The sequence below is a fragment of the Eucalyptus grandis genome, chromosome 6, assembly GCF_016545825.1.
Source record: "Eucalyptus grandis isolate ANBG69807.140 chromosome 6, ASM1654582v1, whole genome shotgun sequence".
In the NCBI taxonomy this organism is placed as follows: domain Eukaryota; kingdom Viridiplantae; phylum Streptophyta; class Magnoliopsida; order Myrtales; family Myrtaceae; genus Eucalyptus; species Eucalyptus grandis.
In genome coordinates, this window is record NC_052617.1 from 9,372,517 (window position 1) to 9,442,405 (window position 69,889).

General features: G+C 39.8%; 6 protein-coding genes and 2 long non-coding RNA genes across 19 annotated transcripts; 5 read left to right on the forward strand and 3 right to left on the reverse strand.

Moving 5' to 3' along the window:
- The first annotated feature begins 4,302 nt into the window (after positions 1-4,302).
- On the forward strand, positions 4,303-14,219 carry LOC104434004. 11 transcript variants are annotated; one of them, XR_005552102.1, is made up of 11 exons: positions 4,303-4,426; positions 4,523-4,591; positions 5,372-5,443; positions 6,586-6,658; positions 7,154-7,217; positions 9,022-9,102; positions 9,816-9,853; positions 10,278-10,325; positions 10,400-12,089; positions 13,188-13,260; positions 13,822-14,219. It is a non-coding gene; the product is annotated as an uncharacterized LOC104434004 (long non-coding RNA). The 11 variants fall into 11 exon arrangements; XR_005552104.1 differs by having other exon boundaries at positions 10,278-10,314; XR_005552096.1 differs by having other exon boundaries at positions 10,184-12,089.
- Positions 14,220-14,440: 221 nt separating this feature from the next.
- Positions 14,441-34,795, reverse strand: LOC104434005 (DNA polymerase epsilon catalytic subunit A). Its single transcript, XM_010046944.3, has 49 exons — positions 34,539-34,795; positions 34,269-34,334; positions 34,105-34,164; positions 33,519-33,614; positions 32,551-32,711; positions 32,306-32,394; positions 31,984-32,201; positions 31,757-31,843; positions 31,551-31,685; positions 31,275-31,397; positions 30,684-30,767; positions 30,390-30,554; positions 30,100-30,276; positions 28,611-28,724; positions 28,232-28,336; positions 27,700-27,818; positions 27,451-27,592; positions 27,278-27,372; positions 26,880-26,985; positions 26,702-26,781; positions 26,441-26,617; positions 25,843-25,930; positions 25,623-25,703; positions 25,410-25,553; positions 24,978-25,073; positions 24,644-24,844; positions 24,074-24,128; positions 23,852-23,994; positions 23,337-23,773; positions 22,623-22,770; positions 22,333-22,530; positions 22,137-22,211; positions 21,289-21,479; positions 20,585-20,768; positions 20,441-20,505; positions 19,905-20,037; positions 19,694-19,795; positions 19,537-19,620; positions 19,244-19,318; positions 19,001-19,060; positions 18,660-18,913; positions 18,517-18,565; positions 18,032-18,192; positions 17,886-17,952; positions 17,022-17,129; positions 16,738-16,908; positions 16,437-16,634; positions 15,949-16,055; positions 14,441-15,633 (listed from the first exon to the last, which is right to left on the reverse strand). The coding sequence occupies exons 1-49, from the start codon at positions 34,698-34,700 to the stop codon at positions 15,273-15,275; spliced, it is 6,597 nt and encodes a 2,198-aa protein (XP_010045246.2). The 5' UTR covers positions 34,701-34,795; the 3' UTR covers positions 14,441-15,272.
- Positions 34,796-36,258: 1,463 nt separating this feature from the next.
- On the forward strand, positions 36,259-37,091 carry LOC104434008. The gene is made up of 3 exons (XR_723595.3): positions 36,259-36,489; positions 36,600-36,762; positions 36,859-37,091. It is a non-coding gene; the product is annotated as an uncharacterized LOC104434008 (long non-coding RNA).
- A 391-nt stretch (positions 37,092-37,482) lies between these two features.
- LOC104434006 lies at positions 37,483-43,016 on the reverse strand. Of its 2 annotated transcripts, none has more exons than XM_039315333.1 (3): positions 40,182-43,016; positions 38,433-38,740; positions 37,483-38,057 (listed from the first exon to the last, which is right to left on the reverse strand). In XM_039315333.1, the coding sequence occupies exons 1-3, from the start codon at positions 42,605-42,607 to the stop codon at positions 37,672-37,674; spliced, it is 3,120 nt and encodes a 1,039-aa protein (XP_039171267.1). In that variant the 5' UTR covers positions 42,608-43,016; the 3' UTR covers positions 37,483-37,671. The 2 variants fall into 2 exon arrangements, with proteins under 2 accessions (XP_039171267.1, XP_010045249.2); XM_010046947.3 differs by having other exon boundaries at positions 37,483-38,033; positions 40,182-43,015.
- A 4,603-nt stretch (positions 43,017-47,619) lies between these two features.
- LOC104434009 lies at positions 47,620-49,430 on the forward strand. Its single transcript, XM_010046948.3, has 4 exons — positions 47,620-47,966; positions 48,262-48,372; positions 48,795-48,875; positions 49,036-49,430. The coding sequence occupies exons 1-4, from the start codon at positions 47,709-47,711 to the stop codon at positions 49,108-49,110; spliced, it is 525 nt and encodes a 174-aa protein (XP_010045250.1). The 5' UTR covers positions 47,620-47,708; the 3' UTR covers positions 49,111-49,430.
- Positions 49,431-49,882: 452 nt separating this feature from the next.
- Positions 49,883-51,242, reverse strand: LOC104435727 (beta-D-glucosyl crocetin beta-1,6-glucosyltransferase). Its single transcript, XM_010048426.1, has 3 exons — positions 50,823-51,242; positions 50,508-50,724; positions 49,883-50,415 (listed from the first exon to the last, which is right to left on the reverse strand). Exons 1-3 carry the CDS (start codon positions 51,240-51,242, stop codon positions 49,883-49,885), a joined length of 1,170 nt encoding a protein of 389 aa, XP_010046728.1.
- Positions 51,243-57,957: 6,715 nt separating this feature from the next.
- On the forward strand, positions 57,958-59,649 carry LOC104435728 (UPF0481 protein At3g47200). The gene has a single exon (XM_010048427.2). It carries the CDS (start codon positions 58,054-58,056, stop codon positions 59,416-59,418), a length of 1,365 nt encoding a protein of 454 aa, XP_010046729.1. The 5' UTR covers positions 57,958-58,053; the 3' UTR covers positions 59,419-59,649.
- Positions 59,650-60,489: 840 nt separating this feature from the next.
- LOC104435730 (UPF0481 protein At3g47200) lies at positions 60,490-62,422 on the forward strand. Its single transcript, XM_010048428.3, has one exon. The coding sequence runs from the start codon at positions 60,802-60,804 to the stop codon at positions 62,203-62,205; it is 1,404 nt and encodes a 467-aa protein (XP_010046730.1). The 5' UTR covers positions 60,490-60,801; the 3' UTR covers positions 62,206-62,422.
- The last annotated feature ends 7,467 nt before the right edge of the window (positions 62,423-69,889 follow it).

Below are 69,889 nucleotides of genomic sequence, written 5' to 3' on the forward strand. Positions count from 1 at the left end.
ATGGCCTTCCCATGCGGCTCTTTATGATGAAAACATGGTCCAAGCTAATACCTTGAATTTAGCTATTTCCAGTAGGAATTCTGCTCTCTTTTTTCTCTCTCATTTGCAATTATTTTATAAACTAAAACTTATTGTTTCAACCCCAAAAAAAAAAAAAAAAAAAAAAAAAAACTGAATTTACTGTGAATAATATATTTAAAATTTGGAAACTCACTAGTGCCCACACCTTGATTTTCAGCACAAATAAGCATTGCACCTTGATTTCCGAGCGGTAATGTGAAGAACTGTTCTTGAACTTGGAATAGCTCTGGAGTTTTTAGTCAAGGAAGATACTTATATAGCTCCTTAGCCTGAAAACTAAGAAGAGACGTTTGGACATCCCGTGTCCATGTTTATCAACATAAAACAATGAAGGCGCCACCGACTGCCGGACTGGATCCGGCAGTGGTCCTTCCGACGGCTGCACCACGACCAGCCGGCCGACTCTGACCACCACACTCGCATGGACGCAATCCCCACGCTTCCTTAGGTCGTCGATGTGGGTGGTTACTAGTGAGAGAGAAGTGCTCGGCGGTGGATGGCATCTGTGGGAGTCCTCGAGCTTCGGTGTTGCTGAAATGTTCTGGTGGCGGTGGGCAAGGTGGGCCGACGAGGAAAGTCGCCACAACCGAGGTATCCGCCATTGTTGGCAGCTATCGCCGGCATTCTTTGGGCTTGGTGTCTTCGCCGACGGCGGTGAATTCGATTTTGGGGCTTCGGGTTCTCCCAACCCGCCCTAAAAGTTTTCAAATGGGAAAGCATATGGAGGTCAAATTGAAAGGAGGGACGTTGGGCTCTCGATGGGTGATGGAGAGGACACTAGCCAGAAAATGACAATTGTCGTCCGTCAACACAATAAAAAATGGATATGGTTTGATTATTAAAAGTTCTAAAATTTGTTATGAAAATATAATCGAGCCCCAAAACTTTCAAAAATGTAATCAAGTATTAAAACTTGTCAAATTGATGAGAACAAATCCTCTCATTAACTCTATCCCATTTAGCTAATGGAAATACCGATGTTACTTTTTTTTATTACTTTTCCTCTCCTATGTGGTGTTATAGTGGCCAAAACAAGAAAGATAAGTTCAAAACGATGTTGTTTTGACTTAAATTTAATTTTTAATATAAATATTAATTAAATTAATATATATTTTAAGAAAAAACCAACAAATGCCGCCGTCGACTAACCATCGCTGGATGGTGGGCCAAGGGTTGGCCTACCAAGTTCCGACCAATGGCTAGCAAACGTGACCATAAATGAGCGCTTGAAAGCCCTCGCTTAGATCTAGGGCGAGGGTCAACCTTCCCCCAAATTAGGCGAGGGCTGTTGCTAGTCGGGGTGAGGTTGCCGCCCAACCGCACCACAGTCAACAGCCCTTGGTTTGATTTTGGTGAGGGTTAGCCCTCCTCGATACATGGCCGGCTGGAGTGGACACATTAATGAGATGGTTTTACACACATACTCCTTGGTATAGATTGGACATGTAACACATTCAAATCTCATTGCTCGTAAAATTATTCGAATTGGTAGGCTTCATTTATTTTCATAAAGATAAAAAAAATTGAAAAATATTTTTCTAAAAATCGACGGCCCTTGGTTCGATTCCAATGAGGGTCAACCCTCCCCGATACATGGTCGGCTGGAGTGGACACATTATTGAGATGGTTTACGCACATACTCCTTAGTATAGATTGGACATGAAACACATTCAAATCCTATTGCTCGTACAATTATTCGAATTGGTAGGCTTCATTTATTTTCATAAAGATAAAAAACTTGAAAAGTATTTTTCTAAAATTAAAAATCTGATATTATTTAAAATCATTAGTCTATGAAATATATTTTCATTACTAATACAACTTATGATTAAATGTTTTCTTAAACAATAAAAATACTCCCTCAATTTATTTTTGTAAGTAATATAAGTTATTATTTTGAGGAAAATATTTATTAAATCATTTATTTTTATGAAACAAAGATACCTGTAATTTCAACATAATTGGGTCCGTAATATATTTTATCGGCAATCATGGCATTGGCAAGTTACTAAGGAGCTACCGAAACCATATTCAGAAGCATTATTTTAGCGAATGCATCTTCTGGACATCTAGTACTCGAGCTTGGCTTGGGTGACAAGGGCTCGCCAATCTCGAATCGACACGAGTTGCAGTGATGCCAAGCAACTGCCTCGATGCCATCTTAAATTCAAATATCCTGTAAAGGAAATGGGATCCTCGAAGCAACAGTTAGAAGAGTGTCCACTCTAATAAATCGTAAATGTCTTTGTGATAATGCAAAAAAGGAATTTCAGAAACATTCTTTAGTTAAAGAAAATAACGGCTACCATGGATAATAACACATAATCATATTAGAAACGACAAGTTGTTCACAACGAACTAAACTACCTAAAAAGATCGGGAATCTAAAATTATAATTGTATCGCCTTTCAATTATCTTTAACGTAAATATAATTCAAATAAACATGCAACAAACAACTCATCGGGCTACTGCTTAGAGCAGTATGATATCTATGAAAAAGGTGCCACTAATTTGGAAGAAATCAATGAATAAAAACACGTGTGATTAGCATGTGCAAACGACGTCCAACGCAATTACCAATTATCCTAGGGTTTTGTTTGAAAATTGAGGGAAAATGGGAGTGACGAAAATTAGGATGAAAAAAATTCAAAAATGTTAAATATTTTCGTTTAGAAGGAGGAGGAATATTTGGTGCTTTTTATTATCTCTTTCCTCTCCTCCCTCTCTTAATCGAAGGATCCGAAAAGAATGGGTCTGGATCTCCTGCGGAAATGATTTGGAAGAACCTTTCGAATTGCTGCTGAATCCACATGGGCAGGCAAGAGACAACCTGACGAACGGAAACGTCTTAGTAGCAACAGAGCCTAAAAAAAAAAAAATCCGTTGAACGTATCCACACGACAAAAAACAAAACCCACGTCAGCACAGAGTGGCAATTCCGTAGTTTCAGCGAAACTCGAGGGCAGAGTTTTCTTCAATGGCGCCAAGCTTTTCCCTCGCCCGTTACTCTCCACTCTCTCACTTGGCTCTCGCCAGCTGACGAGGAGCATGCGCCAGAACTCCATATCGCTCACGCTATTTCAGCTTTCTCCCACGTCGCTCCTCGCCCCTTTCCACCATGCACTCTCTCGTCGCTCCCGCACTCCGCTCGCTCCTCTCCCCCTCGCCTCCGCCGCCGCCGCCGCCGCCGCAGAGATGGCGCTTCAACTGGCGATCCAGAAGACCAGGCTCCGCGACCTCCTGCAGACCATGTACGAAGAGGTGACGCTCCTTCTCCCTCCCTCTCTCTCTTTCGAAACCTGTTTGAGCGCGAGATATGCGGTGCGGAGGTAGCGGTCGCGTGTCTAGCGTTTCTGGACGTCGATCCTGTGCCGTCCTTCGCTGCGAGGAGCTTCGTGAGTCGTGATCGCGGCGGAGTCGGTGTGGTTTTTGGCTTTGCTTTGGAGTTCGAGGCCCGATCGGGCGGCATTGTCGTGCTAGTTGTTTGAAGTAGCGAGCAAACCCCAAGCATGCTGTGTGCTAGTGACTCGACCCTTGGCGTGCGCCGGATTGGTCATCCGCGAGGTCATTCGTGCCGTATGCTTTTCCTTTTCTGGTCAATGTTCTCGCTCTGAGATCAGATGGTTGATCCAGTCGGATAATTGATACGGCATCTGAAGACGTGTGAAGAGCAAGTGAAAGGTATACTGGAAAACGCGAAAGCAATGCGAACACATGTGCCTAATTCTGTACGGGCGTTAGAGACGTGTCCTGCACGAGAGGTTCCGGAATAGCTTTGTTGACGTTGATTCTATCGGCTCTTTTTGTTTACGTTTAAGCCTTGCTCCATTGGATAATTCTACATCCAGGAATTTGATTCTGCCGATGTATTTGATATGCTAATAGACGATTCAGTTGTACGATTGAGTAATGAGCGGACACCTTTTGTGTGGTAGTTGATTTACAAGATATTATCACTTAGTCAAACCAATGAATGGGTTGTTTATGTGATATTTCCAGTCCTACATCGGATGGGAGAGAGGTCTTGTTGAGTGATTTAGAATCAACACTCAACCCTAAATAGTCACAACTTTTTGTGGTTTCTTCGAGCACTCCTTCTGGGAGTTTGTTCCAAGTGGACTGCCGGGGGGGTCATTATAGATTGTGTGTGTCCTGTTGCTGTTGTTCCTGTCATTATCCTGGAAACTAGCAAACAAGCCTCCATCATTTGCAGGGTATCATTGACGACCGGTTCTGTCAATTGCAAGCTTTTAAGGAATCAATAGGACCAGATTTTGTTGTGCGTTCTGTCATCAGCTACTGTGTCTTTGTCCGGAACTTATTTATCAACTTGACCAATCACATGTAAATCTGCACTCTCTTTCAACCTTGTATTTCAGTTACTCTTAGTGCCATGGGTAACTTTATGGATCATAACGGGATTTGTGTCTGCACCTACAGTTCTCAAGTTAATGTCAACTTCTATGCAGTCAGTAGTGCTGCTCGTGATCTCTATGAGAGAACTGACAGGTACTCTTGCTGTTCATACATCATGCATTTCTGGTTTTCCTTACTGTCACATATTTAATGAAGTTAAATACCAATGAATTGTATGCAGTGAAATTTGCACATATAAGTAGATGTTAAGCTGCACACAAGTAATGTTTTGCTAATTGGAAAAAGTTTTTTCAAGAAAAAACCTTGGCTGGACTGCTCTATGTTTGATTTTATGGAGGTCATGAAACATGCATTGATAGATTATGTAAGATTGAGCTGGTTGAGATATTGCTGTTATATCATGCCCAAGAAATGACAGTTGATTTACTTAGATACGATGAGGTAGATGGGTAGTGGAAGAATGCATCATATTCAGTTTAAGTATGACGCAGTGTTGTCTTATCATTTGAATCTTTGAGAATCAGTATTAAAGTCTACAGTGACAGTAATAAATCAATTGGGCATCAAATGTGCTTAGAAAGTAATAAATCATAGTGATGTTAGCCCTTCTATCAATATATTTAGTAGTTTATATTCATAAATTTAGTCAAAGATTTTTCTTCCAGTTCTTAGAGCAGGATCTCTAAGAACTTCATTCAAATTTTAATCCTCTATCTCTCTTAGAAAGTACGTGGTGAAAGGAGTCTTGTAATATGAATTTTAACAATTACCTCCATCTTTGGGTTATTAAAGAGAAGTTTTGTCTATTAAAGCTTTCTATTCTGTTGCTAATTTGCCCCACTTTTCAAATCTAAGCGATGAAATAATGCCTTGACCTCATAATCAGATCAGCTCCCTTTAATGTTATTGCAGTATTGGTGCGGTACATCTCAAGCTTGCCTGTACGGAACTTCTTCATGCTTCTGAGGCGAATAGTCCTGAAGAGTAAGAAACCAGAACTTGATTCGTTTTTCACTTACCATCACTCATGTCCACATTCATATTTGAGCTTTAACTCCTTTTTCTCCTGACTGGATAGATTGCCACTCATCAAGGAATCAGTCTGCAAACTTGAATGTTTGCCCTATTGCGTGTGTTTGCATGCCTTCTCAAACTGGGTAGAAAAGATTAAGTCAAACCTTTCTGTGGGTATTTAATGGCGTCATCAGGTGCCAGAGTATTGCCGTTAATACAATTGACTGTTAAACTGGAATTGTCACAAATATTTTATAGAGTGGTCTTAGTCACTTATGAAGTTACACATAATTTTGGTGGGGAAGATGTAGATCTGCTAAAGGAGTCATAGAATTTCATTTGTCAGAAACTGCCTTGCGATATTTTGATTGCATGTGGCACCTTTGCATTTTTCATGGTTATGTGGTTAACTTTGACTGACTAATCGAGCAGAAGGGTGGTCAATTGCCCTTTTAAGGTGTGAAAGTAAGGAAACGTGATGAAATATGTCAAAGAAGGAAGATTAGGAGAAGTCATGTTGCGGCTTTTCACGAATATGTAGTAGCATTCCATTTGTGCAATTTGGTTAGGAGAACATGTGAAAAGCTTCCTAATTTGAGCGATACTAACTATATATAGAGTGACATGGAACAAATAGGCCATAAACCTGTGAAGGAAATCTAACTCATCCAAGCATTGAGAAAGGAATGGAGAAAGACTTGATGGTGAGCCAAGAGACCACGGTTTTATGGCCAGCCACATAAAGGAATTATCTTGCTCCTTAGGCATTGCTTCAGAAGCGAGTAAAGAAGACAGTAAAATGTCTTTAAAATCCTTCATTAAGATCGACTACTTGATTATTATTAGCATTCTAGATGGCTTAAGCCAACTCGATAAGACTGATATCAAGGACTGCAAACCCTAGGTTATGAGTGGATGAAAAGTACCACACTGCTAATTCTAGGGAGAAGAACGAGAGAATCAACTACAGCATCTAAGAAGAATAACTCGTCACTTCAATGTTTGCTATTTTCAGTGAAATAGGGCATTGAAATATGGCTGTCTAGTCTAATTTCTTTATATATTTGAAGTTTAGTGTAGCTGATGACATTTTGTTAAATATATCATCTCAGTTGCTCACAGGCTCTATATTGGACCAAAAGCGCATTCTCAAAGCTGCAAAGAAAATTGGAGACACTTGTGCAGGTGATGTATGGTTTTTGGTTGAATCTCTTTTACTCCACTTATTGGTCAGCTAAATGCTTGTAATAGTGGGAATAAATGCCTTTGGCACCTTTTTTCCTCCTCAAATGCAATGGGTCCCATGCATGAGAAGATGCGATGAACAAGACAATTAGGGCCTGAAGTTAATTGTATTCATCAAATCAGGTTTACAGTATTTCTGCGGTTACTATACAAATCATAATTAGAGTAGCACATCTTAGTGATGCTCACTGTTGAGCAGTTTTTTATTTTTATTTTTTTAATCTATTGTTTGTATATATGCTGTGGAGCAGATTTGCATTCGTGCTATTTTCTTATGACTTTCTTATTCCATGTTTTATAATACTCTATGTTTAACTTGTCCATCTGATTGCTCCGTATTTTCATGCCATAAAGTGGCATTAAATTTGGGCTGAAAGCTTATAAAAGTGATGTTCTTATTTTCATTTTCCCTTTTTTTGCGCCGTTGAAGTGCAGATTGAGCGGAAGATTATTGAGCTCGAAGGCAGATTTTGAGATGAAGTTCAATGCTTTTCTAAAGGTCCTGACATCCTTAGATGGCTCTTAACTGATTGAACATATCATAATTCTATATGATTTTTCTAGCTCATATTCTGTATCTCAGCTGGGAGTGAAAGAAGGCAACAGATGTTTCTGAACTTTTGTGTGGGAACCATGCATTACATTGTCAAAAATTTGGTCTGACTATTCTTGATTTGTCCAGCGATTGTCGACTTCTGAGTGGATTCATTCAAGATGTCATATTAGTATAGACATTTCCTGGCATGGAAAGTTTTGAACCCCATAACTTGTATAGTGTGGCCAAGGAAAATTTGTCATCAACATGCACCGGAAATTGTGTACATTCCTCTGTTTCTTAAAGTATCCAGTCTCTCCTGCTATTTATTGCGGTGCTTCACATCTGCCATGCGGTCTCATGCAGTTAATGCCGTGTCAACATTTGTTGAATTCTTGGTTCTCTACATCAATTGACGACCATCAGCTCGAGCATCTAATAATTCATCTATATTCCTGAAATGTAGATCTATTAGGAATTTGGAGCTTCGCAATTCACTCACCTTAGATCCCGTGTGTCTAGAAGACGTTAGATTTCGACAGAAAGCCCACTTGTTATCCTGTCATTAGTGGTAAAATGTCATCGAGAATAGGTTTTAAAGTATATTAGCAACTGTTTCTTTAATCTGAATTCGACACATTATTTTTATGAGAAACAGAACAACAGTGAACAGATGTGCGAGGGAGTATATTGTTCATATGATTATGAGGAACCATTTTGCATGGTTAAATTCGTCAGATATCTACATTAAGCTGTCATTTAGAAACAAAGAGCTCAACATCATATAATTGCATAATATACTCGTTCAGCACATTGAGGCATAGTGTGATATATTTCATGTTATGACTTAATGCTCTTTGTCGATGACTCTCAATGTAGATGCCAGAAATGATTCTTGCATTAACCTGAGGATATAAATTAGAGATGCCCTATGAAGTGCTGCACACCATAAGAGAATGCAAGCGTTATTCATCATCAATCAAAATTATGTAAAGGAAGAAAAATTAGCATGCATCCAACTGCTATAGGAAAATATAACTGTAAATACTTTACTAAATTACATCAATGCTGTGATGTCTAAATATGATGGATGTGGAGAATTTCTTCCATCTTTAATCCTTGGAAGTTAGCCTAAACGCTTTGGTGGCGTCTATTAATATTGTGCATGTGTTTTGACCTTACTTTTCTATCACATGATAAATTAAACAGAAAACTTCTAAATCTTAATATTGCTGAACTTTGAAAAGGAAGGTCCTTATTTTTCTGTGAGGAAAAGTTTATATCTCCTCAGGGGATCATTTTTGGCCCCATGGAGAAGCAGTCTTCTTTTGAATATGGAACTCCCTGAAATATTTGACTTCTATCTCAATTGCTGAATTTTAAAGAATGCTGAAAATTACATGAGTGAAATTCTATTCTATCGTTGAGAGTAGGCAAGAACCTCCTCTTCTTTGGTAGAGTGATTGTTTTGGTGTCAATGCATGATTTCAAAGCAGTGCCCTTCAATTATTTCCTTTAGCCCATTTCCACAAGTTTCGGTTACGATAGCAATGATGCTGAGATGAGTCTTTTGATGTTTGCATCCTTCCCTGTTGAACTCTTAGTTTGTCAAAGTGCAATATAGCTTAAGATTCTACAGAAAGATTAGCTTGCTTTGATACAAATCAGCTCTGAAATTTCTACCACTAAATGGTCTATCCTAGGGCTTACCGTTATATAGCTCCTATTTTACTTCCTTAATAAATGCTTTGGCAACTCTACTCGACAGTTACATTATCAATGGTGAAGACTAGGACCCACAAGAAGAGTTGTACAATTGCACACTCGCCACTTGGCATCCATGAAGGAGGTGGGCCCCCTTTGGAAGTAGTTCTTTCCAGTGCCAGACTTAATTAGAGAGTCCCCTTAATGATTATGAGTGACTGACAAAATTTCCTCATGACCAGAAGTGTCTCTTACTTAGTGGTGTAGTGCTTCATAGTCAATTACGTGGAAGTATCAACATAATTAACTTTCTACTGCTGAAACCAAGTGCAGCTGAAGTATGGTCCTTTTCTTGTAAATCCTCAAATTATTAGGCAACAAAGAGGTCCTGATATTTTTCCAATCAGTAGTGTTTCAAGCTGGTTCACTGTTTTAAAGGCGAACGGTTTTCCACTCATAGTTGAGGGCACGAAAATCACATTCTTGATGGAAAGAATTTAATGTTCTTCTTTTCCTTCCCTTTTTGCTATCTTTTCTTGGATAGACCTTTTGATAGGCCCAATAGTTAATTGTTTACCTGGAGTTGTAACGGTTAGCATCCTTCAGTGCTGTTTCAAGGTACTCTAAGACAGATATTTTATTTGGAGTGTAATGAATGTTAATCTACTGAATATTAGGAACAATATTGCTTGGCAGCATGCTGAAGACACGCCATTCTCATTCCATTGCATCCTAGTTCTCGTTTTGCTTGTAAAGCTTTTCTTAAAGACATTACATCAGAGATAGAGTTCCTGCATCTCACTTTGAACTTTCCTTCTGCTTATTTTCTCTTGACAATGGCTCTACCTATTCTTACAGGTCTTCTCCAAGAATATGTGCAATCATTGTTAGATGAGGTAAGGTATACTTTATTTGCGGATACACATTCTTGTTAAATGGTATTAGCTTCCCTACATTACTATCTCAGAGTTTTATCAGTTGTGTTCTTAAAGAATTCAGGGATCTATTGGCACAATCATCCTTGTAAATTATGCTGCTACCAATAGTTGGATTCTATTGCGTAATTCCTCCATCTCATTCTCTTTTAGATTTTTGTACTTAGTGTTTCTTAAGCCATGTCATCTGTATGTTAATTAGCATGAAATGTATCTTAATATTTCTTAATTGGCTGCCTTTGCTGGTAAAGACCCTTTTAGTTGATATATTGTTCATGTTGTTTCCTCCAGGGGATTGTAAATGACCAATTTGCTTCTGTTCAGACTTTGAAAAGTGCCGATGAACCTGGTGCCATCATAAGACTGATCACTTCATATTTTGCAGATGTGGAAGCAGTATTATCCGAGCTCACAAGATTTATGTACATTTGCAGTTTAGTAGAGTTTGTGTTCTCATTGGTTTCATCAAATGTTAAATTTTTCATCAGCATGTCTATATATCTGCAGTGATTCTCCTGAGGCTGATTTTGACCAGTTGGCTGCCCAAGCTAATACCATCAAGGAGAAAAGCTTGTGGTAACATAAAAAATACCGCTGGGATGAATACAACTTTAAGTTTTATTCTATAAGTGGGGAAAATGCATCAAAACTGTCTGGAGGCTCTTATTAACATTTTGTTCGGAATATAATGGGGCATATGTCGACAAAGTTCTCTTAAGGAAAGCCAGCCAAGATGTGTTTTTAATCTGTACTGGCACGAACTAGGCTTCTTAGTAAACAACTTGAGAGGGCAATTCACTTTCAGATGTAGCTCATAAAGCCCTTGTTCTGCTGAAAATTTTTATCTCTTGGATCAAAAGCTAAAGCGTTAGCTGGTGCATGCGTGAGGGGAAGACAGACAGAGTCTGTAATCTTGTATATGTGTACATTCACTTTCCCTAAAACGCATTATTGCTGGATAAAAAAATTGAAGTCTTGAGTTTTTGAAAACATCCTCTGTAATAGCTTATTGTTCTTTCCAAGTATGCTGTCTGCTTATCACTCATGCCATCATTTGTTAATACATTAATGTAGATGATGATGAACTCTGGTTGACTTAAATTTATTCTGGAGCACCTTACCTTGGTTATGTACTTTTTTGGATCATTTGTGATATGCTACGTCACATCAGACTTTGCATGTAATCTGGAAAAGGAATCCCTTTAATAATTAGTCATTATTGTTGTCTTGCATGTATTATCCAAGTAGTGTGGAGCCATCATTTCCAACTCATGGAGGATCTGTATTCCATAAACCTTTCTTAAAACACTTATTTCCTGCTTGGGCATGCAGATTATTTATAACCTGAGAGTATTCATTTGTTTACTTTTATCCTCTCAACTTGCAATTTACACACATAATGTTTTCAAAAGGATTATTTACCTTTGCAGTACAAGTATCTAAATGATGTGAATGATATTGTCATGAAATGAGAACCTTTTCCTATTCAAGCTCTCCAAGTGAACAGTCCCTTTTGAAGATTAACGTGCATGAAAAATGCCTTGGTTGCATTTAGGTACTAAGTTTTAATGCTCAATTTCGAAGTTTATCCTTAGGGTTTCCAAAGCGTTGTTATTTCCCAACGGTTTTAGTTTAGGCTTAGGCTTATAACTGCATTGCTTTATTGGCCAAACTTTTAAGGCGTGATTACTAGTGATGTCTTGAAAAGGAAGATAGATGGGTGATCAAGTATCCAAATTTCTTGATATGTACAGTAATTACACAAGTTTCCATATTTTATGCTCGACTGTTTCTACTTGGAGTCAGAATTACATTCTTTTGTCCTTAGATTAAGTTGCCATACAGGTTTTAATGCTTAGTTGGAATAATGATGCGGTTGATCCGTAAGTCTGGATAGTCGACACCTTTGCTACCTCATAATTACATGAGATTCCATATTTTATGCCTCATTATGAGTTTCTCTTTACCTAAAATGCAGCCTAGATAGCAGACATTTTGCAATATTAATTTGACATATATGACGATTTTGCCTTCTTGTGCTTTCTGCCAAGTACAATTTACCCTTTTCACAGATTTTGATGATACTCTTTGTAAGCCAAATCTGTTTTTGTCTTTGTTGTTGCAGCATAGGAGCTGCACATATGAAACTTGCATGTGATAACCTCATCCGTGCTTGTGAAGAACAACAGAGGCAAAAGTAAGGAAGTTTCTCTTTGTGCCTCTTTGGCCCAGGAGGCCTTTGTACTATTTTATAGTATTTAACGACTTGGCTCTTGATTTGCCAAAGGTCATTCTAAAGATGCATTTTACTCCTTTTAAGTTTGATTGAAGAAAAACAGTAACCTTATGCTTCCGGGTCTTGTTTGTGTTAAAACTTCCCACAGTTTATATTCCACTTGATGTTGCCTCTAATAATGCGTATGCATGTGACTTTTACATGTGATTTCAGTATTTTTTTTGGGTATGTTCTTGAGTAGTCACACATGTTCTCGTATGGGTGGGAGCTATAATTCTTTGGAACCTTCACCTTATGCCAGAGTCCATGCCTCAAACCCATCGTTGATTTCAGTTGCCATCTAATTATCACTCCTTACATCCATGATTTTAGAGTGATTCCTCCCTAGTGCCAGGTCCCTTGATGTCTTAGGATAGACTATTTCCTGCAGTACTGTTAATCTGGCTGAGCTTGGGATAGGTATCCATTGCCTTCGGCTGTATTCAGATGAGCTTTCTTTTCTAAGACATGACTACGGTAATTGTTAAATCCTTCAAGCAGCTAATATTATTATATCTTACCATTTCCTTGAAAATGCGGGATCTTTTTTTGTTCTCCCTTTGGGTTTTAACACTTTGAAAAATGAATGTCTAGTCTACTGTACTTCTTTTTCATCTACTGCACTTCATGCTGCGGTAATTACAGCCTGTCTTGCAATGGATCTAGTGTTACCTTGAAGCAAAATACATGTCACTTTCCTGATCCTTCTTTTGAAAAGAATGTTGTTTGTGGATGAAGCTTCAAAAAATTAAACCTTGAAATAATCTCCTTTAAGAAATAAACTCGGGTTTGCATGATGAAGGCAGTTTTAGGAAGCTATGCATTAGATGTCCAGAGTGGTCTCTGCTATTAATAGACAAATCTGTTAGAAACAGAGCATATTTGTCATTATAGACTTGTATTTCAATTTTCAATCATAGAAGATGCTATTTTACCAATAAATGTCGTTAACTCTATACTTTCACCTGATTACCCACTTTTTCACAGGAAAACTTATCATCAAATGAATCACTGTTTCAGGTTTTCTCAGGCACTTAATTGGATAAAAGCTGAATTTGCTCAAACCCAGGATAAGTTGGATGCAGTTGTTCAGGTACTACAGAACTTCCGGACCCAAACATTTGAATGAGATAATTTCCTTAAAGAGGCATTTAGCTGATTGTGCTCAAGGATGTATTATTTTTCTCTGTATCTTCTTTTATTTTTATCTTGCATGCATACAGAAGATGGTATTGGCTCTTGAAGAGCTGGAATGCTAACTGTGTAGGAGTTGCATGATGGAATCGGATACTCATGCATTCAACATGTGTTGGACGCATGGGTATCCAACTGCTCTGAGAACCGACTGCATATATATATTTCCATCCTTAGTCTTCATCGAAAATTCATCTCTCAAGGGAAACCGTTACACCTAGGCAAAGCGAAAAAGGCAGTTGTATGATGGCAACTATTAAAATAATAGCTACGTGGCCCAAAACTTGATCAGAATACAAGCGGCAGAGATCACGCTGCATACTAAAGAAAAAATCTACTTTTATGGCACTGCACTAGACACAGTCCTTTTTCTTCCTTATCATACGTGATAGTATTCACAGGGCGTGGTCTGTTTTCCCCAGCTCTTCCTGAATGAATCCTTTCTTCATTCTCTCTTCAGATATTGGATATGCTTGATCATGTTTTGCTGGGGCTCTATTAGTTTCAGTAGCATGCCCACTTAAAGGTAAAAATGCTGATGCCAGTTGGGTCAATTGGCAATGCAGATGGAAAAGAGGATTCTCAGACTTGAGAGCAAAAAGCACAAGTGAGCTTGTTCCTGGTATTTGCTCGTTCTATTCATTGACTTGGCATCTGCTGCTAATGTGGAATGATACTTATTATCGCGACCAGCAAAGTTGTAGCTCTTTGGTCTAGCTTTTTCTAAATTTGCGGTGAGCTACCTTTATACTGCTGTTATTACCGTCACTGTTATGACGACTCTTTATGAGAAAGGATGGAATTGTTGACAGTCATTAATCTTCAACGAGACAAAAGATGTTAATATAATCCTGGAAGCTTCTGGAAGTAGGTGAAACATGCATTTTCAGATGCAAGCCAAAGCACTAAGGTTCTTTTTTCTCCCTCGGTAGATTCATCAGGTTGCTACTTGATAGCTCACGCAGAAGACCTCACTTATTGATTATATAATATTAATCGTCATCACATGCTGACCAAAGTCTTCCAGCAAGGCGGTCTTGACTGTCGCTTCTTGCTGCATTCTGAAACCTCATAAAATGTCAGGCCAGCGCGTGATGTATACTAAATGCTCTCAAGAATTCAAGAACAAAATTTACAAGATTGGAACTAAATGCTCTTGAGAATTCAAGAACAAAATTTACAAGGCTGGATATATACGATCAGCTATCTTTCAGTAAAAAAGCTTGAATTTTTCTTGCATTCTCTTCACATAAATGACAGGAAGTGATTTCCTTCCTACATAAAAATTGATTCGGTGAACTCAATAAGTGAAACAAGAACCACCTAAAGTAAATGGACCTTAGAACAGAGTACGTCACATGTGCTGCTATGTACGTTTTGCTTCTTTGAACCATCTTATGTGGCATGAGCATATCAGTGCTTGGCTGATCAGTAAGCTATCCCTAGAAACCCAAGCTTAATAATTATCTGCTTAGATTACATCCTCCAGGAGACCCGTCATGAAAATCACCCGTGTAAGAATCATCAGGATCGGGATCAGGATCGATACTATTATGGTACCACAATGCCGCGTGCACTTCCATATGAAATCCTATTCGGGCCTTGCTGCAGAGCATATCTGGACTTCAAGCCTCGTAGTAAGCATATAAGTCACTAGCTCTCGTATGTGTCGCATTCAGCCTCACCCTTCAAGACCAAATTATGACATGAGTAACCCCCGAAATTAAGAACTTCAAAGAAAGCGCTATTTAACTCCCCTCCGTTGGCCTGTTGCAGTGCCTCAAAGTTAAAAATATCTTTAGCTGCTGCATGGGGCGTACTTCAATTCAATGAGGGGCATTGTCTGCGAAATACCCAACCCATGACTTGTTCGATTTCCTTTTCTTGAATGGAAGTCCCAGAGTGGAAAGTTTATTTCACTTCTAAGATCCACGAGGTGCATTCGTGGAGGAGCTGAAAATTCTGATGCACAGCTATTTTTAGAAATATCTGCATCTTGCCGCGGAACTCGGAAGCATCTTCTTTGCACCTAAATGAGCCAGCGCAAGTGCATTGCTCACTTAAATGCGAAGCCTTCACCTGGTTGCACCGGAGGCAAGTAAGGTCTTGTAGGTGATAAATGCGTTCTCTCTGCCTTACAATCTGGAGAAGCGCGTTCTCCATCACTTCACGATTGTAAGGCTGGCCACATTGTGGTACGGCGCAGCACCATTCTTGAGCTAACAGAGCCGAGTCGCGCGACAAGTCGAGGTCTCTGCAGTCATTGCAGTAGCTGCCCAAAACGAAAGAACTATTATGACAATAGGGCCAATGGGATGGTAGATGTCTATGCTAACAGTCGATAAGTCGCTTAGACAAAAATGTTGGAAACTATCGTTTCCTGACACCGCTTGGGGATAATATTGTCACGGGAGGCCGAGACCTCCAAATCCGATTCTATCTACTGGCAGGGAGAAATTTGCACATTACACCAGCCACTAAGGCAATAGCCAAAACTGGTGCACCATCTCATAAATTCCTAGCAGAGACACTCGTAGATCTCTGACAAGTATATAATGTCTAAAAACCATCAGAAGCTTGAATTTACCTGCATATCACGTTGGGTAAGACAAAGGATTGGCAAGGATCACGGAACTCAGCTTCTGGAGCAAATTCTTTTATGCGTACATACCTCAACAGATTCCTTCTCATCACCTGTAGGATAAGAGGGACGATTTTGTGAGTTATTGACACTTCAAACCTGACCATGATGACATATTTGCTCCTCAGGGTCAACTTCGTGGAGGAAAAAAATCAAAATTAAGAAGTTACATGCTCCTGTTTTATACATCAACTCCAAGATGTCTTTGCTATCATCCATGTCAGTTCTCAATACCAATTTTAGATTTTCTCAAACCCTTCTAAGCTTAGCAAACCTAGGACTTTAGCTGTCATACGAACAAGTCAATCAACATCCTCAGTCATGCTGACCATCAATCTAGCAAAGACTCAACATGTACAGAAATATATGGAGTAACAAAATAACCACAGTTGAAAGGAAGGGTCACAGAAATTCATGATCCGGTATAGAATTACCAGAATATCATGCTGAACATTTTGATCCAGAGCAAGAACTGCGCAAATGTGCTTAATGAACTCCAAAGCAGCATCTCCTCTGTGGTTTGCAGAAGCAGGTGATGAATGCTCATCACCCCGATGTCCATCCATTTCTCTCATGTGAAGGACACAATCACGAACAACCCCCAAGAGTTTATCAGAGAAGTAGGAGCCAATCTGTATACAATTTTTAAGTTTCAAATAATGGAAACAGAAGCATTCAACTATTCAAGACATCATTTAAAGTTGCGCAAACTTTCACAATGAGATGTTCTTGCACCTGCTCTGTGAGATATTCCATCATGTGTGATTCAAAATTATTAGCAGCAGCAACTGTGATTGATGGAGTACACAAGTCGCCAGCATCTGAAGATGCCCTATTTGCAGCTAATTTTTGTGCATGATCCCAAGGCATGTATAAGAACTGAGAGACAATGAAGATAAAGTGATCCTGCAAAAGGTTTGGAAGGTTATCCAAACACATTCCAATGCCAAACAACGGTGACCGAGGATTAGTTCACAATTCGGTGATAAAAGCTAACTTTTCACATAACAATGACTAACCTGAATTTTCTTGGGCAAGCATTCAGCAATATTCCAGCTTGACACAATATCGACTTGAGGTTCATCAACATTTACATCAACTCTGACAGGGATTCCACCATAGTTATACTATCAATGAGAAAGGGCACGTCAGTTGGAATATACAGACTGGATGATTAAGTTTATTGTTTAGGCAGATCCCACAATGTAAAGTTCACGCCTTTCCTTTTGCTTGCAATATAGCTATAACTAGTATTCAAAGATAACATTCACAGATACTCCTCCATTCCTCTTGAATCTGAATCACGTGCCTTGTATGACAAGGATGATATTAAGAAAATCATGCTGAGTCAGGTATTGTCCAATGCTAGGGATAAAGCTGTTCAAGTATGTCTGGTGGATATCTATCTGGAGCAACCTTCATATGTTCTCAATCAAATGACAAACAAAAACTTCCAACCTTCGCTGAAGTACAATTGACCATGCCCCGGAAAAAAAATGTTCAAAGAGCCCCTTAAATTTCATTGTCAGACACGATTCCATAGTTGCATTCGACATTTGCAATTGTTTGACTTTATCATCGCTACTTTACACTCAAGGACCTGAGGCATCTAGGAATATCTCCACCTAATAGAAACCACAGTTCCACATTCTTGAAAACAAAGAAAATGTGAAAGCGCTTTATAATGGGAAAGTAATTCATCTACAATCTATGACAAATTGAGAGCATAAGAATTCTCAGATGAGGGAAAGTTTTCTTCTGCTATATTATTGGGCACATGCAATCAAACTTCTTCATGGGAGACTTAAATTCTGCTAACAGAAAACCGCACATAGACAACCTGGTGATGCTAACTGTTTTAAAAAGAATGATTGACATCGTACCTGATCCATATAAAGCAATGAATGCCAGAATTGCACTGGTTCCATCTCAATCCACTCAAATAAGTCTCTATACATCAGTGAAGACAGTGTTATGAAGACAACACAATGCCAATAACCAAAGAGAGGTACTTCTGCCTGCAACTAACCTATTTTGGAGAGTTTTAAGCAAACTATCACAGTAAGCTTGGGCTGCTGATAACTCATATTTTCCAGTATCGATAATGAGCTTTGAGAAGTTCGCAAATATGATTGTGGCACCAAGTTTGCGAAACTCTGCCAACAACAAGGCAAATACCTTTTGCATGACCTGTATTGGTAAAAAACTGGCAAACTTTTAGACAACTAAAGAGATAAGCTGCATGATTACTTATGAATGCACAACTAAATCAAGAATCTTCAACAAAGTCAAAGACAATTTAGATGTCTCAAGCATTAGATCAAGTAAACCTATAATTACAAAGTACAGACACTGTCCATGTGCCTTATCAAATTTAGTGGGTCTTCATACAGAAGAAAAGAACAAGAATTTCAAGCAATGCAGTTAGAATATGAAACAACATAGCAACAAGATCGACCTTGGATCTCCATTCCTCTTATCCACTTCCATAAGAAAATTGCACAAAGTGCCTACCTTGTGAAGCATGCGATGAAGAGCTGGGTCATGAAGTTTTGATTGTGGGCTGTGATACAGGAAAGAAGCAATAAGTAACATCAGCTTCAGAAGAAAAGGTGCATCTAAGAAGTTTAGGCATGATAAACATCAGGCAAGTTTACCTGCAAAGCCATCGATAAGCGTGTTGCAAAATTGCATCAGCATAGACATTTCCATAGGTAACTGCATCTGTAAGGCACCTCTGAACTAACTGTTTCAGCACACGGAATGCAGCTGCGCATGAAGTTGTATCGTCAATGCTGTATTGTTGATCCGTCTCTGAATATAACTCCTGGTCAAAACCAAATAAAGCACCTCCTTCCATTTCATTCACCTGGTTGCTTTTCAGAAGAGCATTCACAGCTAGGTGGTGAATCTGGTAAGAGAAACATCATATGTGATTCAGCAGCAGATCTCAGAAAGAATAATTAGAAAAGATATCTGATATGTATGTTTTCTGGACCTTTAGCTCCACAGACACTTTCCTATATGCTCCAGGATAGGTAAGAACATTTTGATGGACCTATTGAAACAAACAATCAGCACCTTGGGGATACTCAAGATTAGTAAAAGACAAGAAAGTGGCTAAAGCTGGAAGAGAAGAATAACATAAATCTGGTAGCCAAAAAGAGAGATATATATCCTTAATAAGCATGAAGAACGCATCAAATAGAAGTAGAGTCATGGTATAGCCCTTGAAACTAACCTCGTCTGCAAAACAAGTATCTTCCTCATGAATTCCTCCAAGATCCGGAATACCATCATCAGATATCCAAAGCACCTACAAAGACAATATACATTTATGCATCTCTGGTTGAAGAAAGTTAGTTATTAAACAACCTCATGATTCAGGGGCAAAATCAGTCAAGGGTAAAAAAGAATCTATATAGTCCGTCATGATTTCACTGCAACAGCATGAGCACCAAGAAATGTAAATCTAAAGGACCAAATACTTTTAACATTCAAATTAAAGTTCTTAGAAATTCTTCACTTTCAAACCTGTTGCTGATCCCGCAATGCTCTCGAAAAGAAGATGTCTGCCGTACATAAAAGCCAGTCAACTTCAAAGTTCCCCAGGGGCACCTGTCAAATAAATTATAAGACTCATACCACAGACGCTATAAGAGGAACTCTGTTTGCAAAGTAGAAGTATTACATGAGCATATCTGGAGAGTGAGATTCTTTCTCTCAACCACTGGGTCGATGCAGCACAACGCTGCATTCCAACTTTGGCAGCTATTTGTTGCCATCCAAGAAACTGTACAGAGCCCCAAAATTAAGAGATCTGTAAATATATATAGGGACAAAAAAGTAACGCGAAAGTACCATATAATTGAGAAGCAGCTTTTATCATAGATTTACATCACCTGGTATTGACAATCACGAGCATTAGGAGGAATGCTCACACATGGGAATTCATCTAGTGCTCTTATACCAGCTTTGATTGACTGAATGTTGGGGCACTCGATGACAGCAATTGTAGGTCCGTGATGTTCATGTCTGTCATTTAGCATTCATGATGCTAATATCAGTATGTAAACAAACGGAACACAGTATATAAGGCCCATACTCTTGAAGATGGAACAGGGAAAAAAAAGGAATAGTGCTTAGCAGGGCTCATGAAAGCCATTTAGCTTGTGATAGACAGAAAAGCCAATTCAAACCTCTCAGAGGGAACAAATAGAAGATATTGTATAAACATAGTGAAAAAGCTCATTAAGAAAATGCTCATTCAGTTTGGGATCATCCATGCACATTTGGCCTAGACAAATCTTCAGTACATCTTCCCATTTACTCATCTTATAATATTTTAAGTGTTATAAAGTTAGTGTCCAAGCTATCCGTATAATTGAGAGAAACTTCCTCTAAACAGCTTATATAGAATTTAAATGACAAGTCAAACCTGTACTCATTAATAACCCGTTGCATAATCTTCTCAGCATCATTCACATATCCAACATAATCTACCTTCAATACAAGCAGAAAAATTACTACAGCAGAAGAAAATGTTAAGAAATTTCAGAAGAAGAAGAAACAGAAAATATACCTTGAAAGTGATACCATCCTGTAGAGTGGAGAGTTCAACAGCCAAGGTTTGGCAAGCTTCCCGGAATTGTCTTTCAAGAAAAGATGCTGATAGATCTCTATTCTGGTGAGGATTTACCACAACAACAGATATTGTTCTCAATGCAGGAAGATAGCTAGCAAATATAGCTCGCCCTTCAGAAATGCTGAAATGGAATGAACGGTAAGATAAAATCTGCTCAATAAATGATAAGCATACGACATGGACATTAATAAATCAGACACAGGAAGACTATGAACTTATTCCCAGCAACCTACAAGTGCCATATACATTTTTATAGACTTATTTGCTAAACCAGCATCGGTTCTTGTCCAGAACAAGAACTAATATTGATGCAACGGGAACAATTGATATTTTCAGAAGTGCAGAAAATTCTCCAGTTATGTTTATTTGACTGAATGACAACCTTTTGCATGATCAAGCACACTGCAACAAATCCAAGGGATCTGACTCTAGTACGGATTATATAGGGTGAGCTGCCGCATCCTACTTATTCAAAAAACTAGAGGAAGATAAAAGTTAGAAAATAGTTGTCCTCTTCCAACTTAAAAAGGCTTGAGATATAACCCAGTAGAGTTATCTGTACTAACATTATATTTTTCTATGGTCAAATAACTATCATGCGAATAGAGGTAATCCATATGTGAAAAGATAGATCAGATTACCTATGGTACAAGTAAAAGAATGAGATGGACTGCTCCAGATAAGAGCACTCTGCTGTAGTTTTCATATGTAATTCAGTTAGACACCAACTGTCTTGGGCATCTCGTTTTTTCGCCGTCTTATCTACTTTACAGACACATCCAATCTGCAGGATAGCGCCAAAATCTGAAGGCACTTTTGTCTCGTATACTCCCTGAGTTAAACATTAGCATCACAGTTTGGTAAAAGTAAAACTATCTAAAGATGTATTACCAGCAAGATCAATCGATAAAATGCACATCAGCTCAGTAAACATATCTCGTGATGGAAATATAACTACTTAAATTCACTACAAGACCCTACATGTCCTTGTAGAATTTAAACTGAAAGACAAGTTATGATTAGTAAAGAGCTCACTAAGACAAGCTTCTGATACTGAACATAAGATGCAAGAGAAACTAATGGGTCTAATCAACAGTGAAGATCTGAAATTCATTTCATGCAATAAGAGAACTCTCAGAATCCATTTAGATTGCATGTCTCAGCTAGCACAGTGCCAAAATTTGTCATTAGCACATATATTTCACAGCTTATTGTGGAATAGAAGGACAAGTTGGTCAGCCTAAACTGTTCCTAGAGAAAGAACGCACAGCCTTATTATGTTTAATTTTCTCTTATTATGTACTAAAAGTCTTGTTTACCAAACTCTGAAATATTTTCATGGCACTATTAGCATTGAGGAAAAACTGAGGGTCTGAGAAGTCCATAAGTGATGATAATTAAGTACTAAATCAAAAAATGTATTTTTAAGCAAGAGAATACAAGTGGAGAAAATGAATATTGTTGATATAACGTGCGATGGTATCCTGACCTCAATCTCTGGGTCTGCAAGTAGAGATGCAAGTTTTTTGCTTTCAATCCTGAATTGATCTTCATCTATAGTGACCTTCATGCAAACAAATGAAAAAAAAAAATCAAAGAAACAGGAAAACAAATTTAACAAGCTTTTCACAATAATATCTTCATTAAGGTAGAATACAACATAGTAAAAAATTGAGTATGTGTACCTCCACTAGGTTACAGCTACGCTTCCCATGGGGCAGAATTTTGTTAACACGCCTTCCAGGAAATTCTTCTGTTTTTGATGCTTTAGAGTTGAGGTAAAACACTCTAGGAACAACAATAGGAATTTTAAGCATAATTCCATCAACAAGCACCCAGGCAAAAAATTGTCCACTTGTTGAACTTGGAACCAGTTGTATAATCTGAAAGAAGCAGAAACAGTTCAGTTGACAGATTTCAGCAATCAAATGGTTCTCATTTCCATGAAATTTCTATAACTGGATCTTAATTTGACCTGCCAATGACATCTTGTCAGGGCTACTTCATGCCTTGTAAAGTATGAGCTAACCCCATGTCTCCCATTGGCTTCTTTATGATTTTTCGTACCAGCTGACTGTTTGGAAACACCATTATAAATATATGGAGTCTGCAAGTTGCCCAACCTGTAAAAGAGCAAAGAAATTGTTATTTGGCAACACAAGACCCTTTTACTGAGCTCATATATGCACAACAGAAATAAAACCCCTACATATTTCTGTTAAAAAGGAAAAAAAAAAAAATGCTCACCACAATCTTGCTAATGAGCGTGCAAAATGCAAGCACCCAGCCTACTTATGATTCGAGCAAGGATCATATGAGTAAGTAAGAAGCATAAATTGAAATAAGGAGCAGGATTATTTGAGGAGGCCTAAAACTGAAGTGTCCAGCGGAGGGGGACAATGTGTCATTGCTAGCCCATGGTTGACAAACTTTGTTTTAGTGGGATTTTGGTTTTTCAATACATAAACCTGATGTTCTGTGCTTCCAAGCCAACGTGCCTTCATCATACATTATAGGACACACCTCTGCTTGCCAGCCTCTCAATTGCAAAGATTATGGTATTGCAATTAGAATCTGGATGCTGCACCTTATGCAATGGGGGCAATGTAATAGAGAATGTGCATCCACACATGAGACTCAACCTTTTTATGCATTATATAAAGCAGAAATTTCGTATGGAAAAAAGTACCTCTGTCGTTTTCTCTTGTCCAAAGCATCTTTCCACTTTCTCTTTTTCAGTTCAAGCCATCCTTGATAGTCAATGTTTCTGTCAATATTTTCTGCAGAATTGGTATTTAGAACTCTAGCTTCTTCCTGATGGTCATCTGCTTGGCACATGGATTTGACTGGATGCCTCTCACTGTTACCTTCATAATGACGAACGAGTGGTCTTGGTCTAATTATAGAACTTCCCTTCTTGTTTCCAAAATCTTCTAAATCTTCCACGATCTTTTCATTTACGATATGGTTGGTGCTAATGTCACCACTACCTCCATTTGGTGCATCGTCCTTATTTTTCAAGGCAAAAATATCAACTAATTTACGTTGGCGGAACTTGTCATCCTTCTCACGAACCTTCTTGTGCAGCCAATCAGGATGAACAACCCTAGGAACAGGATTTGCAACCTAAAGAATTTTAAGCATTATAAATTTAGAGAAAAAGGAAAATAGACCATTTTAACAAAAAGGTAACATAGATGCCACCTTCTGCATTGCTGCAGGAATGGTTATAATTTTCTGAATTGCGGAACTGAGACGTTGCTTGTAATAGGACCAATCGATGATTGATCTGATGCCAACATCTGATGATATTTTGCACCATTTTCTTAGGTAAAACTTCATTATTTCTGCAACACAAGGCATTAATTAATTCAGTTGATGAGCAGCAAAAGGACATTATGGAGGTGATGATAGCACATAACTGACCAATATCAGTTTCGAATATTGCAACGGGAACAGCACGCTCACTGACAGGTGTCCCCTGTTCATAATGTGCAAAAGAAAACTCCATTAGATATTCTAAAAATAGAAAAGCAACCTAAACTAAGGTAGAAGATGCCATGGGACTGCTAAACTAGCAATTAGGCAGAAGACAGACCATTAGGATCTTTAGGGTCATGCAAACCTATAGACCTTCACCATGGAAAACTAATACAGAAATTACTAGACACGGCATGGCTAATAGGTTTTATCAGTTCTCTACAACATGTTCCATATATGCAGAAATTTTCGTGTGTTCTGCACAAACAATGTAAGGCATTTTATCTGTTTCCTACACCATGTTCATTTATGTCCAAATTGATGCCAACTTTTGCATAAAGAAGGAATGAAAAACTCTTCTTTGTAATTGTTTAATTTCCATCTTGCTGTAATTAAAATATTCAGTAGTCACATAATGTCAAAATATGAAAGTTAGCTACATGAACTCATAAGACTATCAATACAATAATATTCCTGGATGCATGGGTCTTCCAGGGCAAGGATAGATTAACTTACCCTTGGTTCACATGCAACTATATATTGGCAGCGCAAGCCTTTATCTTTTACCATAGTTTCACCAAGAAAATCAGCTAAACGCTTAGCAGTAGTCACTGCACAGGACTTCTGTTGCCCATAGTCAACCAAGGATTTGCTCATGGTGCTTGACTCTGATATGTAATCCAGCAATTCACTATCTGCAATATCCTTACCTTGATTCTGAAGATAAATGAAAATTTAAAGAAAAGGGGTTAAGAATGTCGAACACATGAACAGGAGTTGGTTGACAAAATTCAGTTTTTTTAATAATGCATTCTTACTAGTGAAGGAATTAAGCTTATCTGTTACGCACATCAAGAAGATCAAGCCAGCCGTTTGCAACAGAGGCGACTGATGAGTAGCACTCTTCTAAGGTTGAACCATGAAGAAACTTGTGAAAGAGTTCAGCCTGTGCAGAAGAAAATATTTTACATGAGGAAATTCTTCAATAGATGCTTCTGGATCATATATAAAAAAATTTGATTCAAATTTGGAGACAACCTGACTTATCCTAAGTAATAAAGTGGACAGGGAAAACAGATATTTGAAAATAAAGGAAGGAAAGAAATTTTGAAGCATTTTGCTCTTTCATCCCTACTTGGTCAGATAAGTGTCTCAAGGAGTTACAACTGAAAAAAGTAGTCTAAATTTGTCCTCAGTGAAGAAAAGAGGATCCCCATTTGACAGTAAAAAATTAGCGGAAGATCAAATAAGCTGGAGTAGAGGAAAGCACAAGCAAAGATACCTGAAACACTTTGATTAGCTTCAGTTCACCTCTACGCTTGATCTCAAAACCTTTCAGCTCAGCAAGGGTCCCATCATCATTAAAAACAGCATAACGCTTCTTTATTAAGATCCCTTCTTCCTTAGAAGCTGGGAGAATCATTGCCTTCATGGAGAGGAAAATGGTCACAAGCAACTCAATTACAAAATTTCAGACCACAAGGAAATCCATTACCTTGTATGGTCCATCCACTTCAAATTCAATGGAGCATTCGCTGTGAGTGGTATATGTCTTGTTGATAGGATCAGTAAGAGTCTGCTAAGAATTAGCAGTTAGGCCACTAGAGGAAAAATCCCTTTTACATAAAGTTCATGGGTAAAGTGAAATCCACCCTATCTAAGGATAATTAAAAGTAAACGACAAAAAAATCATGCAAAATAATTTCAATTATGACCTGGTACTGATCATTCGTATTGTTCTGTGCCACATCAACGTTGAGCATAACACAGGGGTAAGAGATGGTAAGCTTTCGTTTTGAATCCCTGAAAGTTATTTTGCAAACCATGCTCAGATCCCATACATAAACTTAAAAAAGGCCAAGCTATATTTAACAAAACTGAAGGGGAAACAAGATGAACATGCTGAAAAGATAATCACTTTGCAAATAACTAAAACATTGTAATAATTTCAAGATATTTGGTGATTTTAATCCAGTTAATAGTCAATTCAATGCAAAAACGATTATGCTAACCTGCTTTCTTGCTGTTATTTTTCACTTGAAATCGTAAAAGTCAACTGCTCACTTTCTCATATACCATTTTGATGCTTCATTGTACACTATATTGTTCTTCGATTATTTCACAAGAAAATTATTGAAAAAAGAAAAAGAAAAAGGAAAAGCATTTGTTCTGTGGTAGCAAAGACTTAGTAAGGCAAAGCCATTTTGTCCAAAAACCACAGGAAAACAAGAAGAATGTGCTAGAAAAATCACAGCTTATCATATGACTAACAGAAATTTAGCAACATGTAAAAATTAAGAAGCAAAAACATACTTTGTCTTGAAGCTGAAATTCTCAGGGAAAGATCCAGGCAGAGCACACCAGATACCGTCTGTGTCTAATTCAAGTGGTTTTCCAATTTTTTCTACCAGCAAGCGAGCATTCTGAATGATTTTTGCTCCAGTATAAGTAACTACTCCAGCCATTTCCATGGAGTACCATCTTGCTCCCCTGAGATAGCAACCATCAATAACAGTACCAAAAACATATAAAAAGGCTTTTTATTAAGATTTGACTAAAATATAATCAACTTACTTTCGCATGACATATCCATAGAAGGAATTAAGTATACACTTGTGAGCTAGCTGCAGAGAATCATAGAGCACTACCATGTCCTACAAATACAAAACAGAGAGTACCAATAATAAAACTGCCTGTAATGTAGAAGCAAGATGAAAATCAAGTTGTGAGTGGACATGAAGACGTTTCATACTTGTGCTTCCTGTATTTTTATAGAATTTCCACTAGCCTTAGCTTCTGACAGCTTCCCCTTCCAGACTTTATTAAGTCCTTTGTACTCATACCTTCTATCACGAAAGCTGAAACCAAAATCACAAGGTTAGCCAAAGTTAAACCAGCAGTTGGCCCTTCTCAAGGTTAGCCAAAGTTAAACCCTTGGAGACGGCAAGCAGCAATACAGACATACTGCAAGTAGCGACTAATTTGCAAGGAACAGCTTTTGAGGGACAAAAGTTAAGGAATAGATTTCACAGTGGTTCAGGCAAAAAATTTTAATGTTCTTGATTGGAAAAAGATATCAACATACTGTCTAACAAACAGGGCAATTTTTGGTGTCATTATATATAAGAAAATGCAGTCTATTTTGCTAACCTGCGGACAGTATCTACATAGAATGGATTCTCCCGCATGCATATCCCTGCTTCTCGAAGTTCAGCGACTGGCTTGTCGAGTACCCTTTTATATGCCTGTGCAACAATACATAGCTTAGTATTTTAAATCACGGCAATCAGAAAAGCTCTTATTGAAGATTATTACTGGCATACCTTCTGACAGTATTTCTTAAGACGATCTCTAAGCTTTAACTGTTGCTCTGCTTTAGGAAGGTCAAGAAATGATTTTGATAATTGTCCCTCTGACATATCAACAATCTCAGACTCTATCTGTTTCTTCAAATGGTAATAGTCGCTGAAGGTTGAAATAATAGCCACATTACATCTTTCATCAGATTTTGGTCGATATTCTGTGGAATTGAAATAATATGAAAAGCAGATTTGACTGACGAGATACAGAACCTTTTCTTTGCCATAAAAGTTTCCCCACGCCACACCCATTCAAGCTTTCGGAGACAAGTTTTGCCAGGACGATTGAAGTCACATGCTGTGCATACCTCATCAGTAACTATTGACGGTGGCTGGAGATCAACGAAAGGAAATTTTGGCTCATTAACCAAAAAGATAATTAAGCAAACTAAAGTATAAAGATTGAACAAATAACTGAATTTTATAAAGAGGCCAAAAGTTATTTTTACAACTGTCAAGTATGAGGGAGAAATTATAATCATAGCTGGAACTAAATTTATAGTAGATATGATCACTCATATAGCATTTGAGCATTTATAGCCCTCACTTGTTGCTCCACTTACTTTATCTCATGCAGCATACAAGAATACCCTCGTTTACTACCTGGATTGAACCTCATTCTTTCATACATTTCTCGCTGTACTCTGTTCTGTCAAATATCAACAAAGGCTAGACACATCTCTTTCCCAGCGCAGACAGAACAACCTCAAGCAAAGAGGTGAAAGAAATCTCTGCAACAGCATACCTGAAGTCTGTTTGTTAATATAATGTTTGGGTACATAGCAGCCACATCCAAATGGTAAATGAGGGGGGACTCTTCACGTATTGGTTCATCTCGCAATTTTTGAAGCTGGAGAATGCCATCTAATCATCATCAGTTTGAGGAAATAATAGAATGGGATAGAAAAAACCACTGCTAGTTTCAAGATATCGAAGAAATCCCATGAATAAGTCAAATGATAAAGAAAAAGTAATGAAGTTGTTGATGTCAGATAAAAGGCAAGCATTAAATCTGAAAAGAAAAACATTATAAGTTTTTTGAAATGAAGCATGAGCTGGGAGAGTTTCCAAGGCGCATGGCATTGTTCAGAAGAGATTTAAGCAGGAAGAGACAAGGTTAGCACCTTCTCCTTAATAGCATTCTTCACTTCGTCATAATTACAGACTGATTCCAAATCCATTTTACCCTCGACTCTGATTGCATACTGAAGGTCGCGGTCAAGGTTGTTAATGAGTTGCTGAAATAAAAGTACTCTAAGATCAGGGAATGCCAGAATTATGTAGTTGAGAAAACTTAGCTACAATACCCAAAAAATAATAAATAAAAGCAAGTTTATAGAAGATAACAACAAATTGTATATCATGAAACCTGAAGTAAAATTCATGAATCCAAATCTCATAAGATCCAAGTTTGACACATGATACACACGGTTAAGCACTCAAATGTTTGCATGAACAGCTAGGGCAATATATATTCAGCATACTTTTACCTCATGAGATCGAAGCTTGAGGAAAGGAAAAAACTGGACTTCATTTTGCAAAAAAATAAAAAATAAAAAAGTTTCAAGTGAGAAGAATGACAAATAAATTTAACAATGTTCGAAGCCTCAATAAACTCTTCTTCCGAAGAAAAATTGCTCTTGTAACCACAAGTCACCGACTCGCACACTTCATCCAGTAACAAATAATCTTGACCATGGATATGCTAAGACAAGCCAAACTTTCATCTCAGTGAAGTTTATAAACATGAACAAAAAGAAGTAAGTTGACATTTTTCATGCTGTAATTTTGCTGCCTGAATCTCTATAATCAAAGAAGGTTAGCACTCATAAGGTCATAACTAAGTTCATGATTATTTTTCATGCATGATGCAGACATGACTCAAGCGGACAAACTAGATCGCCAAAATGTTCGGGAATAAGTTCATTCAATCCTTTTTCTTGCAGCTGCGCATATCCTTGGCCAATGCAAATATCGGATTCAGCATTAATTAAATACTAAACGAATATCATGCATAAAAGTACAAATTGTATTCTTTGAAAGCTTCATGATTATATTTTACTGACATTCTACACATTAATTCAAGACTGGTGGTTTTTTCTCTAAATCTCTTTCATAAAGAACTATACAAGTCTACTTGAGCTCCCATAATTTATTTTATTTTTATTGCATGAACACAATTGGTACTGTCAATATCATACATATCACGGCACAACATGATGAAAAACACAAACTATGAAAGCAAATTGCAATATGACAAAGCACGAGATGCTTATCGCCTACATTGACGGGTATAAAAACATTTCCTGTCAACCAATTGGCTTGTTAAACGAATTCATCATGCTCTAAAGCCAGCATAATTGACATAAATTATAAACATAACTAGGACAGGCCAACATGAATGCAAGCTCTATGCATGTTCATATCAATTTAAAGGTGTGCAGAATGCTACTTAAACAGAGGAAACTGAGGTGTCGCTTCTAGCACTGGATACACAGACATGGAAAGACATTGGTGATTAGTCAGCTAGACCCATAAGGGAGATTTGCTTGCAAATCTATGACTTCAATTGCGTCACCAAAGCAAGAATCAGAAATCAATCAATTTTCTTACCTCATATGCAGATGGATCAAGCTTAAAATAAGTTGGAAGATCAGATCTAAAAACGCCACTCTCAAGACACTCCACATGGCCTCCGATGTATGTCTCACTCTCAAGAAGGCGATTGTTAAAAAACTTCTCTAGCTCAGCTTGGTGCTTGTTAGGGCATATAACATTGGCCTTGTATGCCTACAATCAATCCAATATTCAGTAGCAAAGAAAGAAGTCATTTATTGTACTCATCAAGATAGAAGAAATTTCTTCACCCAGGAAAGAATCTGCGTAAGCATCCAAGAACCTACCTGAACCATAAGAAGCATTTCGCAAAGGGTCCCACTACCTTTGCGGAGAACCTCATCAGGTGACATGGGGATTATAGTTGCAAGAGAGAAAATGAATGGGTGGACATAGGTCATGTAGAGGTAATATGTTGCGACGGCATCAGAAACAGAATATGAAGCCATCATCTGTCCAAACAATGTAAGAAACAAATCTTCATCATTTTATTATTCAAAGGAATACCTGACATTACATGCATTTCTAACATCCTACTTCAATACAATACACAATGGGGAATCACTGGAGATAATTCATACCTGAGGCTTATCTTTTGCAAACCGCACCATATCTTCTGGATTTACTTCAAGTGGATCATAACCCAACTTCGCCTTTGTCACAGCCTTGCATAAAACAGAGCAAGAACTATGTTACCTCCTAACACACAATGCAGACAAAGACATGCTTCCATATAATATCATATAGATGAGTTGAAACTAGTAAATAGTCACTTCTAGTCGTATCATTGAGTAGGACAGAGCCGTTTTGCTCCTTCCATCTTTTCATCTTTTCTCTATGGGCAACCCATATCGGATAATTATGAGCAGCAAAAAGATAACGAGCTTACCAGCTCACAACAGAAGAAAATATTCTTATAACAAGGTTGAATACAAAATGTTTGATGACAACATTAATTCATGGATTAGGAGGAATAGAGTCTACAATCATTCACTGCATGAACATGAAAATTTTAAAGCATGTTACAAGCTCATATGAGACATAGATCACAAAGTTGCAGTATTTATGCTCTGAATACTGCCAGATTAATTTCTCGACGAGTTTCTCAAAATATAAGACAACAAAAGAAAATCTCAACAAATAGAATATGACCTTGAAATTGATGAGCTTACCTTTAGACCCTGGCTACCCTGGGGAAGATAACTGTCACGTTTGACCCAGGCAAAACAATCCAGATGACAGGCAAATCTAGAGCGACATTCCCCTTGGATCTTATCGCATTGAAAGCCTACCTCCTGAAAGATAAAAAAGATAGATAGGAAGGCACGGGAAATGCTGATAAATTCCTGAACCATATGTTGGCATTCAATATCGCACTAAGGTGCAATCTAGAATTGAAAACAAAAACTCATACAATAATTCCCGGATGAATATTGATGAATACATACATTGCTCATTTTGAACCCATGATGGGCTGCTCTGCTCTCCAAGAATGGCCAGTCAAAAAAGTCACCATTATACGTCACATATACACCAGGCTTCAGCTCTTGCATGTGGGCAAACCAGCGACGAAGGAGTTCTACCTGAAAAAAGGTCGATCATGCCATCTGCAAATGCAAGCATAATAAAAGCACTTCACATTATTATCCCTTACCTCATTTTTCACATTCATCACTTCAAAAATTCCTTCATATTCTGGTTTTGGGGTGTACTCCAGATTTTCTATATCTTCCCCAACACACTAAAGACAAGTGCACCAGTATTAGATAACAGTAATAGACAATGTTAGATGTTAACAATCAGAAATTATGTCAATTGAATCAGCAACAGAGATCAGAGCATATTCAGTTAAAAAAAATAGATTAAGTCTTGATTACACACCTCTCGGTTAATAATTAGGTAACCTTTTCCATCCACCATGTATGAAATCATCATGATCATATCGTATTCAGCATCAGGAAATTTCAGGGGTAGTTTTGTTGTCTCAATATCAAATGCACAAACACGAACTTCAGCACGCTGAAGTAGGTCAGTTCTCCTCTCAAGCATGACACCGGTATTAGATACACTAACATCATACCATTGTCCACTTCGCACATCTGTCAGTAGAAAACTTACATGAGTAAAGAAGACATGCCTTCCACCTTAAAAAGCAAAATTAGCAAGAAATTCCTCGAGAGACAAAAATAGCACATCTACTCACCATTATCAATAGCAAAGCGGACATGATATGGCACATCATATTCTCGGAGGTCAATGATACAATCAAGAAAATCTTGAGGTTTTTGTTCTCTGCATATATGCACTAAGAAATTAGTGAAGTATATCAACACTTTCCTTCCAGAAAAAGAACAGAATATAAGACTCTGCTACATTTGATTGAACATTGAAAACCAACGAATGTACCCATTCATAAGAATAAAAACCTGAAAAGAATACAAAGCTTACCTCTTCACCATCAATATAGATTCATATGCCTCTGCAGCTTCCATCTTTGTCCGGTTTCTTTCAACAACGTGCAAAAGGTCGTTCTTCACATTCATTAATTGTTGAACAGTATCAAAGGATATTCTAAGATATGATCTCCGCAATCCAGAGAGATGGTTTTTCTGCCCATAACAGAGCATCTCTTTTAGGTAAAAAAAAGTAATTAACAATACATCACCTCAAGCTTGAAGAAACAAATTCCACTTTGTAAGGACTGCAATGTGGATATTCGGACCCCAGAGATGCCCAATTTGTGGAACAAAAGCACAAAGAATTCCAAAACGAATATAGTCTTTGGTTGAGAGTGAGAGATTCCGTTTCCACAGATAACACTATATAAGAGAATCAAACAGAAAATCCATGCCTCTAATTGTATATAGAGCATTTCAAAAGCACAAAGAATTCCAAATTCCATATATCATGATCCACAAGATTTTTTGTCCACGCACCCCTTTTGAACTTGAAGAAAACATCAATTCTGCTATTCAAGGTCGTCAATTTGTTACAATTTTTTAATCAACCCATCAAAAAACAAAAAGATGTATCTAGTTCTCCATGCAAATAGTTCTAGATCTTTTTTGTAAAATATCAGGAAAAGCTTCAGTAGGAAGCTGAACCCATCATGGTAAGTGCACCTGATTAATGGGCCAAGAGATGGAAGTGGAATTAACATAATCAGATTTTAAATAAACTCCAGCTCCATGATTTTTAAATAAGAAATGAATGTCCATTCGACCTTTTTCTAGTCTTTTGCGGCAGCTCACTTGACAATAGAATAGATCTAATTTCGTAGAATGGTGTTGCCAATAAAATGTGCTAGAAAAAACCTAGACACAGCATAAAGAAATGAACATGGAAAGAAAATCTAAACCATGCAAAGTGCAATAAACAGTGACTGCAGAAGCAAAAAAGAAACAAGAGCGGCTTACTAAATCAAGGTCCTCCTTCTCCACAATCTCAATATTAGCAATTTGGCTTTCATATCTTCGTCTTAAATAAGACTCAACGTCCATCTCCACTTTCTCCTGCACAAACAGCACAAGGAACACCACCTAAATTAGTGTTGCAGGAACACGAGAATTTAAATACGATGCGAAACAGCAACACCTCCCAAAATGTTTCCCAAACTTCATCACGGAAACTGAACCATCATCTCTATTCTCTAAGCACTTCACAAATTCAGCACAGCTAGTAATGTCCATCAATGGGGACCTCTACTACTCCAACTGACCCACTTTTCCAGATGTTTAATCTCCAGGAGCAATAATCATATGGCCACAACAGTGCTAACTACAATTTTTTGCACTTACAAAATTCATTGAGTTGACAAAAAGAAATTGAGTGAGCAGCTTGAGGAAAAATTTTCACCGTGTCACGGTACATTCTACGTTATGGTCTATTTGGCATCATCATGCATCGTCAACAATATTAATCTCAATCTTTTGCTTCCAGCTCATTTCTAGCCATGGCTAAACTATCAGAAACATGGATGCCAGAGAATCATTTCATCCCTACCTTTGTTGCAGCATAAAAATAAGGACGAAATTTGTACTTTGACTTGAAACTGCTACCATCCTGCAATCAAACTCCAAGGAATAAACGGTCGATACAATGACACACCGATGGACACAGACAACATTCGAAATATCCAATCTATGTATTTCAGCATCATCAGTCACCTGAGAAACAAAATAAAGATCGATGCAACTATAGACTTTGAACGTCTCGGGATCCTCCCACGACGACTGCAAAACAAACCAAAAGTCAAAAATCCAGAACATCCTCGAGCCAAGAAATCTCGGACAAGCGATCGATTCTTCCTCAACATATCCTCCAATTAACAAGCTGAGAAACAAATAACTTCCGGATGCCACCGGAATCGGGAAACGAGCTGAAGCAGGAGGTAAAATTCCGGCCGAATGGCGAAAGATGCGGCAAAGCGTACGTACGGGAGCGAAGGTGAGCAACCACCCGAGCTTCTTCTCGCCTTCGGAGAAGAGATCGAACCCTAGCTTCGACTCGAGCTCCTCCTCGGCAGATCGCTGCTGCTGCTTCCACCTCCTCGAGCTCCGGGAGTCCATGCGCTCCCGCTTCCGGCTCTCGCCATTCATCTCGTGGGCGATCGGAGTACGGTAGAGACGAAACCGCCGACGACTTCCGCAGAAAGCGAATCCCGCGGAGCGAGGGAGGGAGGGAGGGTTTTCGAGCCCGCGACGATCTCAGTTCGCAGTGCCGCGAGACGGAAGAAGGGCGGGGCGATAAAATGATTAATCTATTGATGCTGCTCTTTTCCCGCGCTTTTCATCTCGAGTTGGGCCTTATGGGCCGGTGGGACGTTGGGCCATTACGCCAATTTTCTTTCGCGGGTCTCGATCTAGTTTAACCTGAACGGTCGCTTTGCCGCGGGGCACGGGCTTCGGTCTCCTTGTTTAAGTCACCGGTGCCGTTGATATTATAGGCACGATACTGGGTCCCACGAAAATCTAACGTCTCATGCGAAACGAGCTCACATGAGCTGGGAGTCAACAATAATTTTCCTGCAACCATATGGTCTCTGTAGTCTGTATCGTAACTTACGGTATAGGGACAGGGTACAAAGCAGAACGATCACACGAGTTGATTTTATTACCACTAAAAATGAATAATTATAAATAAAGTAAAATAAATATATGCTCGAACCAAATTTTTTGGTAGGATTTATTTCCCTTTTACCTTAATTTGGCAAAATGAACTAATTTATAAGAAGGCATTAGTTCGATAAAGAAAATTCCATTTTACAAAGGTATAAGCATTATATGTGTATATGTCGATGGGGTTAAGCTGTCAATTAAAGATTGACTTGTGATGATTTTGGTGGACGCTCAAGAGCTCCCTTTTTGGCATATCACATCAATGTATTTAAAGAAGCAGTGATCACTGCTTATTAGCTTTTAATCTACGAATTTTGATTTGATATACTTAACAATTTGGTTTTCTATTCAAAAAGTAGAGACCGGATAGAATCACAAAAGCTAATTGTATTTTGTAGCGACTTTTTAGTTTTTTTCTTTTAATGAAATGCAATTGAAGTAACCTATCTTTACAATTTCAATCTTCGCGTTTTTGCAAGCATGTGATTTGGTCTCTTCTTAATATTTCGTGATAGGTGTTTGAAGGCTTCTTTTTTGGCATATCGCATTAGTGTATTTAAAGATGTTGTGCCATTGGTTACTAGCTTTTAATTTGCAGACTTCGATTTGATATGGTTTAAGAAAACTTTTCCTTTAGAGAGTTTACAAAATCAAACCAAACTGATTCTTAATGGTTTGGTTTTCTATCCAAAATTAGAGACCAAATAGAATTACAAAACCTAATTGTATTTCCTAGCAACTTTTTAGGTTTTCTTTTTTTTTAATCAAACGCATTCGAAGCAGCCTACCTTTTCAGCTCGAAATGACTTGAATTTCCACATTTCTACGAGCACATGGTTTGGTCTCTTCTTAAGTTAGCACTATTTGTTTTTTACCAGACTAGCTTAAGTGAATTTGGACCAAAATTAGACAAGAGAAGGAGAAGAGAAATAAAAAGGGCGAGTAGGGTTTGGCATCACGAGGATGTGGCCCATTTGAAAGTCGCGTAAACACAACATTTTCAGCCTCAGGCTTTCGTCTTCCTGACCTCTCGGGAACCCCGGAGAAGGCGAGAAGCATCCAGGAGATGCTCGAGCTCACCACGCTCTCTCCCACTTTACACGCATGCTCTCTGGCATATATTATGCTTGTATCCTCTTCTCGTTGCCTCTAGAACTCTGCTTCGTTTAACTTTCACTCGCTTCGTCAACTTTTACTCGCTGCTCAGAGCATCAATCCAAAGTGTCAGGCTGCTTCTTCTTCTTTCTTCGTTTCCCTGCTGAACCAATCTGTATGAACTCTAGCCCGACTTGCTTTTGGGAGTCGTTCCTCCTGCCGACTTGCGTTGGTAATTTTTTCACATGATGCCTCGCGGCATGTTTTTTTGCGCGTGGATTGCAGGATGTCGGAGCCGGAGCCACCGTTTAGGCCGAGGGAGAAGCTCATAGAGAAGCAGAAGTATTTCCAAACCATCAACAAGCCCACGTACCTGAAGGGACCGTACGACAAGATCACCTCCGTTGCCATCCCTCTTGCTCTGGCCGCCACCGCCATGTACATGACCGTTAAGTCTCTCTCCTCTCTCGCTCGTCGTCGGTCGTTAAATTCAATTACCGCCCTTTGGATTAAGTTTTTGACGTACTTTTGGGTGGAGTTGCAGGGACGGGGCATCTATAACATGGCCCACGGGATCGGGAAGAAGGACATGCTATAGCTCTATTTCCGAATGCTGTAAGAGGAGTTTTTGTAATGTCTGTATGATCAATCCAGTTGTTGAAAGAAAGCCGAGCTGGGCACCGCAAGGCCTGACAAAGATGTTCTGCACTGGAAGATGCAGAAAGCAAACTATTCCGCCATCAAATAATTGAAATTCCACTTTATGAGTTTCCCTAATTTCCACATGAATATCCGATGTGTATAATGTAGGAAATTGGTGACAATCATGCTGGTAAGACTTAACGCATGCCATATCAGAGAAAATGAAGTTCAAATTTAACAACCAAATATATTCACCAGCCACCGGACCTTGGAAACAATGTCCCAATGCCAGTGCTCCCCAAAATGGCATTAGAATTCCTTTGAGATCGTAGATCGGCTTGAAGCAGTTTATTCCTAGAGCTATAATTCATATTCAGTCTCTAATGCCACTTCTTTTATGTGCGATAAATTACAGGCTAATCCTAACGAAAACGTTTTGTGGCTCAATTCAAGTGCGGATGGCTATTGCTGTATCATTAGCACAAAATCTAGTTTAAGGCAGTTAAAGATATAAGCAAGCAGCGCATTTCTTTTTAAAAAAAAAGGGACGCTCTTCTTTCCATTCAAAGGAGTTGGGTCTGCGATGATCCTATAGCCGGACTAGAGAAGCCAGAAGACAGATGTTATCTACTCGCCGACATGTATAAATACAATCAGATGCACGTGACCAGGTCAACCAAAAGGACAAGAAAATTTACAGAGCCACATGATGCGATCATCGATTTTCGAGTGCAGCATCAACGAAGTGCTGCATCTCCCTCTTGCTCCGGACAACGCTCCTCTTCTTGGTCTCAAACTCCAGCTTATCAAGGTCCTCTGCAATTCCAAAGTAGCCGTATAGAATGCTGGCCACTTTATTTGCTACACTCGATCCTGTTCTTTGGCTGCTTCCCCTGCTGCTAGGACAGCTCCTTTGCTCCAACTCAGCTCTGCCATGCTTGATCTCAGCAAAATACTGGTGAAGCCTTTCAGCTTCCAGCAGACCTGACAAGGTGGGTTGGTAACATACCACCATGATACTCTGATTTGCAGGCTTTCCCCGAGAGACCTTCTTTATTGCAACAGCAAATCCCATCTCTTGATCACAAATTAAAAAGTTAACTACAAAGGGATAAGAATTTGCATGTATCGAATGGATCGGGGAAGGTAGGGGTTCTCTAGAAATCAGAACTAAACTGAAATTACGATAAAGAGGAGAATAAAATGGATAACAAGTATGATCATATTAGCAATGAAATAAAACAAACGTAATATCAAACAAGGAAACCACCACACGGGCAACAACTTCATCATAGATTGCTAAATCTAATGCATCACTGCTGGAGAACCTTCCCAACACATTTACAAAGCCAAACAAGCCAACAAAAAATTCAAAAGGGAGATGGAACCCAGAGGAAAAAGCATTTCCACTGGAAAGGGCACAGTCTCCACTAACCAAGCTCACTCAATAATAGAAACACAGTCAAAAAATTTTACCTGGCAGAACAGTCTGCAGATCTTCGATGCTGATGATCACCCTATCTCCTGAAGAAGCATTTGCTATGGAACTGTTGTGAATGACAACTACTGGCGGCCATATGATGAGGTCCTCTCGCAAGGAAGAGGCTTGAGAAGGAGGAAGCATTTTCCAGGCCCAGGGACCATTAGTTGCTGGTGCACTATCCCATCCCAGCAGCACACACAGTGCTTTGTGAAATCCCAGGTGCTCCACGCGACAGCCAACATTTTTGGACATGACTGCATGCATGACCAAAGCTACTGTGTTGCCAAACTCCTTTGAGTTGCTGACAAAAACATGCAGCCAAGGGGGAATGAATAAGAAACCCAGCATAAACAATTTTACATAAGTAAACCACTATAAAGTAAAAAATTTCAATTGAGGAAATTATTCTCTTCCAAAAACAAACAAATTGAACACCAAAAAGAGCAGCACCCTGGCTAAATAGGCTTCTGAGATGCAAAGAAAGAAGAAAAAGAAGCAAAGCTGTGATCACACATGCACCTACAAGAACTGTAAAATTTGTGCATATACGAAAAATCTTGTGATTCATTTTTTCCTCCTTTCAAATCACACACACACTAGTGACAACAAAATCAGGCTGGGCACACAGTTCTAAATAACCAAGTCAGCGCACAGACATTTATTTATTTTTTGGGCGGGGGGGGTAACAATTCCAGGACTCTCATATTCAATAAAATATTGACAAGACGTTCCAAACTTATCTCCACAAGGAGATTGACATAAGCGGCAATTAAACCAAAACTAGACAAAATATGACAAATACAGTGAGACGCAACAGAGGTACTTTGCAATCAACCAGCATTATAGAAAGAAAATCGCTCTTGCATGAACATATCCATTATTCTGAGCACCTCTTGATAACATGATACGGACATGGTAAGATAGAGCTACCTAGAAAATACAAAGATCACTTTACTTAGTTTTTGGTCTATATTAGTGAAACTAGAAATGGGGAATGATAAATCATCAAAATCACCGCCTGCTATCATCTAGCACCCACTTAAAGCCAAAAGATTATGAGTGGTGCATCTATTATCATAACCTTAACATGGTCAAGAGACATTTTCTCTTCTTCCCTAAGAAGTCACAAACTACCAGTACTAAACCCCACCATTGACAGCCCAACTAAATATCCAATATATCCCTTATCTCCAAATGGCTGCCTTCATTTAAAATCTAACCACCAGCCCTAGTCATTTTTCAACCAACATCAGAACTCTCTTCCTCCAAGAGTCCATCATAAATCCGGAAACCAGATTATAACAACAATGGAGGAAATTAGAAGGTCATAAGAAAAAGTCCTTCTCCATTCTCTGCCCAACAACATATTGCATATACTATAGGATTGGTGCCAGTGCAGAAAAGACTGACCATGTTTATTTCAAATCTGAACTCCATCGGCACCAACTTATGTAGATCCAATTATATCCAATAAGAACAATCAGAATGACATAACCCTAAGTTATTTGTTCATCAGATTTGCTAATCCGAACCGACAGCAATGGTAGCATAGACCACTCAACACTTCAAAAAAAGTAACCATAAAGCAGAGGGCAGGACCAGTAGAACTGTTTGCAACTAAATTCATTTCATATGTAGCTTTATAAAAATTTACTGTGGAAAATAAATCAACTTGCATGGGACAGTGAGAAAAGAAACTGCTCCACTTGTAAACAGATCATGATTCAAATTTTATGACAGACCTGCCACAAACACCACATTTTAACGGGCCAGATCCTCTCTGATCAGTGTACTTTCTACGTTGGGTTGAAGTTTCATTAAGAAACTTGAAATACTTCAGAAAGGCATCGTTCACGAGCTGCTTAAACTCTTTAGAGTCCTCAGGTGGCTCTGCCTTGGCATATGCCGCCTCATCCTCTGATAAAGCAACTCGTGTTTCCATACAATTGCCACCTTCAACAATGTGACTTTCATGATCATTAGGATTTCTCCTGTGGAAATGTCTTTTCGTCCAAGGAATAGATGACCAAGTTTTTTGAGGTGGCCCCAACCTCTTATGTATGTCTCTAGATTTTAACTTTATGGGCTTGCTCAGTCTTCCTTGCAGACGTACTGGGAGGTGCTCACAAGACAAGTAGTCATCACAAACACCACTCTCATAAGTATCTGCCTTAAATGTCCTTTTGGTTGTCTGCGGTTGGAAGTTATCGTACAAGTGACTATCTTCATCACTCCAGTCTTCATTGCCATAATGAGGTTCCCAGATCTTCTGGCTGGCATTCTGATTTCGGTAAAAATCACCTTCGAGGTAATGACTCCTCGTTCCAAAATCCATACTATCCTCCCTTTTAAGAGATCTTTCAGACTGGCCTATAGCACCCGTCTCTTCAACTAAAAACCTATGTTGTGGGCTCCAGTCTCTCTTGTGCAACCCATCATTAAGTTCTGGTAACTGCATGTTCTTCAAACCATCTCTATACACCCAAAGATCGTCACTGTTTCCAAAAGCATCGTCTCCTCCCAATTGCAGGCTTTTGCTATCTAAATATGTCTCTTTTCTATATTGTCTATGACTACTTGCAGGACCAAAGCATTCCTCACGCCCTCTCATATATAAAGCTTCAGTAGGATAATCAGGATGGTCCAACTTCCAGCTTTCTGTTAAACAATCCTCCTGAGGTATTTCATAGCCGCCTTGTTTATCCTCAACAAGATACATAAGACTGGCTTTGGATGAATCATCCAGCCCATATGTTTCTCTAATATTATCCATCTCTTCATAAAACGATTTATCAGGTAAATTGTCTACATCACTCCTCTCCTTCCTTTGCCCTTCAAAGTGCTTGTTAACTCTAACAGGATCCTGCCCTGGAACATATAGAGTCCGGTTATAGCATAACAAGTCCTTCAAAGGATATTCAGACCCTGTAGATGACCGGAGAGGAGGCATTTCAGCAAATGAGTCATGGTTACCAGTCCCATGACTCCAGCTAAATCCTTCTGGAGGCAATGGATGGCCACTTTTATGAGAAGAAGGTAGAGTGTTATCGTGTTCCAGACGTACAGGCAAAGGAGAATATGTTTTTGTCAAACTCTTATAAGGAGAAGGTAGAGTGTTGTCATCTGGAACTTGTACGGGCAAAGTTGAATATGTTCTTGTCCAAGTAGTCGACATTGCATTAGCTGAATCACCGTTCAAGCTGGACTTGCCTATCTCACCTACACTAGATGACTCTATTCCTGGAAGCTTAGCATTGGATATTGGGTCATCCAAACCCGATTTAGCCAATGGCTCTGCATGGTTACCATCAGTGTACCGGTATCTATCACTCGGTCTCACACTTAAACCAAGATGTCCTGGAAAAGTCCTAGCCTTTACATTATCATCAAGGAAAGCAGGTTTGTGAACCATCCTCTTATCCAAAACCTCCTTGCCCTGGTAAAATATTTGACTATCAGTTCTATAAGCATTGGTAAGGTAATCAGCACCCCTGCTCCTAATGTGTGGAACAACCGTGTCCCTACTGATACCGAAGCTTTCTTGCTCCTCTTCCAATAAATGATTCCACTGAAACTTTGTCAGAGTGGAATTTCCATATGACGAACCCTCATCCAACCGCATAGTTGTTTTGAGGTGCTCACCCCTATCTCCACTTCCTAATGCATTAGCCTCGTCTAATCCTCCTTCACGCAAACTTGCACGTCTTTCTTCAGGAAAGACTACACCTGTCCTCCTCAGATCTTCACGAGCACGACAGAAATCTGAGCCTGACGCAAACTGAGAATGTGTCTGTGACTGCAAGTGCTGCGAGACATCCTGGCGCCGAGGCGGTGAATAATCCTGGCGGCCACGAAAAGGCAGGGATGACTCACCGGCTCTGTTCAACCGCTCCTCCGACCTGTCTCTCTGAGCATGCGCTGAAGCGAAATCCCCATAACTTGCGCCATATGTCAAATGCGATTTCCTTTCTTCTTCATAATCACCGCGACGACGCCGATGAGATAGAGAATACTCCCCATGGCGCGGTGCCGGAGAACGCACGCGCGAACGCCTGCGGAGGCTTGGCGGCGAGATTCGCCGTCGGTGCCTAGGAGGCGAGAATCCGCGGCCACCACTCCTCCGGCGAGGAGGAGTCCGGGACCTGACGCGACCGCCGCCTTCACGCATTGCTTTCAAGTTGACAAAACTCGAAGTACGGAAGGCAAATTCCTCGCGTTTCGCCTCCGATCAGACGAAACTAACACCGATCAAACCTCCGGAACCATTCGAAACCCTAATCGCAGCAACAACCGAATCCCTAATCCTAGAATGCAAGCGAAAACGCGAGCCCCCGGTTTCGCACCGACGGCGCGCCTCCCGAGCGGGGAAACCAGAACCTCCTCTCGATCAAGGTGACGAACTGAAAATTTCGGACAGCGGATGCAAGCGATCGACAGATTTTTCAAGCTTTAAGGAAGGCAAAGAAAGCATCATCCAACCTTCGACGGCAGAGAATGTCGAGCCATTTTTGCTCTCGAGAGCCTGCTTTTTTCACTGCAAACCGCTGCGCGCAAGGAAAGAGCGGTTATTGCCGCTTCGTCGCCAGAGCCCTCTATTATATGGTTCTATCCTATTGCTGTAGGGCTCGAGTCGTGATTTAGTGGAAATTTCACTTTGTCCCATGATTTTCTCGTCGTCTTCCACGTTAAGCCCCCGACTTTAGAATTTTTTTAGTTTGCCCCCTCAAATCTCACTGTCTTTTACCGTTATACGTGAAATTATTGATTTTAAATCCTTTGATATTACCCTCCGAACTCTCACTCTCTTACACGTCAAACCCTAAATTCAAAATTTATGTACTTCAACTCCCCTTTCATCATCGTGGAACACCATGGATTTTTTTCGTCGGAGCGTGTATTGCACGCAATTCTCAGGCATGATATGTCAACCGCCATATAATAAATCCTTTTTATAGAAGGAAATATCATTTACTATTTGAAAATTTCTCTCCATCGCATTTCAACTAGTGAATCACTTATATTGCTCTGACCAAAAAAAAAAAAAAAAATCACTTATATTGCATGTCTTGAAGAGAAAGCCTGACGATGCTAATAAATGAAATGATCTGTAAATCGGGAAGGTAAAGAAGTGTAAGAACTTATATTTATTGTTTAATGGGAAAAATTATGAGAATTTAAGATGGTAAACTAAATCATGATTTACCATGAAAGCTAGCGAGGATCCGGGGAGTAAAGTGAAAATTACCCAATAAATAAACGGGGTTTGTGAAATAATAAGTAATCTCCATCCGTGATCAACTGCAATTTGTTAAATAAGATCCGGAAATTAGTATTTATTGGCTATCTTATATATTGGGACGATCGAATTGGAAAAAATAAAATATATCATGTCATATCCAAATACAATGTTATCATATGTGCTGAATATCGATCTTGAGGGAATAAAAAAGATGAATTCTAAAATCCCAATCAAACAATCTCTAAGATTTACCAAACTAGTGGATTGTAATTTTAAAGTTCTAGAGCTAGATTTTGTTTCGGCAAAAGTAATTATAATGAGAAAGGTAAGGAGAAAATAGAAGTTCATAGCTACTATGGTTCTCGTGGGAATCAAGGTGCTTCAAACCTTCGTTCATCTAACAATTTGGATTTTTCGGACAATTAATGGTGATATTACAATTATGAAATCGTGAAATGTTTCAAGACTCTTTATATTTTTGTCCAAATAAATCTTTATTCATTACCAAAGTAAGACATAAAATGATTTATGGGAATCTAAAAAATCAGCACAATAAGGTAAGCCCGTAAAAGACAAAATGAAAACTATGGTTAATAGAGATATTCATACACTCATTCTTCACAAACAGATTTATAACCGCATGCAAGCGAAATGATCGGTGGCTAATCACTAAATCACACCAGATCTCCAACTCAAGTTACCATTTTACCTTTCATTTTAGATCCCTCATTCGCTTTCCTATATTTTTTATGCTTTAATCTTTAGGCTAAAGTCCAGTCCATGCACAAGGGGAATGTTAAACTATCTGTATATTGAACCGTCACTTAATCCAACAACTTAAACAGTTAAAAAGAGATCTCAGAAAATTTTACAGAAATGGCATCGTTTTACCATTCCGCTCTCATCCGAATCACGAGCAATTTGACTCGGCAAGTTGATTCGGACTTTGGCTTCACCAGATCATTTGCACATCCAATTCCAATTCCTATGTGCAACTTGGCTCTGCAGATCCCCCTCAAGTCGCGACTGGTTCAGTAGACCACAAATCACGGCAGCAATTTCGTCTGGCCGAGACATTTATGACGAGAGATGGTCATCGGGCGAGCTCAGATCTTGGCCGGAAACTGAAGGCCGGGTCCAATATGTTGCCTCCATCTACATCGAAATGGTTGGCCAGCTTCGGCCCTAGTAAAGTCGAGCGGCCTTTCCACGTGATGTCAGTGCCCGAACCGGCCTACTCTTTCTTCCGGCTTTTCGGGGCGGCCCGTACCCGTCGTCAAAAGTCAAGGATTTCGCCAATGAGATCAGAGTACATCCCACGTCCGTAGACTTCCGCCACCTTTCGGTCTAGGATATCGAATCACCCAACATCCACCCATTCCTCGGCCCTATTTAGGATCATCGGTACTATCCAAATCTGGAAACCGAGTACCGCCCACCCTCCTACCCCATCAAATGACTCTACAAGGTCAAACGTCGTCAACCGCTCGCTCTCAGCGGTAGAATCAATTTAATTTCATAGCTGTCGAACCAGCCAAGAGGGTCCACCTTATCAGGCCTTGCTTGCGAGGGACTTGACCTATTTTTGACTTCTCACGCAAGCGAAGAGCATACAGAAAACCGATTTTTATACTTGATGCCGAAGCATGGGCACAAGCATCAAGTATCGGCATAGGAGCTGATTCTGTTATTAAGGACGCGTTTGATAATAATTCTATTTTTGGAACAATTTTTAATCGAAAATGATTTTTTTCTAATTCTATTCCCGATGATAATTTTTTAACAAAAGAATGTACTTAATAATTGTCCAAAATTTGTATTCTTATGATAGAAATGCGTTTGGTAAAATACTTAATTTTTTAATACTTTTATTACATTTTTCTTATTTTTCTTTTTCTCTTATTCTTCCTCCTTCTCTATAGCCGGTCGCAGGCCATTGGCGAAGCTCGACCTCACTCAAGCGGCACGAGGTCGGCCTTGCCCAGCCACAGCAAGGCTCAGCTCAATGAGCCTCACCAAGGAAAGAGAATAGAAAAGAAAAAAAAATTGGAATTGATTCTAGGAATTATTCACGGTAATAAGAAATAACTTTTTTTTTTACTTCTTAATTCAGTTCCAAATATATTTTCGGGAAAAAAAAATTGATTTTTGCTCTCAGGAACAAAAAATTTACCAAACGGATTTATGTTTTTTTTCCTCTCAGGAGTAAGAGTACATAATCAATTGTTTTCGGGAGTGTTATCAAATAAATCATAAGAAGTAGAGCACATGGGATAGAACACAAGCACCGTTCTTTTAGGGTTATAGTTGATGGTTCTTTCTCAATTCCATCTCTACTACAGAACCGGACATGAGAGTTTCTTCTCATTCGGCTCATCGCGAATGAAACGATTCAAATTTGAGAATTTTATGAAAATATACTGAATCATGGATTCTTTGCATGAGATCGATTACCTTCATCATGAAATATAACTCGTGGTTTATTGAAGTAAATAGCTTTTTGTAAAGAAACGAAATCGCATTGATTCATTGATTCCCATTGATCCCCTTATAATTCTGTAGATTACAATGTAGCCAATCTAAGCATAACTCAATAAAAAATAATGTGCACATTTACGATCTCGCCGCAAGACTATCAAGACTATAGTGCGTGAAATAATTGAAACTTGAAGTGTATCCAACGTTTGATGCCATTATACAATGCAAGAAATATTTTTTAAGGGATCGCAATTCTTTCTTTCATCCTCGGAACATCTACAAGTTAGTTATTTCATGAGTCTTCTTCATATCAATGGGCAAATGTGTGAATTGATAATTGCATCATATTCTTTGGCGTATTTCTATATTAAAACTTGAATATTTTCCATCTCATAACCAAAGTTATCCCAAAAAAAATAGAAAATAATCAAATCTTGAAATGTTCTTTCTTTGCATAGATATGCTTACAATTTCTTCCTATTGTGTCGATAGTTAATTCCGTCAAATAATCTTCCGTACATTTTATAATTAGGCAATTTCACATGATCTTAAAAATGCCAATTTTTTTCATACGCGCAACGTTCCATGTGAGAGAAATTATTTGTCTCTAACATGTTTATACTCACCATTCCATTTATTGCATTAATCGTGGATATTTACTGGTCTAATGGAGAACTTGTTAATGATAGGTCAAATATGTTACTTTTCATTACGGAAATTGCCATATTGGCCTTATACGAAACTTGAAAGATAAGTCTTTTCAGTCCTACTTTAATGAAAATTGGCCTATGTGCACAATCATACTAGAAATTACATGATGCCGAGACACAAAAGATTAAGAGCAAAGATTACCAACATAAAACCGAATTAGTTATCATGGGATGAAGGCAAATCTCTCCTAATCTGCCTTCTCCTCCACGCCTGCCGCTCGTGCTAAGTGCAGGTGAGCGCTTGCTGTCCAATCGAGTGCCGTGCCTTCAACCTCAAGCATTCATCGTCAAACTGTAAACAGCTCAACCCTGTTTCTTGCGAGGGCTTTAAACCTGCGAAATCTCATACAAAAAGGAAATAGAAATTGACCTTTTCAATGGTGGGTGACTCTAATAGCAACCTGATCAGAAAAAGGCTGTAGCTGTTAGTTGAAATTGCCAAGACACCAACTCAAGATAATGCCCGTTTAACCAAAGAAAGGCCCATCTTGACGTTGTTATTCTCATAACAACAATAATCTAATATAGACAGCTGTGCAAGAAAGTTCTAGCTGCAAACAAGAAAGGTGTCGCAAAAAAAAGTTGTAATGTTTACAGTAGACATCGTTGGAACTACACGAGTAATTTGTAATGATTTTCATTTATTAGTTCCATACTTGCATTTTCAGGAAGGTTTGGAATGTTGGTCACTGCACATCATTGTCATGTTCTGTTGCAGAGACTGTTTTTTTTTCCCCTCTTATATATCCAAAGCTGGCGGGAGTTGTTACCACCTTTATAGAAGGAACGAAAGGAAAAAGAAGGTCATAATATTCAAAAAGAGAGAATTCAAGAGAGGAAGGATGACGCCACAGAGACAAATACTCGAGCAGCAGCAGCAGCAGCAATTACAGATGCAAAGAGTGAGGAACTCAGGATTTCTCAGCTTCAGTGAGAGCCCCATCAAAGACGAGAATGACGAGGTGTCAAGATCGGCTCTTGCTGCATTCAGGTCAAAGGAAGAGGAGATTGAGAGGAGGAAGACAGAGGTCAAGGAAAAAGTGCAAAATCAGTTGGGCCGTGTTGAGGAAGCCAGCAAGCGGTTGGCCGAGATTCTAGATGTAAGTTAACTTAAAGCAGTAGTAAAAAGAGGAGATTTTAGTTGTAGTTAAACTTTTCATCATGGGAATGACAGTAAGAGTTAAGTCTTGTGGTCTAATGCTGCATTAATCTGGAAAAATAAGCTGCCGATTGGATTGGCAGCCAGCGGTCTAACAGTCATGAAATGAAAATGCTTTCAAAGTTTCAGTGTATAATGGCTTGATAGCATTGATTGAGATGAATCTGGTCAACTGGGATTCGATAACTAAGTGCAAGGACATTAAGTGATCCTTTGAATATGCAATGATGTATCAGGAGCTAGAAGCTCTTACAGATCCAATGAGAAAGGAGGTCGGCATTGTGCGCAAGAAGATAGACATTGTTAACCGAGAATTAAAGCCACTGGGACTGGGCTGCCAGAAGAAGGTTGAGCGTATTTTCTCTTGTATTTCCCTTTTCTTGTTCTCTTGGATGTCCTCACTCTAGTGTTAAAGAATATAGACCTCTAATGTGAATTAAATTGATCCACTGGCCTGGTCCATATCCTTTCTGTAGCATTCAATTTCAGCTCATGCTAAAAAAAAGACCATTGAGCTCTTGCTGATTATCTCATCTCAGAAAATGCTTTCTGGCAATGGTCCATGTGTTGTTCTTTCGACGACACTGTCATGAATGCCAAGGAAGATTGTTTATGAGACCTTATTATGCTTGAAATTATTTTGGAACACGATGTTGTTTCAGTACAAACTTGTTGCCACTTGAGGAGATATAAATTCGCAGCTTGCCCTCGAATTATTTCGGTGTGGTGATATTATTTATTGGATTCCTGAAGCTTTTACATGTCACAGGAGAGAGAATACAGAGAAGTGTTAGAGGCATTCAATGAGAAGAGTAAAGAAAAGGCTCAGCTGGTTGCCAAACTGACGGAGGTAAAATCTCTGTCCATTATAGCATCTGATCTTTCTTTTAGATTCTTGTTGATCTTTTGAGGGAAAATTTCCCATGTTGACTGTCTCTAATGCTTGCTCCCTGCTTATGGTTTCCTTGTCTTGCTCCAAATTTTCGTTCGCTGTGTCACCTGCTGATCAGCTGGTAAGCGAGAGCGAGAGGTCGAGAATGAAGAAGCTGGAGGAGCTGAGCAAAAATGTAGAAACCCTACGCTAGGGGCTCAAGAGAGGAAATATTTCAACGTGTTCCTAATCTCAGCTCTCAAGATCTCCCTTCCAGATCTCGGTATCTGTACACTGTTTAATTTGTTATTCGTAAAGAATACTATGCTTCACCTTAGGAAGAGAATAACATGGCGGGCTAATAAGGCGCCCTTTCTGAGGGGAACTGTTTGTGTGTATGGAATGTATTCTACTCTTTTTTAGCGCATGCCAGACCAGAATGTCGTTCATTTTCATTGTGGATGAAAAGAAATCCTGGTATATGGACCTTCAACAGTTGAATTTCCTTCTGATTATAAGGGAAAATCGATAAAATGAACTGTGTCAATGATGGGAAACAAGAAAAGGTGCTTGTGGTGTACCTAGTAAAGTAGAATCCTGGGTTTTGGCTATGTTGTTCTCCGGTGAAAAATTATTGCCTGCTTTGGGATGCATTGAACCAACCAACAACTGGTTTACCTATCCGATTCTCATTCCAAGTTTGATTCGATTAACTTCAACATCAGCCTGTGACTTTCGCAAATACTGACAATCTCCATTTCTCCCATAAAAGAAACAAGAAAGGAAAAAAAGAACTGCAGTGCAAAACGAAAGAGAGGAACCCAATCAACGTTGTTATTTTCAGTGTGATTTCAGTAAATGAACAAACTCCTTGGTGCTTATCAGAATGCCACTCATTTGTAATATTCAAACTGCAACATCAATTTATATGATTTTTTTTTTCTTTCATACCCTCTACTTTTTCAAACACATTCTCTCTTTTTTACTCAACCAACAGAGAAATTATGCTCAATAAGCTGCTTCAACTTCTCAACCACGTCATCCATCTCTTCTTTTTGCTTCTCTCTCATCCTCATACCCAATTCTTGAGCATTTCTTTTGGCCTCCTTCCCTTTTTCCTCCACCATCACTTGTTGTATAACTCTTGCCAATTTCTCCCTCCTGAACCCCCCACTTCCCCTGTCCACCTCCATGCCCACACCAATCTCCACCACAAGTTTTGCATTCAGAGGCTGATCAAGGTGCATTGGCATGGCTAAGATTGGAACTCCAAAAAGAATTGCCTCCAATGTTGAGCTCCAACCACAGTGGCTCACAAACCCACCTATGCTTGGATGTCCCAAAATCTCAGCCTGTGGGGCCCATCCTTCCACAACCAGTCCTCTGTCCCCAATCCTCTGTAGAAATCCTTGTGGTAGAGCCTCATGTATTGTAACATCCTCTCCACCATGAAATCTGAGAACCCAGATGAAGCCCACATTGCTGAGCTCCAATCCATAAGCAATCTTCTCCCTCTCTTCTTCAGAAAGGAAGTACTCACTCCCAAAGAAACTAGCACAACTGAAGAAAGTTGTTTCTTATTGAGCCACTCCATGACCTTCTCTCCATCACCGTCCTTGTTGGCAGGTTCTTGAAGAAGAGGCCCAACAGTCACCACCTTCCTTTTCACTAATTCAGAGAGATAGTCAACATACTTGCCTTCTGTGACTCTGGATGTTTTTATCAAGACTATGTTGGATGACCTCTCCATGCACTCCCAGAACCTCTCCTTGTTCTTGTATCCATTGGCACTGGCATTCATCAACTTGGCGATTCTATAGTTCTCAGACTTGGGCAAAGTCAAAGCCGAAAAGGGGTATTTATTGAAGGGGCAATGAGTGGAGTGAGTGAAGAAAGAAAGAAGGCAGCCCCCATAGTAAGGAAAACCACAGCATTTATGTTCAGCTCACTAGCTGCAACTGAGGCCCATGGTTGAAGATAATCAAAGATGACTAAGTCTGGCTTGAGGGATCCGAGGATGTCAAAGAAGGAAGACTTTGCAGAATTGAAGGCGGATTTGAGGGTGGACATGAGATGAGGAGGGAGATCCTTGGTGGTGTGATAGTGAGGAGGAAGTTGTGGGAACTCATCAGATGGAAGGTGAAGATCAACGAGTTGTATTGAAGGAACACAGTCTTGAGCAAGAATGGTGTCTCTGAGAGGCTTTAGATTGATGGGTGTGGAGCAGAAGTATATGTGGAAGTCCCTGTGTGAGAGCTTCTTGCCTAGCTCCAGGAAAGGAGAGATGTGACCATGAGCTAACCATGGCAACATCAGAATACTAGGTTTCTGTGTTGTGGTGCTCATTTTCCTCTCTACTTGCTTAAGCACTAATCTGTGTTTACTGATTAATCAGGAGAAAGATTGGAAGATGAACATATCCGAAGGTAATCAACACCACGGCACATGTTTCTTTGGGGGACTATGTCAAAAGAAGCCTTCTTTTTTTGTCAGTTTTTGGTTAACTTATTCTCGTTGCAAAGAATCCGAATTACAATTGCCTTCTATCGCTAATAAAGTAATAACACGATGTGGTAAACCCATTATGAATGGTCTAGATCAAATCATTAATTATATTTATCAAATGACTTAGTGATATCAGGGAATGATTCCACCAAACACCAAAAACAAATCCAACCTTTGATTCTATCTGCAGCAAATCGAGCTAATTTCAAGTTTCCCCATCAATTTTTACTGTCTTGCAGATGTTCTGTGATTTCTATTCAATTGGTGCTCGAGATACTAACATCCTAATAAATATTGTAGGTTTCATATCTCAGAAAGGATCTTAGACTTGCTTTTCAATTGTCATGTCCGAAGATATATTAAGAATAACTGAAAGAAAGGAAATTAATTAGTTATTCATGAAAGTTTCATTTATTAAATGACTTAGACAAAAATGGTTTGGTACATACTCCATTCTCGACCAGTGTCTATACAATTGCAATCAGATGAAATGAGTGCATTAAAGCCAATAAAGTAATAGCATCATGCTGATGTGCTATCTGGTCTTGGATTTATCAAACACTGCGGACTAGTCTAAAGCAGACAGAAACTTCATTGAAATATTTAGACAAAAATGGTTTGGTAGATACACTATTCTCGACCAGTGATACAGCTGCAATCGGTTGAAATGAGTGCATTAAGCAATAAAATGATAGCATTATGCTGATGTGACATCTGGTCTCGGATTTATAAACCACAGTGGACTAATCTAAAGCAGACAGAAACTTCGTTGAAATGTATAGGAAGAATGACCGAGAGGGTTAGGCATCTGCGTTTCTTTTTCTTTTGGTCCCATCACAAGATGGACGGAAAAGATTAAATGAAGTTGACTAGGCATCAGTCTTCGCCGCCCTGATTCAACAGAGTGAAGTTCACTGCTCAGTTCCAGGACAATGGTCCCGAGTGGCCCTTGCAATTCTAAAGAAATTGCCAGGAACCCGAAAGACCAATAATTTTGTGGGGTTCACATATTCTCTAATTCTTCTATATAATTAGAAGCAAAGTGAGGTCTAAAGCCTCATCAAGAGCCTGCACATTAGAGCCTACCAAAACATCAAATTCTCAAACCCTCGATGTCGAGAGAATCAAATCACCGCATTAACCAGAGTGCCCGGAGAGGCTTTAGATTGATGGGTGTGGAGCAGAAGTATACGTGGAAGTCCTGTGTGAGAGCTTCTTGGCTAGCTCCAGGAAAGGGAGATGTGTCCACGAGGCATGAGCTAACCATGGCAACATCAGAATACTAGGCTTCTGTGTTGTGGTGCTCATTTTCTCTCCATTTGGTTAAGCACTAATCTGTGTTTACTGATTAATCAGGAGAAAGATGGGAAGATGGACTTATCCAAAGATTATCAATATTTAATAGCACACCTGACCACGGCACATGTTTCTTGGGGGGACAATGTCAAAAAGCCTTCTGTTTTGTCAGCTTTTGGTTAACTTATTCTCGTTGCAAGAGTCCGAATCACAATTGCCTTCTGTCACCAATAAAATAATAACACAAGATGTGGTAAAGCCATTATGAATGGTCTAGGTTTAGTCATTAATTATATTCATCAAATACGTTAGTGATTATACGGAATGGTTCCACCAAACACCAAAGGACAAATACAACCTTTGATTCTATTTGCATGTTAATTTCAAGTTTCCCCCTTCAATTTTTACTGTAAGATGTTCTGTGATTTTCATTCGACTGGTGATCGAGCTATTAACGTCCTAATAAAAATTGTAGGTTTCATATCTCAGAAAGGATCTTAGACTTGCTCTTCATTTGTCATGTCTAAAGAGATAATTAGACAAAAGATTCTATACATAGGCCCTATTTGGCTCAACATTTGGAAGCAGCTTTTGGCTCTAAGAGGTTTGGCTAAATGCAAACGTATTTAGTTCAATTTTTGGAAAACTTTGGCAAGATGTAATTACATTTTCAAATGGCTCTTAGGGCCTTTAGCCTAAATACATGCCAAATCTCGCGCAAACCGTTTAGAAACGCAACAAATACAGACAGAGCAACAAGGATTCAGCAAACACAGGAGCAAAAAAGGTGGGTCCGGCGTTGGGCTACTCCTCGGTTTTCTCTGAGGAATTTTATCGAACACGTGGTATGCACTACCAAACTCGAAGGATTCCAGCTCTACCGAACGCCGATCATGCTTCGGGGTCTTGAAATATGACATAAGAGGACACGGGAGCAAAGTGCAAAGGCGACGTGGACCGGAGCTCACGAGAACCGGTCGACCGTGAGCTCCGGCCCAGCGTTTTCCGGAAACGAGATCGCAGGGTTCGGGAGACCTACCTCGTCCGGTGATGGGCCACGGCGGACAACGGCCGGCGAACAAACTTCCGGCGACGACGGGCTGCTGCCTCGAGCTTCCTGCCTCCGGTTCAGCCTCCTCACTCCTCGGTATTTCTCTCTCGCTTCCTCTCAGTCTCCTGTTCTGTTTCTTCTCTGTGCTGCTGGGCTCCGAGGATACAGTGTCGGTCGGCGGCTCACCGGCGGTGGCTGGACGGCAGCGATCGACGACGATGGTGGCCTTTGCTCGCCTCTTCCTCTCTGTATTTTTCTCTTGGTCTTTTTTTTTTTCGTTTTTTCTGCTTTCCTCTATTTGCTGCCCTCATTCCATCTTATACTCCTATCTTTTCTTTTACTCTAGGTATTCCGAGCGAAGACCTCCCTACCGCGCCAGCTGGTCGATCGATCTGCTTCCCCGACCCGCGGATCGTGCCGAAAGCCCTGCCATGCCGATCTTCTGCCTTGCCTCCTCTTTTCTTCCCGTTTCTTTCCTTTTTTGCTCCTCTTTTCTCTGCAGGAACTTGCGCGAAGACTACGGCCGAGCCCATTGCGGGTCGGCTGCTCCCGACCCGCGGATCATGCCGCGCCCCTGCTACACCGATCCTCTGCTGCTGTTCTCGTTGCTGTGCTGCTGCTTTTTTTTCTTTCCGTCTCCAGCTCTCTGCTTTTTGCCGGTTGTGCAGGTCGTGCGAAGACTGAAGGAGGGAGAAGACCAGATGCGGGCCGGGCCGAAAAAGAAAAGAGGTTGGGCCGGCCTAGCACGCGGGAGGAAAAGAAAAGGAGAGATGGGTCGGGCCATAGCCGGATCAGCCCGACCCGACCATATTCTTTTCGTTCGTTTTTTTATTTATTAAAAGAATATTAATTAATTTTTGTGATTAATTCTAATCTCTAATGCTACTTTAAATTAATTAACTTATGTGAAATTTAGGTGTTAACACACCAAAAACAAATCCAACCTTTGATTCTATCTGCAGCAAATCGAGCTAATTTCAAGTTTCCCCCATCAATTTTTACTGTCTTGCAGATGTTCTGTGATTTCTATTCAATTGGTGCTCGAGATACTAACATCCTAATAAATATTGTAGGTTTCATATCTCAGAAAGGATCTTAGACTTGCTTTTCAATTGTCATGTCCGAAGATATATTAAGAATAACTGAAAGAAAGGAAATTAATTAGTTATTCATGAAAGTTTCATTTATTAAATGACTTAGACAAAAATGGTTTGGTACATACTCCATTCTCGACCAGTGTCTATACAATTGCAATCAGATGAAATGAGTGCATTAAGTAATAAAGTAATAGCATCATGCTGATGTGCTATCTGGTCTTGGATTTATCAAACACTGCGGACTAGTCTAAAGCAGACAGAAACTTCATTGAAATATTTAGACAAAAATGGTTTGGTAGATACACTATTCTCGACCAGTGATACAGCTGCAATCGGTTGAAATGAGTGCATTAAGCAATAAAATGATAGCATTATGCTGATGTGACATCTGGTCTCGGATTTATAAACCACAGTGGACTAATCTAAAGCAGACAGAAACTTCGTTGAAATGTATAGGAAGAATGACCGAGAGGGTTAGGCATCTGCGTTTCTTTCTTCTTTTGGTCCCATCACAAGATGGACGGAAAAAAGATTAAATGAAGTTGACTAGGCATCAGTCTTCGCCGCCCTGATTCAACAGAGTGAAGTTCACTGCTCAGTTCAGGACAATGGTCCCGAGTGGCCTTTGCAATTCTAAAGAAATTGCCAGGAACCCGAAAGACCAATAATTTTGTGGGGTTCACATATTCTCTAATTCTTCTATATAATTAGAAGCAAAGTGAGGTCTAAAGCCTCATCCAAGAGCCTGCACATTAGAGCCTACCAAAACATCAAATTCTCAAACCCTCGATGTCGAGAGAATCAAATCACCGCATTAACCAGAGTGCCCGGAGAGGCTTTAGATTGATGGGTGTGGAGCAGAAGTATACGTGGAAGTCCCTGTGTGAGAGCTTCTTGGCTAGCTCCAGGAAAGGAGAGATGTGTCCACGAGGCATGAGCTAACCATGGCAACATCAGAATACTAGGCTTCTGTGTTGTGGTGCTCATTTTTCTCTCCATTTGGTTAAGCACTAATCTGTGTTTACTGATTAATCAGGAGAAAGATGGGAAGATGGACTTATCCAAAGATTATCAATATTTAATAGCACACCTGACCACGGCACATGTTTCTTGGGGGGACAATGTCAAAAAGCCTTCTGTTTTTGTCAGCTTTTGGTTAACTTATTCTCGTTGCAAAGAGTCCGAATCACAATTGCCTTCTGTCACCAATAAAATAATAACACAAGATGTGGTAAACCCATTATGAATGGTCTAGGTTTAGTCATTAATTATATTCATCAAATACGTTAGTGATTATACGGAATGGTTCCACCAAACACCAAAGGACAAATACAACCTTTGATTCTATTTGCATGTTAATTTCAAGTTTCCCCTTCAATTTTTACTGTAAGATGTTCTGTGATTTTCATTCGACTGGTGATCGAGCTATTAACGTCCTAATAAAAATTGTAGGTTTCATATCTCAGAAAGGATCTTAGACTTGCTCTTCATTTGTCATGTCTAAAGAGATAATTAGACAAAAAAGATTCTATACATAGGCCCTATTTGGCTCAACATTTGGAAGCAGCTTTTGGCTCTAAGAGGGTTTGGCTAAATGCAAACGTATTTAGTTCAATTTTTTGGAAAACTTTGGCAAGATGTAATTACATTTTCAAATGGCTCTTAGGGCCTTTAGCCTAAAGTAGCTTCAGAGGTCTTTTGGAAAATTGCATTTTCGAAATGCAAGTCCTGTTACTGTTCATAGGTACTGTTCATCTTCTTAGGATAAACGAACGAAGGCTAATGATCGTCGGCCAAGGGGTTGCCTACACCAAGTGACCTAGGCGGTAGTCGCCTAGGTTTGCGAGACCTAGGTGAGACTGTTTAGGGGGTGCATGACAAATTACAATTTCTGTTCCAGAAATAATTTTTCTTTTCTACACTTGTTTTCGAAATAAAAATCCGTTTGATAAAATTATTCCATTTTTCTATTTTTGAAATAGATTTTTGTTCCAAAAATAATTTTGGAATAGAAATCAGAAGTAAATTTTTTTTTTTTTTACTTTTGTATTTCCAAAATAGAAATGAAATAAAAATTCTTCTCATCATTCGTCCTTGCTATGAACAGGTTGTCCATCTGTTGCCACCAACCACCGTCCATTGGTCGCTCGTCATCACCATCGCCGTCTGTCGGTCGCCGGTAGTTGTTGCCACATTGTTGTCCGCCGTCCGCTAGTCGCTAGCCACTGCGGCCGCTAGTCACTAGTCATCGGTCGCCTACCGCGATCACCCGCCACCATCGCCGTCCACTGGTAGCCACTATCGCTACCATTCGAAATGAAGAAATTTTGTGTTATTATTAAATAAATTTCTATTTTTAGAGTAGAATTTTGTTGTTATCAAATAGGTATTTTTGCTTAGAAATTCATCTAAAAATAAAAATAGAAAAATTTATATCTCTTCTAGAAGTCAATTTCTAGCAAGAATGGTGGCCAAATCGCTGCCGATGGCTAGATAAAAAAATATTTTAATTTTTTTTTTATAAAAATATTAACAAAAGTCCTTTGTAAAATGTAATTTTTACTAAATGGCATTTAAGCCAAAGTTGTTTCGTAATACACTTTAAAATTACAATTTATCAAACACTATTTACATTTTGAAAAACCTATTTAACCCAAAAGTATTTGCATTTTCCCAATGATATTTGTCTAAAGCTGAATCAAACAGAATACTCTATTCTCGACCGGTGATGCAATTGCAATAAGATGAAATGAGGGCATTAAGTAATTAGATAATGGCATCATGCTGGTGTGATATCTGGTCTTGGATTTATCAACCAAAGAGGACTAATCTATAGCAGACAGAAACTTCATTGAAATGTATAGGAAGAATGACCGAAAGGGTTAAGCATCTGCGTTTGTTTCTTCTTTTGGGCCCATCGCAAGATGGGAGGGAAAAAAAAGATTAAATGAAGTTGACTAGGCATCAGTCTTTCCCGGCCTGATTAAAAAAAGGGACGAGTGAAGTTCACTGTTCAGTTCCAGGACAATGGTCACGAGTGGCCTTTGCAATCCTAAAGAAATTGCCAGGAACCCGAAAGACCAATAATTTTGTGGGGTTCACATATCCTCCAATTCGTCTATATAATCAGAGGCAAAGTGAGGTCCAAAGCCTCATCCAAGAGCCTGCACATTAGAGCCTACCAAAACATCAAATTCTCAAACCCTCGATGTCGAGAGAATCAAATCACCACATTAACCAGAGTGCCCAGAGAGGAAGTCAGCCGCACCATGCCGTCGACATCAGCAATCTACTATTGAAATTGAAGAGGAAGACCGAGGAGATGCCAAGACAGTTGAACCGATCCGCGGGCAGGAACTCTTGTTGCATCTTCAGAGTTCCTCGCAGTCTGGCCGAGATCAATAAGAAAGCCTATCAGCCCCGCATACTCTCTATTGGCCCGTATCACCATGGCGAAGAGGAGTTCAGCATGATCGAGGAGCACAAGGGTCAATTCCTCCATTCGCTCCTCACCAGGATAGAGGAAAGTGGCATCGGGTACGTGGAGTTGGTTAAGGCCATTGCACCGATGGAAAATCAGATCCGCGAGAGCTACTCTGAAACCTTGGTCATCAGTAGCCAAGACCTCATTCAAATGATGATACTCGACGGTAGCTTCATTGTTGAGCTCTTCTGCAGAGCCGTGAGGTTGGTTAACCTGCATACTGACGACCCGATATTGAGCATACCGTGGATGCTGCCTTTCCTGACACGTGATCTCCTGGCGCTTGAGAACCAAATCCCGTTTTCCGTCCTCAAGTGCATATTTGAATTGGCCATAAGATCAAGCAAAATCAGCAGTTGCTCTTTGGCTGAGGTCGCAATGAAATTCTTCAACCGCATGGACGACAGGGAGATAGATGTTCTAGGGAGGTACTACAGCAAGGAAGGGAAGCATTTGCTCGACCTTTTCCGATTGAGCTATATCCCAGAGGCTCGACAAAAATTGAGTAGGCCAAGAAAGTTCCTCTGCCTGAATCAGCCAGCGAAGAAGCTCGACATGGCCGGGGTCAAATTCAAGCCGAGGAATTCTTCGAGCTTCTTGGACATCAAATTCAGGAACATCAGCGGCACCCTAGAAATCCCGATCCTGAAACTAGACGACTTCCTCAGTTCTCTCTTACTCAACTTCGTTGCGTTTGAGCAGTGCTACCACCACTGCACGAAGCACATCACGACCTATGCTACTTTCATGGGACGCCTCATGAACACACCTGCCGACGCCGGGTTCCTCAGCGACCGCAAGATCTTGGAGAACTACCTCGGGGGAGACGAGGAAGTGGCTCGCTTCTTCAGTATCATTGGGAAAGACGTGGCATTCGACATCGAAAACAGCTATATGTCTGAGGTCTTCGAGTGCGTGAACCGGTACTACCAGAATGGTTGGCACGTCCGATGGGCTGGCTTCAAGCACACGTACTTCAACACCCCCTGGTCCTTCATGTCGGCCATGGCGGCACTCATACTTCTGATACTCACCATGGTTCAGTCCTTCTTTGCTGTCTATGCATATTTTTACCCTCCGCATAATTAGCACAAGCCTGGGTTAGCCATTTTTGGGGAGTTTTTCAGGGTCTATTTATGCAATAGATGAAGCTTGTGTTGCATCTTGCAATTGAAACTTGAGCCGCAAGTCTTGCGGACTCTGCTGGGTGTCATGTACTCGAAAGTTCAAATTGGTTCTTGACCACTTGTGTGCTGAATAATTAGCCCATGTAAATGCAGCAGCATAAAATGATTAGCCCTGCATCTCTCCGTTTCTCCATGACTACGAGGGCGACCAGATGAATCGGTCCCACGATTTTGCAGGTCTGCTAAGGAGAAAAGCCAGTACGCTTACTGTACCGATAAAATTTAGGAAATTTTCTCCAGCTGTCCTAACTTTTGATTACAAGTTCCCCTTCAACGAGTGTTTTTTGACTGGTAGCTTCACCAAGACTCGTAGATATAACTTCATATTATCGACAAAAATTTATGTGGATGACCTGGATAAAGACTTTGACCCTACTACCCACAAGAAAAATAAAAATAAAAATAAAAAGTGAAATAACAAAAAACTAGTGTAATATGCCTAATTCGAAATGAACTCATCACTCTCCACTTTTTGCATCTCTTAAACTCTCCTTCCTAAAATCCCACGCATCTCCGCAACGCTAGTGCAACCTCGCCGAAACTACATGTGCTAAGACGAATCGAGCTCATTACAATGCGATTCGCAATGGATGGCCTGGTTCGCTCTAGGAAACAAAGATTAATTTTAAAATCACGACGGTCGTTTTGTCATGACATGATTCGCGGCCATCAAGATCTGCCTTCGCGACATCTTGGGTGTAGAAATCAGGCTTCGAACGATGTCCAGCGGAAAGTTCGATGAAACGGGCTCGAAATAATGATGACCCACATCGAGCACTAGGCGACTTCGTGTGAATTTGAGAGGAAAAGAAAAGGGAGACTTTAAAAAAGCTGACTTGGTGCAACGAGTCTACGTGCCAAGGGAGCTCGATAATCGATTTTCAGCAACCTGTCCGAGCTGTGCCCTGCGAAAACAGAGGCTGCGAGGAATCCAGCAATGCCATTATCAACAAACATGTTGGCCCCATTTCCCCGCCGCGGACCGTTCGACGAAGATCGCTCGCTTACCTAGTCAACAAAGAAAACAAGCTTATCGCGATCTTGAACCAGTCTAGCAACCCAAGTCTTCGTCTCTCTAATTGACTGCCCAAGAAAAAGACAAAGGATCGAGTCTCTTTATACTATAATTTCCGGGCAGTTGGTGTATTCTCTTCTGTGTGGTATGGTCTGTTCTTTCATGGGTGGGAACAAAAGAGAAGCCAAAGCTTCCTCCTCTGAAAGATAGAACTTTTTTTGCTTTGAATCTACCCCAGAGCAGCATATAGTTTTTGGCAATTAAGCACAGATGTCCGGAGAATCAAACTCCCGTGGCGACCACACCACAGAGAGCTCCGTTCACCATGTCGTCCATATCGACCAAAGTTTCTTGTCGGAAGTGGAAGGGAGTATGCAGGAATTGCCGAGGCTCTTGACCACGGGGGCAGGAAGAGATTCTTGCTGCATCTTCCGAGTCCCTCAGAGCCTATCGGAGATCAATAAAAAGGCCTACCATCCTTATATCGTCTCCATCGGTCCCTTCCACCATGGGAAGACGCAACTCCAGATGATCCAGGAGCACAAATGGCGGTACCTACGCCATCTCCTATTGCGGACGGAAAGCAAGAGAGTTGTGCTCAAGGACTTCTTTGAGGCAGTAGCTCCGATGGAGGAGGAGATCCGGAAGAGCTATTCGGAGACCTTGGAATTCGATGGCCGGGACCTTATTCGGATGATGGTGCTCGATGGCTGCTTCGTCATCGAGCTGTTCTGGAAAGTTGCGAGGATGGTCCTACCTGATCCCCGCGACCCTTTATTAACTATCGCGAGCATAGTCCCAGCTGATCCCCACGACCCTTTATTTACTATGGCTTGGGTTTTGCCTGCCTTAATGAGAGATCTCCTCCGGCTCGAGAATCAAATTCCTTACTTTGTGCTGCAGAAGTTATTTGATCTGTCTGTTGGATCTGGAAATGATGGTCCCTCCTTGGCCAAGCTTGCCTTGTGGTTCTTCAACTGCCTGGTGCAGAGACCGGTGCATGTGTTGGAGAACTGCTACGATAAAGAAGGCAAGCATTTGCTTGATTTGTTCCACTTGAGCTATATCCCCGATTGCCAGGAGAAACAAAGGAGGCCAAGCAGATCCCTCCACCTGATTCGAAGCGCGAAGGAGCTCAATCAAGCTGGAGTCAAGTTCAAGCCACGGAAGACTCACAGCATCTTGGACGTCAAATTCAGAAATGGCGTCCTTGAGATTCCACTCTTGACAATCGACGACTTCTGGAGCTCTTTGTTCCTCAATTTTGTTGCTTTTGAGCAGTGCTATTGCCTTTCTTCCAAGCACTTCACAACCTATGCTAATCTCATGGGGTGTCTCATCAAAACGCCTGCTGATGCTGGGTTCCTAGGCTACCACAAGATTATCGAGAATTATATTGGGACGGACGAGGAAGTTGCCCTTTTCTTCAATAATGTCAGGAAAGATGTGGCGTTTGATGTCAAAAGGAGCTATTTGTCCAAGGTCTTTGAGGAAGTGAATGAGAGTTGTCGGAATTATTGGCATGTCCAATGGGCTGAGTTCATGCACACATACTTCAACACTCCATGGTCCTTCATGTCGGCTGCTGCAGCTCTGTTGCTTCTGCTGCTTACCATGACTCAGACTTCCTATGCGGTTTATCAAAGTTATAGACCTGCCGATCCTCCCAAATAATTTGTAATGTTTGCGACACAAAATGCAATACCACACTTGAAAAAGGGCAATTTGTAGATACAGAATATCAAGACTCAGTTGTGATTATGAATTTTGTTGTGAGTTTGGATTTATGTCTGACCACTTGTAAGATACCACAACGTAAACGACTCGAACTCATTAGCTGTCCACCGAATTTGTGTCAACGAGAATAAAGCCGTGGCTCTAATTGCAACAATGTTTTGTCACTGATCAAAGCAAGATAAATCGTCAACTCTCCAATCGTGTCATTCCAGTCCTATGCTAAGCCCCATTCAAATCTATTGTTTCCGATTCACAAGAACAAGGGAGAATAAGGGCGTGCTTGTTTATGTTCTTTTTTTTTTTTTTTATGAACAAAAATTCTGTTTTATTGTTTCCGGGAACAAAAAAAGAACAGAAACGCGTTTGTTTGCGTTTTTGTTCCAAATCTGTTTTTGTTCTTGGGAACAAAAAGAAGAGAAACAAAGAAACAAAAAAACTTGTTTCTTGTTTCTGGAACAATTTTTAAGAACAGATTTTCTCTCTCATTTCTTTTCTTCTCTTTTTTTTCTTCTTATTTTTTCTTTGGCTGGTCGTGGCCTTGGCCATGGCTAGCGATCGGCCATCGAGGGTCGGTGACGCCGTTGAGGCTAAGCGTCGCCAGCCTCGGGCGAGGCCGAGCGTTGCCGGCCCCTAGTGAGGCTCAGCCTCGCCTTGGCTGGGCGAGCTCGGGCTTGCCCAGATCTGGCGAGGCTCGGCCTGGCCGGGGTCGACGAGCCTCGCCGTGGTTGGGCGAGGCCGTCGGCCCTCGTCGGTCATGGCCAAGGCCGGCGACCGGCCAAAAGAAGAAAAGAAGAAAATAAAAATAAAAATATTAAAAAATTAAAAAAAAAAAGAACACAAATTTACCAAACATGTTTCTATTGTTTTTTAACTTTCGGAACAAGTTTATCTAACGCGTTTTTCTAGTCAAAAATTGTTCTCCGAAACAGAAATAGTTTTTTTCTATTTCTGTTCCCTGAAACACTTTTTGAATAGAAACACGAACAAACGCACGATAAGAGAGCGAAATTCAACATAACCAATCTGTAGTGGGCTGTTTCATCAACAGGCTGAATAGAGCGAGCCCAGCTATTGCCAAAAGCCCAGGTAAAATCTGTACCTTCTCTTCTAGTAGGAGGAAAGTGCGAAGAACAGAGCCGTCCATCGTTGACTGACCATGTTGTCATCTTGAATGATTTCCCAATCGTGGTAGAGTTCTCCCCCTAATGTAAAGTAGTTCTTATGCAGCGTTAGACCCATGGAGACAGACATGCTTTTAATACCTGCATTGAAATTACTAATCCCTAAATCATTGAAAATTTGGTTCTGCCTAATAATTAAATAGGCCTCAACATGTAGTCACTTCACCTATAACCATATTAAGGGATTCTCATCTGATATTGACATATCTCAACGAGTTGTTATGAATTCTAGCTCCAAGCATTAATAGTTAGAGCATATATCTTCACCGGGAAATTATAGAATTTAGCCTTAGGACGAATTGCTCGACATATCAAATTCACATAACTCATGAGAGCGTACCTGTAAATAAGATTCCTAATTATAGGTGATGATGCAAGATCCATTCACAGCGGAAAGCACATTACAGGGATGGACATGAAGAAAGCATAACAATTGGCATTCAACTAGGTATAGAAGTAAAAAGACGCACAAGGTTCCAATAGAGAAGAAATCAAACATTGTACTTTGTGCTTGAACAAGAAATTGCCCACTGGGATTTCTATAATCTTACATTCCAACACGTTAATATATAGATTCTCTTCACAACAGCAGAGCAACTTTTTACGTTGGCAGTTGCCACTGATAATGCTAGTACGAGTACCTAGAGGGGGGTGAATAGGTTTATAAAGTTTCTTGAAGATTGCACAATACTTAAACAGATAAAAAATCAATCGTAAGACGAGTAAAGGAAAGAGAGAATTAAACACGAGGTTTATAGTGGTTCGGCTTGATTCAAGCCTACGTCCACTCTTCGCACCGACAGCCGATTGGCTGGATTCCACTATGAACAAAGAGATGTTACGGTGTTGATCTTCCTTGATTTCTCGATGTAGATGATCTACTACACTCGCTCAAGGTATCACCAAGTATAAACACTCTGTGTGTACAATTTCGCTCGAAGCGTATTGACTAACAATCAAGGTTCTTCGGACTCGGAATTTTTCTATCAATCACACACTTAAAACAACTAGAACGTCTTCCTTTTATACTCCTTTATGCCATCATAGCCGTTGGCACTTACCAAAGGAATTCCTCCAATCTACCCGTTGGACGGAATCAATTAAGAAGATCATCCGAGCTATTTAAGGAATCGATGATAGCCCATCAATCATGTTCGCCCATACAATCGGGATTTTGGTTTCCAAGAATAGAACATTCCAAGAATGTTTCGTCGACCATCGGATCTTCTATTGTTCTTAGATAAGAATCAAAAAAATCCGAAGTGATTATCCAACCAAGGGATCTTTTCGAGAGGATTGGATCGAATCCCCAACCATATACTTCGGCCGGATATCCTTCGCTCTTGGATTAGAAAGGCGTCGGTGAGAATAATCTTGAGTCTTGAGTCTTGAGTCTTGAGATTACAAAGTCTTGAGACTATAAAGTCTTGAGACTTTAACTATCGATATCCGGACTTAGGCGATAGAAATGTTTTGTCGGCTTCAAAATATTACGGAAAGATTTCTCCAACAATCTCCCCCTTTTTGATGGTGACAAAACTTTCTTGTAGATTTGAACAACCTTGACCTGCAAAAACATTTCTCAAGCAATATGGCTAACTCATAAAGATTAATAAACAACCAGACTCTGCATCCACAGCAAATTGGTTAGTCTTTCATGAGTAATACCATATAACAATACTTGATATAAATGCAACCAGTCAAGCATCAAAATCCATGACCAATTCGAGTCTAACACTCAAGTTCTCAAGTCATACTCAAAAATAAACACAAAAGTCAAATAAAGTTTTAAAATGATGTTTGTTCAAATTGGTTCTCCCCCTTTTTGTCATCATTAAAAAGAGGGTGAGAAAGGAGTCATGTCGCTTGGGAATGCGCACGATCGGAATTCTCCCATTGGTCGGACTACGCCTTCCAGCCTCTTCAAGTCCTCCCTTAGATGAGCTACCTCCTCTCCTTTGGCATTGGCTTGAATTTGCGGAGCGAGGTCTTTCATCTTGTCCTCAGCGATCGAAGATGCTTGTCCAGCATTCTTCATTGCTTGAATTTCACATTCGAGCATATATTTGGCCACGCATTTCGAGAAGAATATCCATGATTCGATGAAAATCTGCGGGAATTGTCGTCTGCGCTTGGCATGAGCTTTTTCAGATGATGGCACTTCGTATAGTCTTGCAGATTTGGTGTCGATGTATCACCTTCTTCGGGCAATTGAGAAGCTCGAAAGTCTTCCGGGTCTGCTGGAGATTGTCTTGGACCTTCACTATCTATGCGGCATGAGGTGTAGACCTTTCTTGCTCGCCAACTCCCCCTGTCTCTAGGACATCCAAAGGGGAAGAGTGATGATCATGCTCGATTTCCCTTCTCTCCAGATTCAGCGAGAGACTTTTCTTTCTCTTCTTGACTTCCTTCTCCTTCTCTCTCTGTTCTTCTTCTTCTCTCTGGTTCTTCTGAAATTCTCTCATTTGAGACACGAACGTCCGGTTCTTATCGGTGCATGGATCGTAGGATCTTCATCCTCTTCATCTTCATCCTCCAGGATGAGAGTTCTTCTCTTCTTTTTCGATGAGGCTCCAACGACCTCCTTTCCTTTTCTCTTTGAAGCAGACTGAATAGGAGATTTCACTTTGAATTTCTCCATTGCCTTGGAAAGTTCTTGCAGACGCATCTTCGTTAACATCTTCAAACCTACCACCATCTTATCACACGGTTGAACACAAAGAGTTTGAGGTGGTTCAATATTCATGTGTCTGAAGATCTTGGTCACCAGACCAGGATAAGGCAATTGTCCTTTGTCTTTCGACATTGCTCTGTACATATGGAAGAGAATAGTGTGCGGGAGAGAGAACTTCCGTCCTGTGTTGATCGCATACATCAACTTTGCTTCAGAAAGAGACACAGAAGTCTTTGACGTAGACTTTGGTCTAAGACAGTTGGTCACAATCTTATGAAGCACAATGTTGATGGCATTCATCCTGGAATAGGTAACTTTCTTCTCTGCGTCCCTATCTTTGACCAGTTCCAGAGTAGTGCGAGCAGGTGAGACTTTGATTGGTAGATAGCGTCCTCGTTCAACTCCAACTATATCAGCCAACATATTCACATCTACCACGTAGACTTTGTCTCGAACACTAAATGATATTCTATTCGCATCCGAAAGCTAAGATTTGAATAGAAATAAGCGAGTCAAATGAGCATACCCGTCCGTAGAGTCGAGCAAAAATTCTCAAGTTGAAACAAATTCAACTTTTCTCTTAAGTTTATGTTGATGGCGTCCGGGAAGTCAAAATCGACACTTCTAGGGTTTATCACCCCTCTTTTCAACAGCACTGGAATACACTTTTTCTTGATCCTTGGATTTGAACAAATCCATCCGATTTCCTTTCACCTTTGCTGCCACTCCCATTTTCGGTTGAAATTCAAGGAACATTCTGTCATCATCGTTCCCTTCAATTAAATTTTGTCCTGGCATACGAGGATCACTTGGAATGTTCGCAAGTGCTTCCTCTGCTTTTCCTTTCGGGGCAATTCCCCATTCCTCCATTTTCTTCAGAAAAAGATACTCATTCCCATAATTTTTGTCCTTAAGGAAGTCATCTATATAATTCAATGGAGTACCCGTGCTTTTCAACGCACGATAAAGTTTATACAAAAAGGAGGGCTTTTGAACTCTTCTTTGGGTCGGCATCCTCGATTATCTCTTCTTCCAGTTATGACTTGCACCTTGTGGGGCGGAGGCGATGAATGACGTGGATGAGAGCGAATCGGACTTTGTCGCTGACTTGTTAAGTCTTCTTCCTCAGTGAGATCGAAATGAGTCGGTCCCTTCTCTATTCTTTGTGGTCCCCTGCTTGCGATTCTTGATGATTTCCTCGAAGAAGACATCTTTCTTTGTCGTTTGGAAGATTCCTTCACTTGCTTTCCCAAGAAAAATGACCACTTTCTCGACGACGAATAAGCAGTAAAACAGTATCGGGAGGAGAGTGCCTTTTAGGGTTTTGAAGATTGGGGAAAAGAAAAACTGTATATATATAACTCAATTTTGAAAAAGGAAGTTCAATCGGTGCAAAGAAAGTGAACAATCACTTCTTTTCAAAATCAATAACTGCCAAAATTATTAAACGAAAGATCGTACCTTTTCGAGTTAATATAACTAAATGAAAATTAGTACATTTTAGATGAAATACAACTTACAGTCTATAGCCACGAATGTCTGAGTCTGAGGATTTAAAGTCTGAAAGATTAGAGTCTTAGAGTTGGTGAGTCTCTAGACTTTAACTTCTTCAGGCTTCAAAATGTTGAGTCTTGAACGGATAAAGTCGAATTGATTTTTCTCCAAAGGCTTTGTGAATATATCCGCTAGTTGACTCTTTGAATCAACAAATTGAATCGAGATTTCTCCATTTTGAATATGATCTCTAATGAAGTGATGTCGAATCTCAATATGCTTTGCTCTTGAATGAAGGATTGGATTTTTGGTGAGATTAATCGTGACCGGGTGTTGTCACATCTGATTTACGTGCATGAGTCTTCAATCCCAAAGTCTTGTAGCTGTTGTTTTATCCATAGAATTTGCGAACAGCGAGCTTCCAAGAGCTACATACTCGCTTACGTCGTTGAAAGAGCTACGGTGCTTTGCTTCCTCGAAAACCAAGACAGATTCTGTTTCCAAGTAGTTGACAAGTTCGGAGGTGCTTTTTCTATCGATTACGCAACCGGCCAAATCTGCATCCGAGTATCCTAGAAGATTAAAGTCTCCTTCTTGGGATACCAGAGACCGATGCTTGAAGATGAGGCAACATATTTGATAACACGTTTTACAAAGATGAGATGGGATTCTCTAGGATTTGATTGAAACCTAGCACAAATACAAACACTCAACAAAATATCAGGTCTAGAAGCGTAAGATAAAGAAGTGAACCGATCATGCTCTGTACATGCTTTTGATCTACTTTCTTCCCTTCTTCATCCTTGTCTATCTTCGAGAACATGACATTGGTATGTCGGTCTTTTTACACTTTTCCAATCCAAACCTTTTGACAAGATCATTCGCATATTTTTCTTGATGGATAAAAGTTCCTTCCTTCATTTGTTTCACTTGAAGTCCAAGAAAGAATGTTAACTCTCCCATCATACTCATTTCAAACTCATCCCGCATAGACTTAGAAAATTTCTTGCATAGACTTTCATTAGGTGATCCAAAAATAATATCGTCCACATATATTTGAACAAGTAAAAAGCTTTTGCTTTCCTTTTTGATAAACAAAGTAGTATCTACTTTACCTTTGACAAAACCATTTACGTAATAAGAACTTACTTAGTCTGGTCGTACCAAGCTCGAGGTGCTTGCTTTAAACCATACAAGGCCTTTTTCCCGAAGGCGAGTCCGGCTTCTTTGGGTCTTCAAACCCGGTGGTTGTTCCACATAAACTTCCTCATGGATGAATCCATTTAGGAATGCACTTTTGACGTCCATTTGGAATAACCTGAAATTTTTATAACAAGCAAACGCAAGTAATAGACGAATAGCTTCTAACCTTGCTTTGGAGCGTAAGTCTCATCATAGTCTATTCCTTCTTCTTGCGTATATCCTTTGGCCACGAGTCTTGCTTTGTTTCGTACGACTTTTCCTTCTTCATTCATCTTGTTCCTGAATACCCATTTGGTTCCAATAACGGTTTTACCTTTTGGTTTAGATGTCAATTCCCAGACATCATTGATGTTGAATTGTCTGAGTTCTTCTTGCATAGCTTCGATCCAGCTTTCATCAGATAAAGCTTCTTCTATGCTTTTTGGTTCAATTTCAGAAATGAGAATCACAAAGCACTAGATTCTTCATGCCTTTTTGATGCGGTGCGGATTCCTTCATTGATTTCGCCAATAATGAGATCTTTAGGATGACTGGATTTATGCTTCCGATTCTTGTTCCGCCCGGTTGATGATCTCTTTCTTGGTTTGAATCTTCATGTGCTTCTTGATGTTGGACTTCGAGACCGAGATGCTTCTTGAGTTGTAAGCATTGGAAGGTGCAGGAGTAGGTTCACCTCTTCATACCGAGTCGGGGGCCTGGATTCATCTTGCATTGAGTCTTGGAATTTAACATTCGTTGATTCCTCCACCGACCGGCTTTTCTTGTTATAGACTCGTAGGCTTTGCTTGATGTAGAATATCCAAGGAAGATGCCTTCATCTCGATCTTTCTTCAAACTTACCAACTCGATCATTTGCATTTTTCAACATAAAGCATTTGCAACCAAACACATGAAAGTATGAAACAATAGGCTTTTTTCCTTTGAACAATTCATAGGGGGTTTTCTCTAAAATAGGTCTTAAAAAGACTCTATTTATAATATAGCATCTTTGTTGAAACACGACTTCAGCCCAAAATCGTGAAGAAATTTTGCTTTCAATTAAAAGTGTTCTAGCCATTTCTTGAAGAGA

Bases quoted from the DNA above. Each gene is read 5' to 3' on its own strand.
- LOC104434005 (XM_010046944.3), bottom strand. From the start codon at position 34,700: ATGAATGGCGAGAGCCGGAAGCGGGAGCGCATGGACTCCCGGAGCTCG. The intron at 25,704-25,842 runs GTCATAATTGAA...AATTCTTAGCAG, and splicing joins ATACGAATGATCAGTACCAG to ACTCTTACTGATCCTATCAA. The intron at 16,635-16,737 runs GTGCAAGAACAT...AATTGTATACAG, and splicing joins TGGAATATCTCACAGAGCAG to ATTGGCTCCTACTTCTCTGA.
- LOC104435730 (XM_010048428.3), top strand. From the start codon at position 60,802: ATGTCCGGAGAATCAAACTCCCGTGGCGACCACACCACAGAGAGCTCC.
- LOC104435727 (XM_010048426.1), bottom strand. From the start codon at position 51,242: ATGAGCACCACAACACAGAAACCTAGTATTCTGATGTTGCCATGGTTA. The intron at 50,725-50,822 runs GTTTTCCTTACT...ACTTTGCCCAAG, and splicing joins AGCTGAACATAAATGCTGTG to TCTGAGAACTATAGAATCGC. The intron at 50,416-50,507 runs GTGATGGAGAGA...TCCTTTCTGAAG, and splicing joins AGAACCTGCCAACAAGGACG to AAGAGAGGGAGAAGATTGCT.
- LOC104435728 (XM_010048427.2), top strand. From the start codon at position 58,054: ATGTCGAGAGAATCAAATCACCACATTAACCAGAGTGCCCAGAGAGGA.
- LOC104434006 (XM_039315333.1), bottom strand. From the start codon at position 42,607: ATGCGTGAAGGCGGCGGTCGCGTCAGGTCCCGGACTCCTCCTCGCCGG. The intron at 38,741-40,181 runs GTCTGTCATAAA...TGTTTTTGTCAG, and splicing joins AAATGTGGTGTTTGTGGCAG to CAACTCAAAGGAGTTTGGCA. The intron at 38,058-38,432 runs GTAAAATTTTTT...ATCCCTTTGTAG, and splicing joins TCTGCAGACTGTTCTGCCAG to TTAACTTTTTAATTTGTGAT.
- LOC104434009 (XM_010046948.3), top strand. From the start codon at position 47,709: ATGACGCCACAGAGACAAATACTCGAGCAGCAGCAGCAGCAGCAATTA. The intron at 48,373-48,794 runs GTTGAGCGTATT...TACATGTCACAG, and splicing joins GACTGGGCTGCCAGAAGAAG to GAGAGAGAATACAGAGAAGT. The intron at 48,876-49,035 runs GTAAAATCTCTG...CCTGCTGATCAG, and splicing joins TGGTTGCCAAACTGACGGAG to CTGGTAAGCGAGAGCGAGAG.